At 28.9% G+C, this 60,948-nt stretch overlaps 4 protein-coding genes, 2 long non-coding RNA genes and 1 pseudogene across 13 annotated transcripts in view; 4 read left to right on the top strand and 3 right to left on the bottom strand.

Moving 5' to 3' along the window:
• The first annotated feature begins 7,645 nt into the window (after positions 1–7,645).
• LOC107886164 (LEAF RUST 10 DISEASE-RESISTANCE LOCUS RECEPTOR-LIKE PROTEIN KINASE-like 2.3) lies at positions 7,646–14,239 on the top strand. 3 transcript variants are annotated; one of them, XM_041080037.1, is made up of 8 exons: positions 7,646–8,666; positions 9,295–9,398; positions 9,502–9,531; positions 9,628–10,772; positions 11,122–11,292; positions 11,362–11,438; positions 11,611–11,661; positions 14,036–14,239. In XM_041080037.1, exons 1-5 carry the CDS (start codon positions 7,975–7,977, stop codon positions 11,125–11,127), a joined length of 1,977 nt encoding a protein of 658 aa, XP_040935971.1. In that variant the 5' UTR covers positions 7,646–7,974; the 3' UTR covers positions 11,128–11,292; positions 11,362–11,438; positions 11,611–11,661; positions 14,036–14,239. The 3 variants fall into 3 exon arrangements, with proteins under 3 accessions (XP_040935971.1, XP_040935969.1, XP_040935970.1); XM_041080035.1 differs by having other exon boundaries at positions 7,671–8,666; positions 9,628–11,287; XM_041080036.1 differs by having other exon boundaries at positions 7,671–8,666; positions 9,628–11,292.
• Positions 14,240–16,588: 2,349 nt separating this feature from the next.
• Positions 16,589–20,466, top strand: LOC121209411 (rust resistance kinase Lr10-like; annotated as a pseudogene).
• A 2,305-nt stretch (positions 20,467–22,771) lies between these two features.
• LOC121209408 (ubiquitin carboxyl-terminal hydrolase 15) lies at positions 22,772–30,307 on the bottom strand. 6 transcript variants are annotated; one of them, XM_041080028.1, is made up of 16 exons: positions 30,135–30,307; positions 28,958–29,177; positions 28,194–28,620; positions 27,295–27,444; positions 27,003–27,207; positions 26,462–26,918; positions 26,232–26,383; positions 26,019–26,107; positions 25,447–25,532; positions 25,178–25,340; positions 24,909–25,032; positions 24,679–24,836; positions 24,511–24,595; positions 24,045–24,257; positions 23,777–23,838; positions 22,772–23,468 (listed from the first exon to the last, which is right to left on the bottom strand). In XM_041080028.1, the coding sequence occupies exons 3-16, from the start codon at positions 28,478–28,480 to the stop codon at positions 22,808–22,810; spliced, it is 2,892 nt and encodes a 963-aa protein (XP_040935962.1). In that variant the 5' UTR covers positions 28,481–28,620; positions 28,958–29,177; positions 30,135–30,307; the 3' UTR covers positions 22,772–22,807. The 6 variants fall into 6 exon arrangements, with proteins under 6 accessions (XP_040935962.1, XP_040935964.1, XP_040935967.1 ...); XM_041080030.1 differs by having other exon boundaries at positions 28,194–28,629; positions 30,135–30,306; XM_041080033.1 differs by having other exon boundaries at positions 26,232–26,380; positions 30,135–30,306.
• A 2,149-nt stretch (positions 30,308–32,456) lies between these two features.
• Positions 32,457–36,693, bottom strand: LOC121209410 (polyadenylate-binding protein-interacting protein 9). The gene is made up of 10 exons (XM_041080034.1): positions 36,027–36,693; positions 35,408–35,518; positions 35,272–35,316; positions 34,866–34,938; positions 34,659–34,771; positions 34,461–34,520; positions 34,069–34,116; positions 33,912–33,980; positions 32,879–32,940; positions 32,457–32,789 (listed from the first exon to the last, which is right to left on the bottom strand). The coding sequence occupies exons 1-10, from the start codon at positions 36,273–36,275 to the stop codon at positions 32,747–32,749; spliced, it is 873 nt and encodes a 290-aa protein (XP_040935968.1). The 5' UTR covers positions 36,276–36,693; the 3' UTR covers positions 32,457–32,746.
• Positions 36,694–39,589: 2,896 nt separating this feature from the next.
• LOC121209407 (uncharacterized) lies at positions 39,590–40,754 on the bottom strand. The gene is made up of 2 exons (XR_005904540.1): positions 40,087–40,754; positions 39,590–39,799 (listed from the first exon to the last, which is right to left on the bottom strand). It is a non-coding gene; the product is annotated as an uncharacterized lncRNA (long non-coding RNA).
• Positions 40,755–55,631: 14,877 nt separating this feature from the next.
• LOC107886197 (scopoletin 8-hydroxylase) lies at positions 55,632–58,366 on the top strand. Its single transcript, XM_041082178.1, has 3 exons — positions 55,632–56,168; positions 57,196–57,568; positions 57,991–58,366. The coding sequence occupies exons 1-3, from the start codon at positions 55,669–55,671 to the stop codon at positions 58,243–58,245; spliced, it is 1,128 nt and encodes a 375-aa protein (XP_040938112.1). The 5' UTR covers positions 55,632–55,668; the 3' UTR covers positions 58,246–58,366.
• A 2,328-nt stretch (positions 58,367–60,694) lies between these two features.
• The window catches only part of LOC121209406 (uncharacterized), a 1,130-nt gene continuing 876 nt past the window's right edge, over positions 60,695–60,948 (top strand). Inside the window, exon 1 of the long non-coding RNA XR_005904539.1 lies at positions 60,695–60,948. This exon is cut by the window's right edge and continues 244 nt beyond it. This is a non-coding gene — a long non-coding RNA (uncharacterized lncRNA).

The raw sequence follows: 60,948 nt of genomic DNA, 5'->3' as shown, positions 1-60,948 counted from the left end.
TACAATTGAAGTGGATTGATTTTGGTATGCGATGAATTTATTGAATTTATATTGATTGAAATTATTTTGATTGAATTTATATTGATTGAATTATATAATATATGATTTATGTAGAAATTTGAATATTGAATGAATATTATATTGAAAAATATATTGATTGGAAATATGAGGAAATTGATATGAATATATGAGATTGTGATATTTGAATATTTGATATTGAAAAGTGAATTGAATTGTATTGAATTATGAATTAATGTGAATAATTGAAATATATTGTTGAATTGAATGAAATTGTATGAATTGTGAAAATGGGTGAATATATGTGATTATCAGAATGGTATATTGATGAAAGAATTATTAAATTGAGAAAGTGAATGAAATACTCTATTAACTAGTCGGGCTGAGTCGGATATAATTGGCATGCCATAGGATCTGGAAGTGTACGGGATTTGCCGGCTTTACCGATCAGGCACTTTATGTGTCGTATTTCAGGCACCTCGTGTGTCGTATCAAGCATCTCGTGTGTCGTATCAGGCACCTCGTGTGTCGTTTTAGGCACTTTATGTGTCGTATACTGATCAGGTACTATGTACCGTTTTAGGTACAATGTGCCGTACTGGTGTGTTTGGGTTGGAATCCGTGTATCCGTCAAAGTCCGGGTTTGTTAATAGGGGTAAATAAGTGAAAGATAAATGGAATAAATTTGATTGATCAAGCTATTGAAATGAAACGAGAAATTGAATTGAGAATTGAAAATTTAGATATGAAATTGAAAATATGAACCAAAGGTTCATGAAATGATTGGAGTTCGAATTGATGATATATGATGCCACTTAATGAATTGAAATGTGATTTGAGATATATGAATCGTATGTATATACTGAAAGCTATCAGGGATAGTAAGTTGATATGATATAAATGAAATTGACTGTTATTGAAATGAATTAAAATGGAATATGATTGATAAGTGTATAGTTGAATATAGTTTAATGATATTGAATTGTGAATAAATTGAGAAAAGCTATACCGAATAGTAAGTGAAAGAACGGAGTAAATAGTAATGGATTTATTTAAGAATTGAACAATTATGTTATTGTGTTTATTATATGAACTGTATAAAATTTATATGGTAAGTAGTTGAAATTTATCTATGAATAAATAATTGCATAATTGTAATTGTTATTATGATCTTAAGTATTTGTTGTATTATTAAATGTTCGGATTATAGAAATACCACTGAGTATACCATACTCAGCATACGGTTTGTTTCTGTGCGCAGGTTAAGTAAAGATAGTACGTTGAATCAGTATCCCAGGACGATCCCGAATTCATTAAGGTAAAGTATGTTGAGTATTGATAATGGCATGTACCCAGGATGTTTAATGAGAGTTATTTAGGTTGTAAAAGTATTGATGAAATAAGTAAATTATGGTTGGCAACGGTATATAGTATGAATTTTGAAATTTACTAAAAATTCTTAGTGATTCTAAATTAGTTCCGAATTGAATTTACTGTTTATATTGGATCGCAAGGGCCCATTAAAGGGATTACATCTTAAAACTAGGATGTGTGTGAATATTTATTTTAATTAATGACCGGAATTGGACTGTACTGACTGGTAATGTCTCGTAACCTTGTTCCGGTGCGATATAGGGTTAGGGGACGTTACAACGATCTTTTCTATTAATACTGATTTTAAAATTCTTGAATTAGCTTAAATCGATTTGTTTAAAGATTTCCTTATCTCGAGATGTCGGAGTATCACATCCCGTAAGTTAGGACACAATACCATGAATTCCAGAGCACAAGGTCGTCTTTTAATTTAAATTGGAAATCCGTATATTTCAAAACTTAAAAGGATATTTAGCTATTTAAAACCAACGAGAGAACCGAAACCCCGTAAGTTACGGCACAATTCTTCGATGTTCCAAAATGCGAAACATTGCCTTATTTATTGAAATTAATTAAAACATGAGAAAAAATATTCCTAAAGTGAGAAATTAAAAATAGATAAGCGACGCAAAAAATAATATCATTAATGAAAAATATTAACATGGAATACTAGAATATTAGAATAACAATAACAATGATATTTACAAAAAAAAAGAAAATAAAAACAAATCATGTACTAATAATAAAACAGGAAAAATGATATATTTGGTAATAAAAATATAAAATAATAATATGTACATAAATATATATATGTGCATATAATAAAAGTATGTAATAATAATAATAATAATAATAATATCTACAATAAAAGAAAATATTAGGAAACGTACATAAAAGATATATACATAAAAAAATTTACAACAATAATATAAAATAATGATATGTACAAAATATATATATGTACATAAAATATACACTAATGTAATAATAATTATAATAATACTAGCAATAGTAATAATTAGTAATAATAATATATACACAATATGGTATTTTTAAAATATATATATATGTATATATAATAATATTTAAGAATATATACATAAGATGATATAAAATACATACATGGAATAGTATAAGAAATATATAACTAATTGCATTAAAAAAATATATACATAATATATATAAAATACATATAATATATATACGTATTAGAAATGATAAAAATTATTAACACACTACATAAGTAAATAAAATATAATAATAATACTAAAATAATTAATTTAAATAGTAAAATAACTAAAAAAGGATTAAATTGAACTAAAAACAAAATATTTGGGGCAAAATTGAAATAAAAATAAAAGGAAAGGACTATATTGAACACGCGTGGAAACAGTGGGGGGCCAAAACAGAAAATATTCCTTCCCCATCAAAACTCAGCACATCAGCGAGGACTAAATTGAAAATCGCGACAAATTTCGGGGCCAAATTAAAAAAACGAATAATGACTTAATTGCAAAGCAATAAAGAGCGAAGGGCTAAAAGTGAATTAGCCCTTCCTTTAAAAAAACATGCGGATCCTAGGCAGGTCGGGTCGGGTCGAACCGGTCCAAGTCAAAACGACGTCGTTTTGGGGTTTAATGGCCAACCACTATATGACGTCGTTTTGGGGGCTATAAAAAGCCCTTTTTTCTTCAAAAAAAATTCATTCTTGCACTTGAAAAGGAAAAAAAAAAGAGAGAGAGGGAGAGGGGTGAGGTGATTTCTGGCCACAAGACCGGTCACCATCCGGTCACCGGACCGCCGTCGGCGGCCATCGCCGGCCACCGTGGACGGTGGCGGGAAAAGGTAAAAAAAATTTGTTTTTTTTAATAATATATATGTATATGTATATAAAAAGAAAGAAAGAGAGAAAAACAAAAAGAAAGAAAAAAGATTCGAAAGAAAAGAAAAAAGAAAAAAAGATGCAAACCTTTTTATTGATTTTCTTTTGTATTCAAAATTTGGAGAGATTTTTGTGTTTGTCTTTTTTTTTCAATCTTCTAAAAAAAACCCCTTTACATGACTTTTGAATGGCTTTTTATAGCCATATTTACATGATTTTCTATTATTATTTTTTTCTATTTTGTAGGTGATGGTGGCAGACAATGGATATCAAAAATGGGAAGAAAATGGGACAAGTGGGAAAGTGGCTAGGGTTTCTTGGTTTTTTTGGGGGGTTAGGTTTTTTTTTGGGGTTAGGTTTTTTTTGGGCTTAATGGGCTTTTGAATTGGGTTTAATATTTGGGTTTTGTAATGGGTTTGGGTAGATGAAAATGGGTCATGGGTTAAGGGTTTTAGTGGGTTTAGAGGTTTGGTTGGGTTTTGATGTAATCGGGCCCGGGCAATTTGGGCTCTACAGCTGCCCCTCTTTGCTCATTGTCGTGCAACGGGAATAGAGCAAAGACTTTCAAGGAAGACCAAATTTGCCCGGTCTTGTTAGGTCTTGACTTGCTTTGGAACTCTTCTTGTTTAGTTAGTCCCTTTTCAGTCCACCGCATCTTGTAGCTTTGGTTCACTCCACTGCATCTTATGATATACACATTGTAATTTCAATCTATTCCAATGTAACTTCAAGGATATGAAATTTATGGCTTCGATGTACTTCACTGTAACTTCAGAAAGGTGAGATCTACAACTTCAATCTGCTCTTCTATCGCTTCAGTGAGATAAGATTTGTGGTCTTTTCTTCTGCGACTTCAGAAAAGCAAGATCTGATGTCCTCGATCAACTCCACTGCAACTTTAAGGAGACAAAATCTGACGTCTTCAATCAGCTTCAATCTTTATTCTCTACTCAGCATGTGATCCTCTTGCAATATGAGTTGATTTTTAAAACTTATCTTGAAAAGCAGATTTTGAAAATACCTCGACATCTGACTCGAGGCTCAACTCACCTCTCGCAAAAATTAAAAAGCTCAACTCACCTCTCGCAGAAATTAAAAAACTCAACTCACCTCTCGCAATATGAGTTGATCGAGACAATGTATCCAAAGTATTAATAAGAATAAAAGCCTAAAGAATTTTTATCTAAAAATTTTCTAACTTAAATGACAAATTTCTAAGTAGAGAAAACGTATCCACCTTCACTTGGTGATACCAAATAGGTGTTTGCATCATGAGCGGAACTAGGAATGTTACTAATATTACACTTCGGCAACCAACCTCGACTAGTGCAATCATGAGCTTACATGGGCATTTCGAGATTTTATCATTGTCGGGTTCGTTCTTGCCTCCACCAGCACCACCTGCAGCCAAGGGTCTAACCGTATATTTGGTTGGTGGGCAAGGGCAAATCATGGGTGGCAATGTTATCGAACACTAACTTGTTTAGGCCCTATTGTGATTATGGAAGCTTCATTTAGTGACCTCGCGTATGAACGACTTCCATTGGAAGAAGAAGAATTGCTGCAACTTCCGATACTAGGCGATGCAATTGAATCGTCGATCGCCAGATGTAGTCGAAGCACAACACAACTTGGAGGAGTCAAATGTGCCCCTTTTTCATAGACTATACCATCAAATCTTCTCAATTCTATTCAATTACCAAGTGAGGCATTTTGGGCCACTTGTGGTCGCCCTCCGTTCTAGCTAACAATCTCCATTACCACTATTTGGAGAATTCAGTTCAGCTTCATCTTCAGGCCTCAACTATAGCCAATAAGAGAATGATAACTAAAAAACTTGATTTATAACTAGGAAATCTGGGTTTGTTGAGCAACATTTTCCGAGTTTTGTTTCGTCTTCGCTAAATGGATGAGAAAAGGCTCATCTGCCATCTCAGAAAACAAAAAAGAAAAAAAGCAAGAGAAGAGAAAGAAAATAAAAATAAAAACAATCTGTTTTTAGCTAATTATAAAGAGGTCATATGTCAGTCACTGTGTCATATCTAAGGGTGAGTATTCGGTCGAGTCGAGTTGAATTGAGTAATTTTTTTTAGTTAGTTGAGTTGACAAATTCTATTTTAGCAACTAAACTCAATTTAAATTTTTTTCGAATCGAAGTGAGTCAAAAAATTTCGAGTCAAATCGAGTCGAGTTAACGAACCCTATTATTTATACTTAATGTTGCGTTTAGATGGACCGATTATTTAACTAGTAGATGAAATACAAGATTATTTAACTACATGAACAATATAATGATTTAGTCTTTTAACTTAATGGGTAAACATTTATCAAAATAACGTAGTTTTATCTTTTCTTATTCGGATTTTCAGATAACGCGAATTGTGTAATTCATATTCGAGTTAAACCAAAAAATTTAATTTTTTTATTCGAGTTGATCTAAATAACTTGATTAACTTAAATAACTCGAACTATTTAATTCAAAATTTGAATTTTTTATCGAATTTTTCAAATCGAATCGAATTTTGCTCATCCCTAGTCATATCAGCAATTCGTTAGTGGGTTAACAAAATTTTTAATAGTAGTCACTAATTCGAACAATTATTTTAATTAAAATGACTAAATTGAGAAAAAATAAAATGTCCAAAATAAAATAAACCCTATTTAGAGTAACTATGGGTATAGTTTTTTTTTTAATTTCATATTCATTCCAATTTCGATTATTTCATTGCCATTATGTTTTTAATTTAGTTTTGTTATTGTGTTATTTGTTTTTTTTTTCTTTTAAACTTCCTTAAACTGAAAACAAAGAAAAACAACATTGCCATTTTATTTGTTTTGTCATATTTTAAATTTTTTAACTAAAAAAACATGTATAAATTTTAGTTAATTCAATTATTAACTGAAACTAAGTATTAATAAGTTTCAAAAAATTTCAATTTTATTAATAATTAAGAGATTTAAAATTTCGATTAATTTGATTAACGATAAATTGGTTCAAGTAGTAATTGAACCCACAAGAAATATTGTTGAAATTTGTTGAGGGTTACTGTTTGCTTTAGAGTGTCTCATATCCACAAGAAAATATTGTCTTGTAGGGATTTTGTCTTCCATGCTCTAAAGAGAGCCTAAAAGGTTAATGGAATTTAGAGAGCTCCTCGATTAGTAGAGATATGACTTACAAGTTCATGAAAAATGTGTCAATATTGTGTAAAATATTAATTATGCACATTGCACCTACGGGGGTTTGAACCACCAACCAAGGCATATAGGCCTTACCTTTACATCTATGGTACGATATAATTACACAATTACATAATTTTAAATTAAAAAAAAGTATCAATTATTATAAAAAAAATTATCAATAATCCTTGAAAAAAACATTCTCTAAACAAGTAAATTTAAAATTAAATTATAGTATGTATATGTTCGTCTAAAGAAGTACTCAACAATACGATTATTAATAAAATTAATAAGAAAAATAAACATCCTATGCAATTTTTTAATAATTATTGCATCCCTTTTTGTGTTATTCTCTCTTTAATATTAAACACATACTCTTTATTATAATTAATTGATGATTAGTCAATTATAAATGCATAGAAACTCTCTCTCTCACTGCTAAAAGTTTTAAATTATTCAAATAAGATTAGTAAAAAAATATAATTATATTTTTAAAAAATAAATATATGTTCTAAATTTAATTATTATTGTATAAAAATATTTTAAAACTTAAATAACTAATAATAATAATAATTACCAAAAATTTCACATATTTATAATTATAAATAATTACACCAATTTGCAATTACTAAATGATTCTCTAAACATACAATTTCTGAATTTGAATTTGATATTGTGAACTAGAAATTTGTTCTTAAAACTTAAAAAAAATAGGATAAATTATCAAAATAGTCACTTTTGTTTCCTTTAAGTTATATTTTAGTCATTTATGTTTGAAATGTTATGTATTAGTCACTTATGTTAATATGTTGTAACATTTTAACTACTGATCCATTAATTGCCATTAACGGTGTAACGGTAAACTGACGTGGCACGTTGAATCATCATTTCTAACAAAGAATTTAGGTTAAATTAAACAATCGATCCCCATATCGTTTTAAGCAATTTAATTTTTCCTTTTATATTCTTTTAACTTTTCTTTTTTTTTCTCTTTTTTCTATTCTCTTCTACTTCTCCCTCTATTTTCCTCCATTCTCCGTTTCTTTTAACGTAAAAAAAATTAAATTACTCAAAAGAAAAAAATATAGGGACCAATTTTATAATTTAACTTAAAAAACTTATGAAATATAACGTGATTGTTGCCCATCTAATCCCTTAATAATAAGATCGGGATTTGATCTTTGTCTATTTACTTGTTTGAAGAGCACCTATTACAAAAATGAATTAATCAATTATTATTATCCACACTAGGTATCCAAATTTCCACCATTCACATCATTAAGATTTGATCCCATAATATATGAGTAGAAGATGAACGCTATTTCCCAAAGATGTCAAAACCGAACAATTCGTTTTTATACACTGCATTATTTTAGTATCAACTTGATAAAAAGGTATCCCCCATTTAGTTATGGCATTTGACTTTCTCTGTTTTCAAAGATGGCCATCTGGTTCAATGTACTGTTAAATTCTTTTGTTTCTTTCTGTACCTTCCAATCTCTCCTCATCCAGATTCTGCCATGCCAAAACCCAAACCACAGCTTCCAACCCATGCCCTCGTGGCCGCTATTGTTGTTTTACTTCAATTCCCGGAACTTTGTGTAGCCAAAACCAGAAACAAATATTGCAACTCAACTGTTTGTGGAAATGTCACAATCAGCTACCCTTTTCGATTACCAACCCAACCTCCCAACTGCGGCGAACCTCGATTCGAACTCGACTGCGACAGCAACAACCGCACCGTTTTATCCTTAAACCATGGCAGATTCTACGTCCAAACGATCTGGTACGAATACTCTACGATCCGAGCTATTGACCCAAACCTCGCTGTGGATGATTGCTCCCTTCCTCGCGGCTCCTTATTGTTCTGGGATAAAATGCCGTATTCTTGGGTTTTCCCATTGAGTCTCATGTATGTAGTGAACTGCACAAAGGCGATTAAATCATCTTTGTATATTGATGCCTCGCGCTGCCCCGTTAACTCTTCCGGTTCCGATCCGCCACCAGATTCATACGTTTATTTTCTGGGTGAACGAACTTCGCCTCGAGATTTCGACGAGTCTTGCAGAATCGAAGCTACGGTTCCTGTTATGGTTCAGAATATAAGTGGCTTCTCTACTTCGGACATCTACGAGAAGCTGTTAAAGCCGGGGTTCGAATTGTCTTGGAGCTTCGGTTCCGAGTCGCAGCAGGCCAGTCCTATCCATGCCCTGTAAGTTCAATATAAAAAAATAATAATAATAATATTGATACTTCATTATAATTGTCTGGTTATATTCTTTGTAAATTTAATATACTTTTATTTTTAGTAATTTGGTTTCTCTATTTTCAGGTCTGATTATTAAAATTATTTTGTTAGAGGGTGAAGCATAGATTTTTTTAATAGTTTATATCTTTATAATTTTTAGAAGATTAAATCAAATTTTTATCATTTTTAAGGAGTTAAAGTGTAATTTTACTTTAATTGATTAATTTAAAATTTTAAAAATTTTAAAGGGCGTAAATGAAAATTTTTTTCATCTTTAAGAGGGCCAGGGGCCTGCCCGCTCCCTAGCTACGCCCTTAATTACTACCTCATTTTTAATTATATTATTACCAAGTAAATATTTTTTATTTTAAAATGTTATACTGATAAATTTTATAATATTAACAATTAAACTTAAAATTCTTGAAAAAAATAGTATGAAATTCTTGAAAAAAATATAAAGATTAAATTTTAAATTTGTGAATAGTAACCAGAGAAAGATGTATAGTTTTTATTATTTTTTATAAATATATATTTATCATTTTAATTTAAAATGAGGTATATTTTCTCTTAATTATTTACAAATATTTTTCAGTTTAGGAGACTTGGAATATGCCTTGCAAAGTTACATTGACAGCTTCATCCATTACTTATTCAAAGGCCCCCATATTGCCCATAATTCATATTATGCACCTAAAAGTATGGTTAATTTCTAAAACTTCCTTATTATTTGTAATTTTTTTCTTTTATTTTTCCCTTATATTCAATTAATTATTATTTCTTACTTTTATTGTTTTTTTAGGTACTTATATTTTATGTCTTCAAATAACAGGTAAGCTTTAAATTTTAGCTAAAATGAATATTTAAAGAGTTTATTAGATATTTTAAAAAAATACTAATATGTTGAAATTTAATTTTCTTTTTAAAGGAGGATTTATCTTAGCAAGGACTTTGCCCGGGATAATTTGCTTGATTGGACTTGTTATTTACAAATGGAGAAGAAGACATTTATGTGCGGATGATACGATCGAAGAGTTTCTTGAACGTCAAAAAGATTTGATGCCGATAAGGTATTCTTATCGCGAAATAGAGAAAATGAGTAATGGTTTTAAGGATAAATTAGGCGAAGGTGGTTATGGTTCGGTGTTTAAAGGAAAGCTTCGTAGTGGTTATTTTGTAGCAATAAAGTTATTGGGGAAGGCGAAAGGTAATGGCCAGGATTTCATCAATGAAGTTGCTACGATCGGGAGGATTCATCATGTTAATGTGGCGAAACTTACTGGATTTTGTGTTGAGGGATCAAAACAAGCTCTCGTTTATGATTTTATGCCGAATGGATCTCTAGATCGGATTATATTCGCAAAAGAAAATAAGATTGACTTAAGTTGGAAAAAGATGTTTGATATTGCGCTTGGGGTGGCTCGAGGACTCGACTACTTACATCAAGGATGTGATATGCAGATTTTACATTTTGATATCAAGCCGCACAATATTCTTTTAGATGAGAACTTTACACCAAAAGTTGCAGATTTCGGTCTTGCTAAACGGTTTTTTGTAGATGATAGCATTGTATCTCTAACAGCAGCACGAGGTACGATAGGTTACATTGCTCCTGAATTGGTCTACAAAAACCTCGGAGGCATCTCATATAAAGCCGATGTTTACAGCTTTGGAATGTTATTAATGGAAATTATAGGAAGAAGGAAGAATATGAACACATCTGCTGAACACGAAAGCCAAAAATACTTCCCATCATGGATTTACGATCGATATTATCATGGAGAAGATGTAGATTTGGGAGATGTTACGGATGACGAAAATATTATCGTGAAGAAGGTGGTGATAATAGCTTCTTGGTGTGTACAAGTAAAACCTAACGATCGTGCTTCGATGAGCAAAGTCTTGGAGATGTTTGAAACGGATGTCGAGCTCCTCCAAATGCCTCCGAAACCTTTTCAACTTCCCTTTGAAGTACCAACGGCTACTCAATCCTATGCTTCAACAAAAGATCAACCCCATGATAGTTCAACTGATGAGACATCTTATTTACTCTATTCTTCAAATGAAATTAGTGTAAGTAAAGTGTAACCTACCTTTTCATATATGATTCATTGACCATGGTTGGTTTAATTTGGTTTTTTTTTTATTTTTCTTTTATTTCGAGCTCTAATATTCTTTATGACATGTTTGTATATTATAATTGTATTTATATATTTATAAAAAAAATTGTTGTATTAATAATTACAAAATCTTATTTTAAGTACTGTTTTTTAGAAAAATAAAAATAAAAAATTTTCATTTTAAATAATATAAAAACATATAAATGATGTTATCTTATTAAAAACAATTAGGGCATGTTTGGTTGAAAGTAATGGCTAAGCCATTACATGCCTATTACCAGCCTATTCTGCTTTCATTCCAGGCTTAAGCAGAGATTTTTGGGGATTTCTGTTCTTTTCCCTCTTCACCGTTTAGCTATTCATGAAGAACCCTATTCTACCCTAACCAAAATTTCACCTCAAAAACAATCTCAATCGGCAGCCATTTCACGTACCCTTCGACTTCGACATTCCTCCCCTTCATCCAAGGTCAGGTAAACATTTTTGCTTCTGCTTTCTTCATATCATCTTCCTTACTGATTCATCGAAAGAAACAATGGCAGAGCCTTGAAGAAGTAGAGTATCTTGACGTTCTCGTTCTCACTAAAACCAGTAAAAAAATCGGCGTTTCCAAGCCCAGGCATGTCCCTTCATTCTTGTCCATTTCTGGATTATCTGTTTTTGATCTTTCAACATAAAGGATTACTTTACAACCTTTATTAAAAACCTTTTGGTATTAAAAAAATTCTCAAGCTTTTGGTATTTTAAGATTATTTTGTCTTGCTAATAAACTTAAATGTCAATGCTTTTAGGGTAGGAGAGGCACCCTTCCCTCAAATTCCTGCAAAATTCCTAAGGATAAAGTAAGTTTCTTTAGCTTGAGTCTTAGAATAGCTCATTATATATTCTTCTTTTTGGCTGAAAATTGAAAATTTCTATCTGTTGTGTGAACACGATGATTCTGATCTGTTGGCTTCCTTTTTTTTTTTCTGTACCATAATCTCCTAGTATATGGCTTGGCATACATAAACCGATTTAGAGACCTCTTAAAGGAATTCAATAAATAATACATGTTGGAGTCTATAAGGTCATAGGCATAGACAACTTGGAGTCACAAAGGAAATGTTTAAAGGACAGTGAGAGCAGGATACAGTCTATAAGGGTTGTCGTGATACACGGGGAACCTATTAGATGATGAGCTTAGGTTCCTTTTAGTGGTTTGGTGTGTTATAACTAGCTAAACCCCTTATATTTTGTTATTTCAACTATAGATGCATACTTCTGCCGATTTTTGTTCCTTTTTCCCTCTCTTCTATACTGCATGTCAAGTTTACATTTTGATTCTGCCATGAGTCGATGACCAAGTTTTCACCGAGAATTCGAAACTAAATGATAGTTCCTTTTCGTTTTCGCTTAAGATATGTTCCATAACCAATCTGGTTAAAATATTTTGGTAAGTGTTGCTACAAAAACTTAAAATTTGAACTCATTATTTTATTTTTGAAGTGGTAGAATGATCCATATTCAGTTATTATTAAAAAAAAAATTCTTGTCCATTTTTGGATTGCCTGGTTGGTTCCTCTTTCTCTTAACTGGCTGAGCTTGAGCTGTTGGGTTACTAAATGAAATTAAAATCATGTCAAAAGTGTTGTATGTATCATCCTGTATCTATTCTTTCTTTGAAATTAAAATGAATTTCCCACACTATGCTCTGTCTCGTTTGTTTAAGAATAGAATCTGTATAGGTTTCATTTTGATCATTTGTTTTTCCACAGTAGGGTGAAATATAAAATTAAGATTTTATTGTTAAATGAGCATAGTATTAAATGAATCTTAAACAATATGAGCAGATTATATTGTTAAATGAGCACTTGTGGACGGAGAGTGTTGGGATAAAATTGCATCCCTTGAAGAATCTTAAACAATTTAAGATCAATCTTAATCTTGTTCCGGTTGAAAGTGATATCAGGAATTTTTTATATTTATATAAAAGTAAGCAAATAAACAAATAATTGGAAGATTTGAAAGTGAATTTATATCTCATTTATTTGAATCAAGTTTGAATTTTGGAGTCTATCATTATTTGAAGATTTTTATCTAAATATCACTTTTGATATTGTTCTTAGAATATAAAACTGATGAAGATGTTTGTAATTGAAAAAAAATTATAACCTCAATAGTATAGGGATGTAATTGAAACGTTTTAAACTTTATGGTATTTTGGTGCAATTAACTATTAAATAATTTAAAATGTATAATAGTTTTTCAATCATTAATTATACCCATTAATTTAATGTCTTCTTTTACACTTTGACACGAAGTTTTAAGTGTGGTCCACTAGTCCGAAAGCACCCACAAAAGACAGCCTATTTACATTTAAGAACCCATCAATGATTACTAATATAATTCCAAAAGAGAACAAAGCTTGCAATTATTTATATTTATAAATGAATGAAGAAGATTTAGTTGTAAATAATTATTGAGTTAGCTTCTTTTTTTTTAAATTTTAATGAAAAAAAAAAGAGCAATAGACCCTAAACCAGCAAACTTTATGGAAGTTCCAATATATTACTAAAAATTGAGTTGGTTCTAAAAGTAACTGTGATTAAAAATTAGACAAAGATGTTCATAATTAAAGACATTTCTTTTCTTATATTTTTGGGTCTATGATAGTTATTTAATTGGATTTGGACTGTTATTTTTCTATTCATAGATATATAGCCTTTGACTTTTGACATTGAAATTGAAATTGACATGCATTACATTATATGCTTAATCCACATGGGAAAGAAACACTTCTGTTTTCTGTTTCTATAAAATTGTGTTAGTATGTTAGGTTTTGATTATTTATGAACGATTTATATTCGAGGTTCATAGTTGTCTTTCTCAATAATGCTATTTTCAAAATTTGAACATGAATCTTCTTGTTGGATAAGTCATATATATTCTGATCACTTTCTGTTAATTCTTATTTCGCTTGCTTGATTGCTTCTTCCACCTACAGTTGAGCTTCTTGTATTCACTGAACCACTGTAACTTCTTTAGAAATTAAATTCTTTGATTTTGTTTTACTTTTATTAAAATTAGTATTGAAGAAATGTGACCCTTTTATTATGATTTGAAGATATGTAACACTTTAATATCTTACAGTAATGGCTCGTCTGCCTTTAATAGTACAAAGTGTGAGGCGTAAAAGAATTGGTCTTGCATTGACAATATGGTTGCAATTATGTACAGTTGCGAGTTGGTTCTTAATTACATTAGGTGCCACTGGGAAAGATGCTCAAACTGCTGTTGATATTATTGAAGAAATAGATGCTGAGGATGCAGCTACTACAAATACTCATGAAGAAAGAAACGATTTCCATGGATGCGAAGCTGATGTTTCTTTGGATGACGTGGATCTTTCAGACACACAACAGCAACCAGCTATAAACCAAGGTGATTCCACATTTTCAAAGAAGAAAAAAAGGATTTTTGATGTAAGTGATCATATTTCTTCTATTTCATTTAATGATGCTGCCATTTTATTGGCAGAAAAGATCAAGACTGTTGGCGTTGAAATCAGTCGGAGTATTGCCTCTGAGGTGCTAATTCAACAAAAGTTAAAAATGACCATTCAAGAAAGTGCTCTAAAATTATATTCAACATTATGTGAAGTAGAAGGTTTAACTGATGATGAGCTCTATCACGCATTGATCAAAATTTTAGATTATCCAACGCAAATGCTTATTTTCTTTAGTTTACTGTACAATTGGAATAGGTCAAAAGATTTCTTGCTGACCATTAAATATCATGGTTCTGTTGATGATATTTTGGTAACTTTTTGTGTTTGTAATATTTGGATGGTATAATGACATGATAAAATGTCATTACAATGTTGTAACTTTTTGAGGTTGTAAAATTTTATAACATATGGATTATGACATATAAACTAATGAAATCATGTCATTTCTTGTTAATATATGAATATTATGTTTGGATGTGAAATATAATTCTCAAGTTATTTATTACTTCTTATATTTTATTTTTTATTGTGGAATAATTAAATTATTTGTTTCACTAATGATATTTTATCACATTATGTAGTGCAGTTTAAAAATAATAAAGTAGATTATATATTATTTTTATAGTATTATATATTATGATTTTTTTAATTCATATAATAATAATTATATTAAAAATTTTATTAAATTATATATTATTTTATTAAATTATATTTAGTAATAATTATGTTAAAATATGATTAAATTATTTATTATTTTTATTAAATTATTTTTAACAATAATCTTATTAAAATTTAATAATAATAACAATAATCATCTACTTAAAAAAATTTTATTAAGGGTATTCTGGTCATTTTAGTTTTTTCTTATTCTATTATAACATCATTCCATTCAACAAAACACAAGAATATTATTACAGTTATATTTTATTCCATTCAACTAAACAGTTAAATTACTGATTACAGCTCTATTTCATTACAGCTCTATTCCATTACACCTCTATTCCATTACAGTGAACTAAACGTACCTTTAAACTTATTGGTTGTTCATTGCACCAAACATCCCAAACTATGATAATTTTTTTTATAAATCTTTATAAATTTTTTATAAATCTTTATAAATTTTAGTTTATAAATTTTTTTTATAAATCGATTTATTATATATATTAACTAATTTATATTTAAATATTTTTTTATTTTTAAAAATTTTGTAATGTTTCGCTAATAATATGATTATGAAATTAAAATATAATAATATATAATTTTAATTTTTTTTAAAATGATAATTGAATGTAATTTATTCAATTAACTAATATAGTATATTTACTAAATTATATAAATTTATTTTATATTAATTAATTATTAAATTTTATAAAATCTAGTCAACATAATAATAATTTTTTTAATAAACATAAAAAAACGATATAACATTTTTGGATTTTTAATTATTTATTTAAAAAAATTATATTTTTTAAACATAAATTGTTTTACTTTCGTTGACCCATGATAATCTGTCATTAGTTGATTTAATTTTTTAACATAAAATGTATAGATGGATAATGGATATACAAAATGAAAGTACGGTAACCAAATTAATAAAAATTCTAAACTGATAAAAAAATAATTCAAATATCAAAATAATAATTGAACTATAGGAGTAAAAGCCTATTAATTAATTTTAGGGTAAATTATATCGTTAGTTATTAAACTATAAATAATTTTTTGTTTTGTTCACTTACAATTTAGTCATTGAACTCTTCAAATTTTTATATTTAAGTCACTGGACTATTAAAATTGATGTTATATAATTTTCTCTTTTTGCACTGTCTGCACCAATTAAAAGCTCTCTTTCCATTTTCTTCAACAATTTATTTTTTTTATAAAATAGCTTTGGATATTATGAATCTGTGAATCAAAAATTCAAATAGCTTATTTATCTGATTTCCAACATTAATCGTCAGACTAACCTGGATCTAAGGTATATTTTTTTTTACTTATCAATGGCTATCGACCCACCATATTAATTATTAAATCGTTACTTAAAACTCGTTGACGGGACTTTTTTTATATATAAAAAAAATTAACAACTGAATCACTTAAATAAAAAATTTTAAATAATTAATAATTTAAGGACGAAATTATAACTTTTATAATTATATTACGCGTGGACTTCCACAGATATTAATAATAGTTTGAAACTTTGGCATACTCCAAAGTCCAAACCATATAAAACCAATCAAAAATAGATATATTTTGTTAACAAAATTCTATCACATTTTTTCACAATGCTGAAACTAGAATTACCTCCATTATCAAGCCTCATCCTCATCTTCCTTCTGTTTCTATGTCCCCAATCTTCCATCTCCAGGACCCTGACCAAGCCCTGCGGCGTTACTCAGTGTGGAAACGTTAACATCAGCCACCCTTTTCGCTTAAAAACTCAGCCGTCGGAGTGCGGCGACCGCCGCTTCGAACTCGACTGCGAAGCCGATAACAACCAACCCACGTTCTTCAGGCGATATAATAAATTCCAAGTCCATGAAATCTTTTACGAAAATTCAACACTTACAGTTTCGTATCAAAATCAGGTCACCGATAATTGCTCTCTTCCACCGACCGGTCGATTCAACGAAGATTTTTTCTTTTGTGAGAAGCTTCTCTTCCCGGCATGGCTCATTGACGATGAAAAACTTAGGGACCGATATAGATTTTTGTATATTGTGAATTGCACATCGCCGGTAAATTCATCGATCTATGTCGATGCCGACCGGTGCCGGAATAGGTCGTCAGATTCGTTTCCGACGGGTTCCTTCTTTTATTTCTTAGATCGGGACACCACTTTCCCTCGCGATTTCGATCAGTCCTGCACAGTCGTCGCCGATTGGATTCCGATTAAGGTTAAGAAGAATATCACAGCCCTTTCTACTGCGGAAGTCTACGAAAAGCTATCAATGGGGTTCGAATTGACCTGGTCCAATCCACAGGGCCAAGATCTCTGCTCAGGCAAGCTTTCATTTACTCAAATGTAAGACATTTTAAACTTCTCTTTTTCCTGCTATCACTCAATTATAAAAAATAATTACAAAAATAATAACCCATCTATTAAATTTATTATACGAATTTTAAAAGCCACCACTTAAGTTTTTAAGATTTTTGAAAAAGTACATTTTTTAAAGTTTATATATATAAACTAAAATTTATGTGATATAAATTTAATATACAAAAATAAAATAAATATATATTATAAAAATATGAAACAGTTGCTGGCAGGTCAAGCATGAAAATTGAATATTAAAATTTAGATAAACTATTAAAATAGTGAATTTTGTTTACCTACACTTTTATTTAAATTATTTATATTTAAAATAATACGTTTTAATCACTTACGTTACCGGTTGTAACATTTTAATCATTGAGCTGATAATTGCCTTTAATGGTGTAATGATAAGTTGTTGTGGCACGTTAAATTATCATTTCAAACAAAAAATTTAGGTTAATTTATACAATCGATCTCTATATTATTTTTTATTTTGAACAATTTAATTTTTTTATATTCTTTTATTTTTTTTTTCATTCTCTTTGTCCCTTTATTTTCCTCCCTTACCCATTTCTTTTAACGGTAATATTTTTTTATATTTTTCATTTGTTAAAACTAGTCCGCAAGCTTATCTCATTCGAAAAAAATTAAATTGTTCAAGAAAAATAAAAGTATATTGTCCATACTTTTAAGCTCAAACTGTTTTTGGATTGGTCCGACCTACCCAAAAGTCCATTTTATTATTTAAAAATTAATAAATTATTAAAAATATAATTTTGTAGTTGCTATTTTATATATTTATAATTAAATTTTAATTTAAAAATATTTTTTATTATTTAAATTAAATTTGAGTCGGATCAGCTCGAAGTGTAAAAAACTCTTTATCCAAGCCCGGCCCAACTCGGGCTGGGTATCCTAGTTGACTTATGAATTTGAATTATTATAACTTATTTTATATTATTTTATATATTTTTATAAATAAATTTAAATAAAAATTCAAGACGAATCAACTTAATATTTTTTAAAAATCAATTATATAATCTAAATAGGTTGTATCATTTAAAAACTCATGGTAAAAGGCTTCTATTGCAAAAAAATTATAATGAAACATCAAAATTATTACAAGTATGGATGCATTTTTTATTAACTTTTATTTATCATTATTTAAGACAAAAAATGAATATTATTTTGCTAATTCATTATTTAAATCTCTAATCCATAATTTATCCCTAAATTATCTTCTACTTCTATATTTTCTAGATTGGCGAAGGGTCGAGACGCCCTAATAGACTACCTGAACAGCTTTACATATTACATTATCCATCGCCCTCTTATATCCGCTTTCAATGGTTTTCCACCTGAAACTGATAGTAAGCTTTCTCCATCTCTTTATTTATTACTTTTTTTTTCATCTTTATAATTCATTGTTATTAAATTATTGTTCGAGCATCATGTTAATGTATTATCGTCTTTAAATGTTATTGTACCGAAGAACGAGATTGATGCACTCTCTAAGTTTTGTCACTGACTCTTAAAGATAATTTAGAATTGCCTCTCGATAACTCAACATACGAGACCATGACCATTGAAGAGTTTTGCGTGATAGCATGGTTTCGCTTGTTTAGATAATAATAAATATTCGTAAGTTCTTTTCTTTTCAGAGTCAAGGGACAAAATTTGAGGGTACATTATTCTTCAATAATTATTTTTTAATACAATGATATACAATACTTTTGTTTATGTACTATAATTATACGATTTTTTTTTTGTAGGAACATATATTATGTGTATCGGAATAACAGGTATGTTTTTAAATATAGATATAAATTGAAAAAAATTAAATATTTTCTAAGATATAGACTAATGTATTTTTATTTTCTGGAAAAAAGGGGGAGTGATTCTATTAAGAATGTTGGTGGGGATTTTCATCATGATTGTGGTTGTTACGATCAAATTCCGAAGGAGACATTTATCCGCTGATGATATAATTGAGGAGTTTCTTCAAAGTCAAAATAATTTAATACCTATAAGATACTCTTATTATGAAGTGAAGAAAATGACGAGAGATTTCAAAGATAAGCTAGGTGAGGGGGGTTATGGCTCGGTGTTTAAAGGAAAGCTTCGTAGCAATCATCTCGTGGCGATAAAATTGTTGGGTAATGTAAAAGGTAATGGACAAGATTTCATTAGTGAAGTTGCTACACTCGGAAGGATTCATCATGTTAATGTGGCAAAACTTATTGGATTTTGTGTGGAGGGAACAAAACAAGCGCTTGTTTATGATTTTATGCCGAATGGATCTCTAGATAGAATCGTATTTGGCAGAGATGATAGAATCACTTTTAAGTTGGCAAAAAATGTTCGACATTGCACATGGGATTGCTCGAGGGATAGAATACTTGCATCGAGGATGTGACATTCAGATTTTACATTTTGATATCAAGCCACATAATATTCTTTTAGATGAGAACTTTACACCTAAAGTTTCAGATTTCGGTCTTGCAAAACTATATTCTGTAAATGATAGCATTGTATCACTAACTGCAGCACGAGGTACAATTGGATACATTGCTCCTGAATTGATCTACAAAAACCTCGGAGGCATCTCGTATAAAGCCGATGTTTATAGTTTTGGAATGTTATTAATGGAAATTGTTGGAAGGAGGAAGAATATGAATGCATTTGTCGAACAAACAAGTCAAACATACTTCCCATCATGGATTTACGACCGATATCATCGAGGAGAGGATATAGATTTGGAAGATGTAATAGATGATGAAAAGATTATTGTGAAAAAGATGGTGATCACAGCTTCATGGTGCATACAAATCAAGCCAAGCGAACGTCCTTCAATGAGCAAAGTCTTGGAGATGTTTGAAACTGATGTCACACTTCTCGAAATGCCTCCAAGACCTTTTCAACTTCCTTTTGAAGTATCGTCTAAAGATCAATTCTATAATAATTCAACCAATTCAACCGAAGATCAATCACATGGTACTTCAACTACAGGGACATCTAGGTTGCCTTCTTCAAATGAATCTAGCTTAAATATTATGTAACCAATCAAATTTTAATTATTGTAATATATTAGATCCGATTATATTTATACAAGTATCTTATCTCGTATATCGAGTCTTAATTTAATTAGTATCATTATTGTTACAATGATTAAGAGAGTGTAGATTTAAACGCACTTAAGCGTGTTTTTTCCAATTAAAGATAAAAAAAAATATGAGTAGATTGATCAAGGGTTAATAGGATCAAATGAGCTTGAACTATGGTCTATATTTTAGATTGATCCCCTAATGTTAAAACATTTTAATTGAGTTATTAAAATATTAATATCGTATCAATCAGTTAATTTTATAAACTAATCATTCGATCTAAAATATATTTAAAATACATAGACTAGATTATAATTGTAAATACATGCACCTATTGCATAAATAACTTGAATTTGATGGATTTTTTTAAAAAATAACCTTCCTATATTTTATTGACAATATATGTTTTTTAACTTATCATATCCAAATTGTTTATGGCGTAGGTACATATGTTTACAATTTGATTTACACATTTTAAATATGATCAAACCATTCGTTCATATTTATAAATGGATAACCAAACTTGTTCAGGCACACCCATATTATATATATTTTTTAATATAATTATTATCATGCTATTTCTTTCTTTTATTAATTTTCTAAACATAAAAAATTTAACATTATATAAATTACATAATATTTAAAAAGATATTATAAACTTCAAAATGAATTAAACTCAAGTTTTGAATATTAGACCTTTAACTTAACTCATATTTTAAACCGGACTAATTTTTTTATCCAAGCTCCTTTTTACTCTAATATTCCTCTCAAGTTATGAGCAAGTTTTTGGATTTATTCGAATAACCTGACCTAATAAATCTAATTTGAATTGACATTTAATATTTAAATTGATTACCAAATTGATGAAAAGACATAATTAATATAATATTAATATTTTTATCTCAACTCTCTCGTACACTTATTTAGTATTGATTCAAAGCATGTTACCTCTGATATCGTATAAAAAAGACTTTTAAAAAAGAATATTTAAAAAATTAAGGATTATTTGTAATTAATAAAATGGAGGACTTTTCTCATATAAAACTATTTCAACTTGATAATGTTTTCAACTTAGACATGTGTGTAACTATATTTAAAAAAAAAAAAAGGAAAAAAGTCACATTGGCTTCTTTTTCCAAAGGAGAAGACTTTAGGAGAAGAAAATAATTAAAAGGGAAGAAGACACTCAATTGCGACTACTGTGCTCACATTCACATTGCCTTCCATTTTCAAAGCGCTACGTTTCATTATGAAAATACCTAAAAATAAGACACCGTCAAATTTAATTTTACTTAAAATATGTTTACATTGTAAATGCATCAATATTATTGTTAATATAAAAGTCGTAGATTTGAATATATTAAAGTGCATTATCTTTTTATTTATAAATTGAAAAAAATTATATCTAGTTTTAGTATTGTATTTAAAAGAGCAAATATGATCAAAACTTATAATAAAATTGTTCAAAAAAATAATTTTTAAAAAAAATAAATTAAATCTTATTAAGTTACATAATTTATTATAGTTTTTGTACTATTTTTATATTTACAGAAATATACAAAATATTAAAGTAAACTATTTAATTAGTCATCCAATTTTTAAGACGTTTTTATTTTTATTTTCATCACCTAAGATGAAATTTTTACGATTTAGTTATCTGATCTTAGGGTATTTTCATTTTAATTACTCAAACATTAGACATCCAACAACATCCAACAATAGCTGACTATACACGCCATATTATATTTACTTTTTCATCTTGATCACCCAACTTTTAAATATTTTCATTTTAATTATAAAAAAATATTTTTTTTAAATATTGATCAAGGTAAAAAATTACACTAGATTAAAGTAAAAAAGCAATAAAAAAATAATAATATATTAAAAAATTTGTCAATATATACTTATTTACTCCGACTGAAAGTTTTACTTTTTTTTATATTAAAATTTTAAATTTTAAAACATCAAAATTAATTAAATAAATTATTAAAAAAATTATCCCTAAATAATATAACTAAATTGATATTATGATATTGAAATTAATTAATTAATTTAATCTCTTAAAATTTAGAATTTTATTTTATGTTTTCAAATTAAAATTAACTCAAATGTGATTTTTTTCTATAAAAAAAAAATTAAATATTTCCATAGACAATGCATAGCCGTACCCAATATTCGAGAGTCGGAGTAACATGGCAAGAAATAACACAAAAAAGAGCCCAAGAGAAGTGCTTGCCCTATTCAATCTTTCAAAAGAAAACAAACATTTTCAATATTCCTTTACTTTGCATCTTTTGATGTGATCAACAAAGCATTGAAACCAAAAATGGAGTAAAACAATTATCAGTAGGAATTTCCATGAACTAGTAGGGTTCATAATTAGCAGTTCTATCAAGACTATTTTTCGGGTTGTTCCCATATTTTACAAACAAGCCATAGTCACTAGCTAAAGAAAATTCCGACAACGAATCACTAACCTGTTCCAGGTTCTCATGAAACCTAAACTCGGGTTGCATAGATGAGTACGAATCGTAAACATAACCTGTCTCCTCTAACGCAAATCGAGTATAGGGTCTACTAGTAGAAAACATTCTACAAGAAACCGTGTTGTACGAGGAGGATTCCGGTGTTGATAAGTTATTGAAGATTGAGAACGTATCTCCATTGCTTGCATCGGCATAATCTACGGTACTGAATGAGTCTCTAGCACTCTCCGTTGTGAAAGATGCCTCGTCTGAGCTTGTGAAAAGGGACCAATCACTTGATGTAGCATCCGAGAACTCCATGTTAATAGGTTCAGCAATGTTACCATTTGTGCTCTGCCTAAGAATGTCATTACCATTGCGGTTGTAACAACTGGCAGCAGTTCTGGGACTGAAATCTGACTTGGGGCCAACAGAGCAGCTGCCAGATTTACTTTGTGCTGCTCGTGAAGGCTCCTCCGTTTTTGATACAAGGTGCCTAGTAGGAACTTGCTTCCGTATGCTCTTTTCAGTGAATTCTCTTTGAATACGAGGACATGACCTTTGGAAGAATTATATAATTTCAAGAGATAGAAAAGAGCATCAATACAGAAACCAAAAATAAGATTCAACACGACAAAGATATTATAGCAACAAAACTGACTCGAGTTTCAACATTTAAAGCCACAACATTACATATATGTTATCCACATAGAAGATTGGTGATAATTAAGATGCAAGAAATTGCTAAGAAATAACATTGTAAGGCAATATCGACAAAATCTAGCCGGCTACATGGCTAGAAAATCGAGAAAGGGAAAAGAGAATAAAAATAAAGGAGAAAACACGGAAAGGAAGATAGGTGTCTACCTCATGTAAAATAAGATGTATGCGCCCTCAGACATCACCTGGCTCATTGAGACTGGACGTACCTGTAAATGAAAAAGGGAATCAAAACCGTATTTCAATATGGTTGCAATGAAAAAGAATCCAGACAAAACAGTTAGAACTTGCATATTTAAAAAATATGCAAACAATTGTGTTAACTCATGAAATATACAACATGCTGACAAATGTTCAGGGAATAACAGAACGAAAGCTATAGTTCGAATAAACAATCACTGGTTATCTTTTATACCTCTGTATCATCTATCCTGAACCAGTTGCCTCGCAAATCTTTTACATATGACACATAATGTCCGGAAAAAGATGCATTCAGGGTATCCAAATGCACCACGACAGCATAAAGCATGTAAAGTGGGGGGATGTCACCTGTTCCTGTCATAAAAGGAACCATGTCGAGCATGTCGGGGAAAGTGATACACTTGTTTATTTTCCCATATTTTCCCTCCTGATTAAGCAACAGCCATATCAAAAAATAATCATTAAATAACGAACAAACCAAAAAGCAGTTCTAGCAAATACTTCAAGACAACAGTTACGGAGACAGTAATGCGGGACTTGGAAGGTCATATTCCCATAACCATACGGATATTTCAAGAAAAATGAAAAGTCGGAGCAACATAGCGAGTACTGGGATATGCTATAGCACTTATAACATGACATTAATAGAGGAGTTGGTATGGTGTAGAGCGGAATAATACCTGAAACCGCTTTAAGACAATTGTCAGTATATTAGGAGCCTCATCTATGCACAACTGCTTACGAGCCCGAACATAACCGGCACACCTGCAGAGCCGATAAACCAGAAAAATTCAGATCTAGTCTAACAAAGGAATTTTCAATAACATAATAAAATAAGGTTTTCACACCTTCCACACCGGTACATGTTTTCGCCATCCAAATCTTCGGGTGTCGTAAACTGAGTTAGTGCATCTTCCAATGATTCAACCCAACCATATATCTCTAAAGTAAGATCCATAATGTTTTCATGTCTTTCCGACTCATGAAAACATCGTAGACATTTTACCTGATTACATGGAGATTGATCATACATATTGTGTGATATAAAAGGTTAACAAAGTAAAGTAACTATAAACACCTTTGATCGAAGACGCCCACCAAAAGTATGTTGTATATATGTCGTCTCTTGCAACCTCGGGTCAACCTTGTGTTCCCCACCTAATCTCTCCAAGCATATGGATTGCATTGAAGCAACCAGGAGTCTGAAACGGACAAGAAATGAACTTTCAGAGAGCCAAAGAAATGAAATTTTCTCATGATAAACAAGTAAAAACATGAAGCAAAACTCAAAAATCTCGACACATAATGAGGGGTTTGAGGGGATATTGGCTATTGAATCATGTAAACCTCAAGAACTCATGTGCATCTTCCTGGCTTCCATCACCCATCTGACAATTAATACTTCGGATGTGCGAAAGGATCCTACTAGAAGACAAGGGACCCCCACTCTCTCTTAACAACATCACATGTTGTTCAAGCTCACACATAAGACACCAATCTTTCCCATAACCTACAATGAATTAAAAAGTTATGCTATGCATGTGGTCAAACAGTGACATCATTCTCATGTACAAATAACAAACAAGTGAACATAAAAATTTTTAAAAAAAAAGTACAGGCTCTTGAATGTGATTGACGCAGCAAATAGATGCTGAGAGGCTTTGTGAAGGTTAAACACTGCAGAACAGCATTGGCATAACAACTGCAAAATAAAAACAACAATCAATCCATAAAACATTAGCTCCTATTATTTTATGTACTTACAAACAAGTCATCCATTTAAGGAAACTCCAAAACACGCATCCTCGGATTACAAGTAGAACTACTGAATCGCGAAGTTTAGATAATGAACTAGATATACTTTTTAATTAACATTCAAGAACAAGTATAGCATGCTTAAACTATAAGTCAATCATCATTATTTCTTTCTTTTTGTTAATAGGAACATATATATCCTACACGTAATGTTACTCGGACTCAGGTGAGTGTGTTATATGAGGGATGTGTCCAACATGAGTATCTTTTTTTACATGTAATTGATGGTCCTACAAAACATGTATTTGAAGTCTCCAAAATCATGTCCATATATGTGCCAAGCATGGATGCTTTCAAGAAAAATGAAGACCATACTCCAAGTAATATCGCAAATATGGTAGAAAATAGGACCATAAAGCAATAACATTGATACCTGTTCCCTATATTTAGAAGTCCCCTCGGTGATAAGTCAAAGGCTTCACACTGGAAAAATTTTACAAATTCTTCATAAGGAAACAGCATCTGAGACAGCACAATAACGGATCATAGTCAGAGTTTTCCTTTCACAATTCAAGAGCCAAATGAAACTAAAAGGGATGCAATAGATATTGATCATATATAAACATAAACAAAGCATGAAACTGACCTTTATTTTCTTCCGTCTCTCGCCACAAAGCGCAGAAAAACTGCTCCTGGCAGGCTTTGTTGACTTCTTTAAACCCATCATCTCCATAATTCCGCTGCTAGCTGCCCCATTGGTTCCTTGTGCTGGAATGGCACCCGTCATTCCCGAAACTTCTGCATGAAAATCGTAAAACTATGAAAAATTACATTAAAAAAGGCTTAAATATCAAGAAAGAAGTGCCAAAATATTACTTAATTCATTTGGAATTTGTCCCTTCCTCCCCATTTCCGGACATAATTGTTCTCCGGGCACTTTCGCTGCTAATTTAGGTGATTTAGAGATTTTGGGTCCTAAGGAATGCACCGAACTTCTAGCTTTTGTGCATTCCTTCACGGCTGTCATCCCAGAACAGTCTAATTCTACTGATTCACCACTATAACCATTTTCCCGATTGACTAAATTCTCTGAACTCTGGAATAAGGCATTTTCAGCTTCACATGCACTCAGACCATCTTTTGCAGAATATGGTGGGCAGAAAAATTTATAGTTGCTTTTTGGTTCAGACTTATTTCCGCATTGGCTTCGATGTTTATGATTCTCATGCATGACCGTACTTGCATTTTGTCTCCGAGGATGCATAGTTGAGCCATTGGCATTTTGTGGCCTTAACATACCCTCTTGTGATTCAACAAATCCACTAGTTCTCAACTGCAGCAGTAGTTCAATGTTACTAAACTACATATTATTAAATAAAAGATAAAATGTTCTAGGTAAAAAGAATAATGAAAGAACCTTATGCCTTATAAAAGCCTCTTTCGAAGAAATATTATTAGATGCCGAACTACTAGCTCTAGTCCTTGAGGTTTCCTCACAAGAATCAAATATAGTTGCATCCTCTCTTTGCAACATGTCTTTGTTGGATTTACGAGGAATTCTCTTCTCTGTACTTCTCATATCAGCCAGATGGACTTGAGAGGAATCAACCATAGAACAATCCCTGTTAGCAAATACAACAGTGGTTAATGGACAAATATTTGTATGATCTAAAGGTGATGTTTTGATGATAGCCTGCTTATTAATGTACCCAAAGAACTGTGAATTCACGTTGTCACCGAGTAGTGCAGATTCTCCAAACGAGGCAACACTGGGAGATGAACTTGAGCTTGTACTCTCTAACTGCAGGCACTCTTGCTTATGTACTTGCCTCCAATGAATAATCTGGCACCTCCCAGAACTGCATAAAATCGTCCCTTTAAAATTGAGAAATATCGTGATGAAAGGGATGTAATAAAGGTCAAGGTTCTATACATGGAAAAAGTGAGAGATCAACTTGATGAGAACTTGCGGAAAATCCAGCAATCTATTATGACATACAGTTGGGCAGCAAAGAGCAAAAGATTTCAACAGATGGTTGTTCCTAACATATATTATTACATGTTTATTTTATTAAGACTTCAATGTCATCTTCTGGAACTCTTCCCTCCCTTCTTTTCCCCTTATCTACACTCGCCTCGTTTATGGAGCACTAATAATAGGCCCGGTTATTAATCCAAAATGACAAAAGAATGTTTAGGAAGAGCAGGAAACCAAGCAAGTCTCCGAAGAAAGCCAGAATAAAATGCCCATGGAAAGTAGAATGAATTGGGGAAGAAATTAAATCAACAAGAAATTTTCGCAAAGTTTCAACAATCAAGTGGTTTGTCAGTAGAGTGCTAGACTTTAGTTCCGATGATCAAGGTTCAACCCCTAACAACCTATTGCATCCAAAAAACTTTCAACAATCAAATCAATAATAAATAAATCAACCCATAATGCTTTGTTCAAAATAATCAACCCGTAACAAGAAGAACATTTTATCATCGATGAAATCTAGCCTAGTCGTGGATTTTCATTCCGAAATGCTGCTATTAGCATTAATTCCATATTTTAAAAACATTCAACATCAACAATAATACATTGCAGCAGCTAAGGGATAGGATATACCAATATTTGACAGCCTTGCATCTCGAGCAGCGAGTTGTCGCAGGACCAAAGCACCAGGCACAAGCATGTAATCCATTCTTTGAAGAAGGAACAAGCGGAATAACACTGGCAGCAGCCATTGTTTCAGCTCTAAGAGCTTCTTCAGCGGCAAGCTGAGCAAGTAAACTTATCTGTTCTTGTTTCTTTGAAGCCTCACTCCATTTCCCGAGTAAGAAGTAAGCAACAAGAGGAAGCACCACCAAGACCAGAAACAACGCAGGTATATCAGCTTCCCTTGGCTCGAGCATGTCTCCACAAGCATTCTCATATCCAATACAGGCTTCACTATCCGGAAGATATCCTTAAAATGCTACATAAGTCCAGTGGAACAAACATCCGCACCAGCAACTTAAATTACAACACAAGAATCATGCTATGCCACTTCACCCTATCAAAACTTCAAGTCATTAGGTAATGCCATAAGATTGATGTACTAAATATTTCACCATCAATAAGGAGTTATAATCAATATTTTCACTAACGCATAAAGAGAGTAGCTTGACATTCTGGTTTGTCTATTCTGCAACAGTTTTGGCAAAAAAACGAAAGCAGATTGCTTCTTTCAAGACTTTAGGTAGAATATAAGAAAAAGTTCAGGTGTGAGTATCGAATATGTCTCCAGAACAAGTATGTTTTACTTTCTTTCTAAGTTTTTCTGTGTATTTAGAGGATCATACCCCCCCCCCAAAAAAATTCATGTCCAAATATGAGTATCACGTGGGTACCTGAGCTTAATATCAGCAAAGCAAATTCAGTACTAAGCTAGATATCCAGCAGCAACTAGTTCTCAAGATGAAAAAGTGGCATTTGACTTCCAATCTGCATCGAACATCTCCTGTCTGGTGTCTGCAGCACAATCAAAACTACGTATATGGTGGTGAAAGAGATTGGTCCTCAGAGGATGCTTCAAGTTGGGGTAAACCTGTGCTTACTTAGTATTTAAACCTACCAGAGCATAGAAAATAAAACTCAAGACAACCAAAAATCTAAATTGGGTTCAACTGTGAATACCGTGCATGACTCTACAACCATATGAAGATAAGTCACCCTCATTTCCATCCTTTTTATATTTTATTTCTCTGTCAATTTATAAATTTATATTATCTGTGCCCCGTGGCAATGCATTAAATCCGTTAAAAAAACTAAACACCTTAAATATGTCTACCTCTGAAATTTCCCAGAAAAGCCACAATCATTTTACCAGTACCTGATTAATTTTCCAGAACATTCATTGTAATAGAAGCAGTTCTAATTGATCAATGATATAAGTTGCAATGCATGCCTTTAGAAAGAGCAACAAACATAAACGAAACGGGGCAATACTGAGCAAAGAGAACCATCTTTACAATATCTTGTGATTCACAAGGGCCTTGGAATAATTGAAAGTTTCTTTTGAATACAACAAATGACCAATTAATAAGCTTTGCCATCGTTATTCAACCATCATTCCACTAATAAACACGTCTAACCAAAAGATCCCACTTCCCAAATACAGCAAACGTTTCAACTATAGTTACTCTAATCAGGCACACCAAGTTAAGCCATTGAAATATATAAATACATATACTCCTCCAAAGCACCAGCATTTTAGCTAGAGTTACATGAATCTAGCACACAAGATAAAATACAGTTTGCCCCATTTTGAAATACTTATTAATATATCTAAGCATGCCCAAAAAAAAACACCCACTAAATCAAGCATTTAAAAAATAAATAAATCTCCAGCCAAAAAGGAAAAAAAAAACCAACTTTTCATCAACAAAATGGCAAACTCAAATGAAATCAAGCATTTTTACAATCTCAGATTCAAAAACCCAGGAAAAAAAAGAAGCTAATGAACAAAACAAAGTACAACTTAAAATGAATCATAGCAAAGTTGAGCAAAGCTTGAATCTTTCATACCTGTTGTGTCTCGTGCAAGTTGAAGAAAGAAAAAACCCAGCAAACAATGATTTTCTTTCTTGTTCTGAGCTTCTTTTTTCCTAATTTACTTCAAAAAAATAAAAGAAAATAAAATTCTTTGAGTCTTCAAATGGTAAAGACAACAGCTTTTGTCTCTTTCTCTCTTATCCTCTTACCGCTTTTTTAGATTTTGTCAAAAAAAAATTTATAGTCTGCTCTACTCAGACCCAAAGAAAATTACTTTTAACTCTGCAAGAAACGTGGCAGATGTCCATTTGTTAAACAGGTGGGGACCACCTTTGTTATCGTGTGTGGGGATTAGGGATCTGGTGATGAAATCACAATGATTCATTTTCAGCCGTTGGATTTGCGGAATAAGGAATTTTAGAGATGGGGTTTTCTTTTTTAAAATAAATGGAATGGAATAATTGTGTTTTTGTTCAAACATTTTGACTACAGGTCAACCACGTGGGGATTTTGTGAGTAGTGGAGTCGTTGGGCCGGCCCATCAATCTCTATTTCAATTTTATTTAAATTTTTTAATTTTCAAACCAAATCCCTAAAAAGAAAAATTCTTAAACTCATATTAGATCTGTTCCATTTTTATATTATCTTAATATTTACAATATTAAATAAAAACACGTATTATAAAATTTTATAAAATTAAATATACCTAACTATAATAATTAAAATTTCATAAATTTTAATTAAAATGTACAAAATTAATTATAAATTTTTAAAAAATATTTTAATAAATTTTATAATCTGACCAATACCCAAATCCCGAACACAAATTTCAAAAAAATTAGAACAATGTAAGATCATAACGAATCGAAATCTATTGAATTCAAATTACATTACCATCTTTAATCCATATGTATTATTCAAAAATAATAAAAAGTAGAAAGTATCAATATTCATTTCTTGTATAATTAAAATTTAGGCATAATAAATCATTATGTTTTGTCTATTTTATAGAGCCGATAAAAATAATAATTTACGAACCCCCCTTATCACATTATCCATAGTCCCTATCAATTAAAAATAAACATATCATCTGTGATCTATCCTTACCATTTGTAACATAAAATATGAAAAAAAGATGATGTATTTATTTTTATTTGATAAGGATCATGGATAATATAACAAAAAGAGCTCATAAAATAATTTTTCCAGGGAACAGTAACATAAGTGTCCATATCTAAATATTACTACATAACATGAAAGGAATAATATATGTGTGTGTATATATATATATCAGTGTGTGAGATATATAACATGTTATTCTAGAATTTCTGGTTGAAAGAATTAGAATATGTGAATATTAATTATTATTTATGATTTAAACTCAGAAATTCAAATGCAATTTTCTCTTTTTATCTCCATTTAGAGCCTCTTTGTACCTATATATATATATCATTATCTTCATTTAGAGCTTCTTTGTACCTATATATATATAGGTAAAGTGCCGAACATAAATATAATCAATTATTTTGAAGTTTTTCTATCATTGGAGGTCAAAAATCTCGATGCCCGAGTTCTTGACTTCTTAAAAATGAATAGGGTATCCCCACCTAGAAAAGAAAACAATCATGTGGTGCTAAATCTTTTCTTTTTATATATAAAATAATTATTAATTTCAATAAAAGTGTTGCATGTGTTGAGATTTGAACTTTAAATTTACTAAAAACGGAAGCTTAATTACGAGTAGAGGTGATCATGGGCCGATCCGGGCCGAATTTGGGCTAAGCCCAGACAAAATTTTAGGCCCATCTACTAGGCTCAAAAAATTTGTCCAAGCCCAGCCCGAAATAAAATTGCTAAGCCTTAGCCTCACCTAGCCTGGCCCATATTTAATTTTTTTGGCTTATTTCATTAAATAAAAAAATTTAAAATTATAATAAATCAAATATATTTAAAAACATAAAAATAAATATTAAAACAAATAAAAATGATACTAAAACAATTCTTAAAACAATACAGAAATTAAAAATATAATAAAAAATGATTATATTAAAAATTTAAAATGATTAAAAATAAAATAAAAAATATACAAATATATAATTCGGGCCGGGCCCAGGCCAAAAAACTCTTACCTGAGGCCCGGCCTATTTTCTAAATAGGCCTCATTTTTTTGCCCAAGCCCATTTTTTGGCCCTATATTTTTACCCAAATCCTCCCATTTTTCAGACGGGCCTTTAGGCCGGGCCAGGCCGCCCGGCCCATGATCAGCTCTAAGTTACGAGCTCGGTTACACTAAATATTTGGTTCATTGATTAGTAGAGATCATGCTTATTACCATCAATATATATGGAAATTAGCTAGCAGCAAAACTCAAAGATGTCATTGTCGAAACAAAGGATAGAATAAGGTAAAAATTTCTCAGAGGTCAAGCTTCAATCCGAAGCACTGTTACGGTATCTTCGATCAAAGGCAAAAAGAAAAAGGAAAAAAACTAAACGCAACGGTTGCGACACAAAAGATGGAAACAACAAAACGAAGGAAAGTTCTTTACCATCCCTTCAACAAAGTTTCTCTCTCTCCATTGGGAAGTCACCCAATTCCATCCATGGATCTTAGAAGGCTCAACCAATCAGTTAACACGATGTTGGTCAGGTAACTCGTGGCCTCACTGGTGTCTTTGAAGGACTTACCCTGAAAATTAAGAACGAAACATGGTGTTAGCTTAATAGATGACAAATTTTACAAGCATGGAATTTAGAGCGAAAGTTCGGGGAACACACCTGATTGGCTGGATTCCTAGTACCATCCCACTACAATTCAGTGCAACAATGGCGCTTTCCGCCTGTTGAGGAAATGGAAATTATCAGTCTGAGTTAAGGCAAAAAAACACCGCATAGGGAAGCTATGAATTCGGAAACTAGTAAAGCATTAGCGAAAGAAATCCAAGGTAAACAAACAATTTGATCATGCAACCTGATCCAGAAACATCTATGAAACTAATCTGCGATACTTTAATGAACCAAGAAAACATCATTCAACTTACATGTTTTATATATATAGGATGCATGGCATCATGTCAACAATTTCTAGGATTTAGAAAATGACAAAGGAACATAAAATTAAAAGAGGTTAAAGGAAAGCATTAATTGAAAAAAACCCATTGTCGAATGTCTCACAATTACATACATATGAAGTGGGATGGAGATTAAACATGGAAAGCTAAAGACTACACGCTCAAATTGGGGTCTAAACAATTAAACCTTTGAGGTACAGAGTGAAAAGGACCAAATCTTTCAGAGTGGTCGATTGAGGACTTTGTGCCGAGCTCTAAGTTATTAAATTCAGCAATTTGCATCCGCTAGAAAACTTCATATCCTAACCGTATCCATTTCCCATCCTCTAAAATTGAGTCGTACATGTCTTTTAAGAAAAGGTTGCATCAAGATTCAAAAAGGATATAAAAAAGCTAATATTCCCTATACGTGTAAATGGTTTCTATAGTACTATTTATGAGATATAGCACTCTCTAATGGTAATGTGGATACAATTTCATAGGCAAAGCACAGTAATCTCACGCACAACGCTAACTAAGTTTCACAGGCATGCATGGGTATTCTTTAGGGGATAAATTTGCAATAATAGTCTGCAAAGAGACTCAGATGATATAAATAATTTTTAGCAGCAAGAAAAATATATACACACACTAATTAGAAGCCGAGCCATAAACATATTTTTCAGAGAATCATAAACATAATCTGAAAATATATTTTGAGCCAAAATTTTCCAACATCAATCTAGTAAACACGAACTTACCATGGCAAATTCAACAAAAGCAATGCGGGTCGAATGCACATTATCCCCTAAAAGCCTCAAGCGAGTGACCTAAGAATTAAAAGAAAATCGTGTCAACCTTCTTTCTAGAAACAGCTAGAGAGAGTGAGAGAATGCATGATACTGATACTGTACTAACCTCACCACAAGCAGATTCAAAGAAATTCTTCACTTCAGCTTGAGAAACCTTCCGTCAAAGAGAAAATTCTCGTGAGGACTAAATCAACTAAGTTACATTAAATAATTTACATGCTGCTGGAAGAGGCTAAAACCAGTTACTGCTGTGACAAAAGATAAGAACTTGGACTCCGATGTGATCATCGGACACAGTACATGTCCCATACAGGTATGTTCATTTATTCCAAGTTCTTTTTCCATTTATTTGAAGGGCCCCTAGAGGGCCATATCCATACCCATGTCTGGATATGGGTTAAACACAGGTGTCAAACATGGGTGCCTCGAAAAAGTAAAGAGTCGGAGCAACATGGGATAAAAGTCAAGAACTCGACTATGAGCAATTAAGGGGGTTACCTTCTTGTCAATATTTGTACAATAAACCGTTCTGGTACACATTTCCCTTTCATCTTCGGACTGCAATTGTAGTTATCATGATTCTCGAGCGTGAGACTAGAAAGAAAAATATAAAGAGAAACTCCAAGAGGTATTCAGTAATGTGGAAATGGAATAGGGGAAAACCGAAACAGCAGCCAGAAAGTTATTCATACATACCCGAGGGAGAAATGTAGGGTTCACAGGAAGGATAGCAGTTTTAGAAGGCAAGACCCTAACTGGATAAAACCCAAGCATTGTCCCACCAAGGTTCAAAGCAGTTCTTGCACCTTCTGTGAAAAGGCAGTTCATATAAAATGTAATATGTTAATAAATGTATGTATTTATAAAAGAAAATTTTATATTCAATCCGTATCAGCTGCTTACCTTCATCTGCAAATTCCACAAATGCAAAGCGAAGAACTGAATGTGGATCACCACAAACTCGGCAATCAACAACCTTTAATAAAAATTCCCAAAACACTTCAGAAATGTCATAAATACGGTAATCTTTCACATAAACTATCAAGTAAGAAGCAATCCTATCACGTAGTATCAACCAAAGCCCCAGCATCCATTTTTGGGGCATCTGAATGAAGAACGAAACTAAAAAAAGAAAACTTTGCGTCGTTTTGTAGGTATTAGGCATACACAGAGCTCTAAGATGGAAATGATAAAGCTTAAACATTATTCTAATCTATAAGAGAAGGCATTAAGTTGTACAAAATGCAGCATTAGACAGGAACGAGCGAAATTACAACAAAAGCTTTAAAGCCAGAGATTTTTAACTTACTTGTCCACAGTTACTAAATAAGCCAGCAAGTTGTTCTTCAGTGATCTAGAACAAGACAATGAATTTCGCAAGTGACTTCTCGAAATCATAATGATACGATAAAAAATCACTAAATGAGGCCATTGTTAAAACTTACAGTCTGATCAATATCCGAAACATATACAGTTCGCTTAATGCTATCATCTCTTTGAGCTCGAAAAGCTTTCCCATTAAGCTTTCTTCTACCCTGGTTGTAGTTATTTCTTCTCTGAAAAAAACAAACCATTTATCAAATATAACCGACGAAAAGAAAAATGAACAAATATGAGACCGTTACGTGTCGATATTCGGCATAACCTTATTCCATATATGACAAGTAGATCAAGAAAATCTAACTCCAATTGAATCCAGGTTCCAACAAGTCGATCAAATTAATAATTAGACAATAATTAGGCAAACTGAAAACCTTAAAATCACAATGCCAGTAAAACACGACAATTTTGTCAAATCCAAAGGAGAAACAATCAAACTAGTTTAAACTGCAGAAGTGAGTTATCAAAGATACAAGAATCATATGATATCCTAAAACAAATCCTATGATATCCACTAATAACCCCAAAACACTAAAAAAAAGAACATTTTCCCACAAGACAAAAATAACCTCAAAAAATTTATATGTAAGAACATGTGTATATATAACTAAAAACTATCAAACACTCATCAGTCAAAACCCAAGAAAAAATGAAAAAGGTAAATGATGAGTGAAAAGAAAATACCCTTCTATTGAGGAAATTCTCATTGCCTTGCTTATTAACAGGAGCCTGATTAAAATCACCAGTTTTGGTGGGATTATGATGATAAGATGATGGGAAAAATTCTTTGGCTAAAGGATTCAACTTTGTGAACATATCAACAAGCTTTTGCACATTGAATTCCTTTGATTCTGATTTGGATGTTTCAACAACCAAATTGTTGTTTCCATTAGCTACTGCTGCCTCGCCTGAATTATCAGCCACTGCAGCCATAGAATCAAAACCCCTAACCCCCCAGAGAATAATAAAAGCAAAAAATGCCCAAATGATCAAATGAAAATGGGAATTTGCTTTTGTGAATTTATTCTCTTGTATTTAGAAAGAGCAAGAAAGTTAATAGCTTTACAGATAAAATTAAAAAACAAAAACTTTTTTTATGCCTAATAATAGATACCCATTTGAACTAACAGATAAAAAAATTTGTCTAGAATGGAAATATAGTGAAAATGCAGATTGGGTTTCCTTATTTGAAATTAAATAAATAAATAATTATCACAAGATCATTTAACAAAGGATAAGAATTAGGGTTTTGGAGGAACTGAAAGTCTGAAATGAATGATCAAAGAAAGAGAAATACTAGAGAGCAAAATGGAGGCAGGAACGACAATTTTTCTTTTGTTTTGTATTATTTAATAAATAATAATTTGGTAGAGACAATTTAAAGGAGTAAGACTAAAGTGATGTCCAATTGTCAATTTCATCCTTTTATTTTACAAAATATAATAAATTACTCCTTTTACCTTAATTTATCAATATTTATTCTTAGTATTTTATAAAAACTAAAATCAATAATATAAGTATAAATTTAGTAAAAATTAGCAATGCAACAAACCAGTAGTTCAAATTTATGTTTTTTAAATGAATATATTAACTTCTTTTTCCATAAAGCACAAACATCAAATTTTAAATAAATTAAATATAAAAGGACTAATAAATTAATTTTGTTAAAATAGAGGGATTAAATTTATAATTATAAGCTAAAGTGAAAAGTGATAAAAATAGGAAAGCTATGGAAAGCTAAAGACGTAAACGTGACTTTAGGCTTTTTGTTTTTATTTTATTTTATTTTTATTATTTAAAATGTATTATTTGGATATATATTATCATAATTTATAACTGCCTATTTTTAGAATTTGTTAGGATTACATTTATTTTCTCTTTCTAATTTTTAAATTTTCTTTTTTTGTTAAAATTGAAATAAAAAAATTTAAATGTTTTCCATAATCAATGAAATAAAATAAATTTATATTTCAACAATTCAAAGTACAATTAAATAAAAAATTATAATTAATAATAATAAATTATAATTAATAATAATACTTTTATTAATATTTAATTATAAAAATATATTAAATTCTTACAATCCAATCATCAACAGATTAGAGGAATAAGATAATGAAAAATACTTGGTGACATTGAGAAGTGAGAATCATTTGTCTTGTTCCTTAAGGTTTGCTTTTCATTCACCATTATTTTTTATATTAATTAATATCGATAATTTATTTTTGGTAAATTACGTCATTCAATTATTAGTAAATTTTTAGTAGGATTATTTGACTTTAATTTTTTTCAAAATATTAGTTGGAATCATAAATTTTGTTTATAATTATTGATAGCCTCTCTATTACTCATAAATAAAAGGATAATATGTTTCGACGTATTTAAACTTACGTATTTATTGTTTGCAACAATATACATGCCAGTTAAATTTTATTAAAACTTTTTTAGATAATTTTCGTTAAATCAATAATAAATTGGTGACATGATTGTTAAATATTACTTGGAATTTTAAAAATAAAATAAAACTACACATAATTTCCATGTAATTTAGAAAAAAAATAAATTCCAAAATCATTAAAATACAAAATTCACCGATTTTGTCCTTCAAAAACCTTAAAAAACAAAGCTCAAACTTCATCTTCTTTGCCATGAACACATCAGTTTCACCTTCTTCGCCATTGATGGCGACCTTAGAAGAAAATGGAAACGTCCCTTTATTTCAGACAAAAATGAAAACCCAAAAAAATTCCAATAACTTCCATGTCAGTGAAGAAATCCAAAAATCAGGTAAAGGGCCCTTTATTTTTTAGGCTTCTTTGCCATGAACACATCAGTTTCACCTTCTTCGCCATTGATGGCGACCTTAGAAGAAAATGGAAACGTCCCTTTATTTCAGACAAAAATGAAAACCCAAAAAAATTCCAATAACTTCCATGTCAGTGAAGACAAAAACGGGGAGTTTTGTAAATTAATGATAGGGCCCTTTATTTTTTAGGCTCTTAAAAGACAAAAACGGGGAGTTTTGTAAATTAATGATTTTGGAATTTATTTTTTGTCTAAATTACATCGGAATTATGTGTTATTCTATTTTAGTTTTAAAATTCCATGTCATGTATTTAACAGTCATGTCACCGTTCTGTTACTGATTTAATGGAAATGGACTAAAAAATATTTTGATGATTCGAATGATTATTGTAATTTTTAGTAGCTCAATTAAAATTTATTAATATAATTATCTTTATTTCTATTATATTTTTATGAATATTATTGTTTATTTGGATGTAAATTCATCAAATACATCAAAAATAATATCCCTGCAAATATATATATATATTAACTCAAAATATTTCCAGCCCCTTTTCTGGACATATGGCAACTTTTTTTTAGTTACTTTTTAATTTATTTTAAGTTTTTAGTTTTATTGTATATGGTATTTTATTTTATTTTTTAATAAGATAAGGTAAATTTAAATTTTAAAGATAATATTATTAAAATAGATAATTATGAATTTTGAACATAAACTATAAAAGAAACATAGGAGATAAAAAAAATGTAATAGACTTGTAGTAAAAAATTTAAAACATTTTGTATTCATATAATTATTAATAAATGCGATGCCTTTTTTAAATGTTTAACTATTGTATTTAAAGAGATTAATTTATTGAAATATCGCGAGCAAAACTAAAATCTATATCTAATATAATAAAGAAACAAAGTTGAAAAAATATTTTTAATTTTTAAAATAAATATTTAAAATTATTAATTCCCACGTTGCATACTAATTAAAATTAATTTTAATTCTTTTTAAATGTATATTTAAAATAGATGGGTTGCATTTTAATTTGAAGGTTTCATAATTTACTCTGAAAATAGTTATGATTTTTATAGAATGTATTTTATGAAAAATCAATTCCCGTATTGACAACTTAAATTTCACAATCTATATGTCTTCAAAAAAAATTACAATCGAACAATTATCTTTAATTTAATTTTTATAATTATACTAACATTAATACTGAAATAATTATTAACAAATAATTACCTTAAATCACAATTTTCTAGTATAATATGATTCTTTTGAGATGGTGAATATATAATATAATTAGATCATACATTATATTATAAAAACAATTAAAATAGAATAAAAAGTATGTGATTGAAGATATTATATAATTTAAAATATACAAATTTTATTTAATTATACAATATTTTAAATATTAATTATAAAAAATTTAACAAAACATAAATATATGTATCACCAACTTTTATATTATATGTGTACAAGCCCAATTTGCCCGGCCCATTTTATAACCCCTAAAGCCCAATCTAAAACCTAACCCTAGCCCAAACCAACAAACAAAAAAGAAAAGAAAAAAGAAAAACCCTAGCCACACTTGTCCTATCGCCCATACCGTTTGCCTCCACCAACTCCTCTGTCACCGCCGTTGACTCCTAGTCTGCAAACAAATCAAAGGAAAAGGAAAAGAATGGAGACAACAACACGCAAAAGCTGATAACAGAAGCAAAAAATATAATGTATTCGGCTATATATAGCCAGGCAAAAAATGTAACTTTTTTAGGCAGACAAAAGAAATAAAAAGGAGAAATCGAAGAATTTCAAAGAAAAAAGGTTGTTTCTTCATTCTTTTAATCGATTATTTTCATCTCACGAGTGGATTCAACACACACACACACACACGCACAATACATACACATATATTAAAAAAAGAAAGGATATCGTTACCTTCTCAAAGTTCGGAGAAGTTAGGAGCCGAATGGTTCCCGTGGCTCGATCCGATGACCAAAGGGTTTTTTTGCTTGTGTAGAACTCGAATCCAGAGTGAGAGGGACAATGGGAACCGATTTGGTGTCACTTTTGCACCTCTGGCCGCCGTGCACGACGAACGCCGGTGACGGACAGGCATCAATCCGGCAACCGGAAATCGCCCAGGCCAGAGGGACTTATCTCTCTCCCCTTTTTTTTTTTGCACTGATGGAATGAGAATCTTACAAAAAAAAGATTTGCTTTTATAGCTCCCTGGTACAGCGTCGTTTGGGGGCAAACATTCAATACCCAAAACAGCGTCGTTTCACGCCAAACTCGAAGACTCGACCTGCGAGCATCAGGATCCGCGTGTTTTTGCTAATTGGGATAATTGCTCACGCGGTCCTTCCGCATTTCTGTTATGTTTTAATCCAGTCTTTTTCTATTTCTTAATTCTATCTTGTAATTTTAACTTTTTTTTTCAATTTGGTCCTCTGACCATTTGAGGGATAGATGTTGGAACGGCATCGTTTTGGGTATAGGGCATAATTGCGAAATCGATCCCTCCATTTATTTCGTGTGTTTTATTTGGTCTTCTCCTTTTATTTTTATTTTAAATTGGCCCCGAACTTTCGTTCCACATTCAATTTACCCCCTTTTAGTTATTTTCTCTATTTTATGATTAAAATTACTTGATTATTATCATTATTATCATTACTATTATACTTTTATTATTTTCATCACCATTATTTATACTTTATTATTACTTATTATTTTATTATCATTATATCACTATTATCGTTATTACTATTTTTTTTATACTATTGCTGCTATTATTATTATTCCTGATTTTATTATTATTAATGTATTCTTTATTTTATTATTACTATTATTTCTATTATTATTATGGCTATTATTTTTATGATTATATTTTCTTTTTGAGTTTATCTACTTATTATTTTATTATTAATTAACTTAGCGTTATTTATTATTATTGTTATTTTTATCATTATTACTATTATCTTTTTAAATTACCGTTACTATTATTCTTTTGCTATTTAATATATTATTATCACCCTTTTATTATTACTATTACGTTAGTACTATTATTATATTTACGCCTATATTATTATTCATCTAGTTTTCATTTATCAATCTATATTTCTTGCTTACTTATATTTTTGTTACTATTATATTTTAAGATATGATATCTATATTTATACTTACATATTAATATTGTAACACCCCTTACCCGAGACCGTTTCCGGAGTCGAGCACGAGGTATTACTTAGCTTATCTTACCAATTCGGAGCATAAAAACTAGGTTTGAAAATTTATTTCATTATTCGCAGCAAATCTGTCTAATCGCGCAGCAGTTACTAAATTAATTATAACTTGAGCTACAGAACTCGAAATTTAATCCCGTAAATTTTCCCTGAAACTAGACTCATATATCTACTCACCATAAAATTTTTAGAATTTTTGGTTCAGCAAACTAGTACAGTTTATTAGTTAAAGTCTCCCCTGTGTCACCACCAGACTGCCCTGACCTCTAGTCACTAAAAATAAGTTTTCTCACTACAGGATTTTCATATGAAGTTCTTACTTGTTTCTATAGAAAATAGACTCATTAAGAAATCTAAGCATGTAAATTTTAACTCATAACCATTTTTGTACAATTTGTAATTATTTTCTAAACTCAGAACAGGGGACTCCAAAAACAGTTCTGACCCTATCTTACTAAAATTCACATATCTTAAAATATAAAATTTTTTTTCTACACCGTTATTTTTCCATGAAAATAGACTCAACAAGCTTTAATTCCATTTATCATTCACCCTCTAATTCATTTTATACTATCTTGGGTGATTTTTCAAATTCACGTCACTGTGCTGCCTGAATTCTGTTTCTTTGCAAAATTTTATCCTTTCATGATTTCCATGCATAATTTATCACCTAATCTTTCATAACAACAAACACCTTCATCCTTAATCATTTTAATAACCATACATCATTAAATACTTACACATCACTCATTAGCAAAATCATCACTACAAACATACAAAATAACTAAATCCCTATTGTAAAAGTCCATTTTTGCCCGGGCCCATACCAACAAAATAACCCAAATAATAAAACCCAAAACCTAAAATCAACCTAGCCCAACATCCAAGCCCAATCCCAAAACCCTAGACTCCCACTTGCCTCTTCCCATTCTCCCATGTTGTCTGCCACCAGCACCACTCCCACTCTCCCATGCTGTCTGCCACCACCATGCCTTTTGCCGCACCTGCAAACAAGCAAAGGAAAAGGACAAAAAATGGAGCAATAAACATTAACAGAATATTGTATTTTTTGCTATAAAAGCCACAAGCAAAATCGGACCAGGGGGGAAAAAAAAGAGAAACAAAAAAAGGAGGGGGGGACTTTTGTAACAAAAAAGAGAAGATTCGGCTTTTGAAAAAATTGAAAGAAATAAAAAAGGGGGCTTTAGAAGGTGATTCACCTTGTTTTTTTTTCGTTTTCTTTATTTTCGTTCTATTTCGGTTTTTCTATAGTATTTCTTTCTCTTTTTTATTATCATTCAATCAACACACATATATATAAGATAAAAAAATAAAAGTAAAAAGGAGTTTACCTGTTTCCGGCGGCGGTGGAAAGAGGAAGAACCGAAAGGTCTCTTTCGATTTTGGCCATTTTCGCCGGGATTTCGGCTTTTCTAACCCCAGATCTGGACTCTATTCGCAAAAAGGAGAAAAAGGGAGCTTTTTTTTGTTTTCCGGCCACCGCGAACGGCGGCGTCGTCGCCGGCGTCCGGCGACCGGTGCGGTGGTCGATGGCCGGCAAAGGGGGCTCTTCCTCTCTTTTTACGGACACAAGAACAATAAAAACATAAACTTTGAATCGGAGAAGTAATTTTCGTTTCTTTATTTTTGTGTGTTTTTACATCTAGTTTGATTTCTTTTTATTTCTTTCTACTTACGAAAATAAAAACAAAAGAAATAAGGAGAGGAGAAACTCCGTTGTTGTATTTATATTTGTCTATACATTTTTTATCTTACTATTACAAACTTATGTTGTATTAACCTTTACCCGACGGAAATGACTTTCTCATAAAAAGCGATACTCCGTATTTGGGATTTCGAGAAAATCGTGCTCTAACTTACTGGGTTTCGGTTTTTCTCATTTAACCTAAATTACGGAATATTCTTTTAAAATCGCAATACGAGTTTTGAATAAAATGCTTACTCTCTAAGATTCGAGGTGTTGCGCCCTAACTTACCGGGTATGACATCTTGTTATCTCGAGATAAGGTTTTTGAAAACAAAGGCTATATTCGGTGTTTGGAAGTTCGAGATATCGTGCCCTAACTTACTGGGTTTCAATTTTTCTCGTTCAATCTAAATAATCGAATACCCTTTTAAAAGAGGCCAAAATACACGAATTTTAAGTAAAAGACAGGCTCACTCTCAAAAGTTCGAGATGTCGTGTCCTAACTTACTGGATGTGACATTTCATCATTTTGAGACGAGAAGGTCTTTTAACATTTGAACATTTTTACAAAAGAGGGATTGTATTTCAAAGTCTTTCAAGTTTTTAATTTTCGACACTAAGACACTAATTAATCAACTAGGTACAAATTTTTTGGCGTGTCGAGGGTGCTAATCCTTCATCATGCGTAACCGACTCCCGAACTCATTTTCTGATTTTCATAGACTAAAAATTATCGTTTTAGTAAATCTTAACTTTTATTAAAATGATTAATTTGAGGTGACCCGATCCTCATAAAAAAGGATCGGTGGTGACTTCCTTTTTTCGTTTTCGTTTTCAAAACCAAAGTCGACCCTTTTTATTTAAATTCTAAAATGGTTACGACAATATATATTTATAATTGTATTGGTATTATTTTCTCATGTTATAGACATATTTTATGTATCATATTTTTATAATTGTATTGGTAAATACTACGCAAGTGGCAAGATTCTTCCCTTTAATATGTTTTCATATTTTTTAGTCTTAATGCTCATCTAGCCATCGAATTTGCCTAATTTTCCAAATTGGCACTTAAACTATCATTTCATTACCTAATTCAACCTTTTTCTTTTGTACAGCATTAAAGAAATTCAATCACCATGTGGCACCAATCAAAATGTGCCACATGACAAAGTGTCATGTGGCAATTAAGTTTATTTGAAATAAAAATATTAAATTTAAATTGAAAAATACATTTGGCATTGACACATCGTTGACTATATTGACCATTATTGACTAGCATTGACCGTTTAATTTGGTTGGTTTTAGTTGTACAAAATAGACAAAGTTTAATCGAATCGAGTAGAGCTCAAATTTGATATAAGTTAAGATGGAGTTTAATTGAATCTTATTTTTTTAAATTTAATTTAATTCAATATCAAGTTAGAGTTGCTTGAACTCGTGACCCATTTTATTCAATTTAAAATTAAAAAGGTATAATGCTAAATTTATCTCTCAATGTTTATATCTTTTATCAATTTGATATTTATTTTAACTAATTTTGGACCTCAACATTAAAAAAAAAAGTCATATTTGACCATCAAACTTTCAAAACGAGTTGAATTGTTTTTTAATAAAAATATTGACTAAAACGTAAAAATTTTAGACATGGCAGCTCGAATAGCAATCCGCATGTGCTTCATGCTAATTTTTTTAAATTTTTTTATTTTTTATTTGAATATCTTTATAAAATTTAATTTATTTATTGACACGACATATAAGATAAATAGTGATATATCAGCGTAAAGTACACATGGACTACCATATAGGTTTTCATGTTAACATCGTTAAAAAAATAATATTTTAGTCAATATGAAAATTAAAGAAAGCTATTTAACTTTTTAAAAAAAAATAAAATTAATTTAAAAATATAAATATCAAATTAAAAAAATATGTAAAAATTTTAATTTAAAATTATGTTAATTAAAAAAATTATAATTATCTCATTTTTACACCTTAATCCAAAATATTGCACATCTCAAAGTTTCCAACAACACTTTCATTGAACTTGTCAAAATTCAAAAATTAGTATTAATTACTTTTTCTTCTCAATTTGATATCTAAATTTATATTTGTAGACATTAAATATTAATGCTATTAAATTTTTAATAATGTGACACCCCAACCTATAAGAAAATAACACATGTCAATAGAGTTATAAAAATGATTTGATAATGTAAAATCATTTAATAAATTAAATACACTAATAAAATTCATTTAATGTTTTTTTTACCCTAAACCCAAAAAAACTATTGGATTTCACAATTTTCTTCAATTCTTTCAAAAGGAACCGAATTAAGAATTAGGAATTTATTTTTAACTTGTAATAGCCATTTAGATTTTGATTGTTTTAAAGGGTTTTTGTTGAATTTGAACATGTAGTCAATTTAGATCGAAAGTGAAAATTTTTAAAATTTTCGATCAATTTTTTTTTTAGAATTAGGATTAAATTGACAAATTTTATAAAATTTAAAAGTTAAAATTGTTAATTTTTTAAAGTTAGGACCAAATTAGTAAAATTTATAAATATTACAGAGCTAAATTTATTATTATATCAATAAAAAATATTATTCTAAACGATTGTTATTGACTCAATGATAGAAAATTAAAGAAATCAAATTATGGAAACGTTGGTAACTAAATCAATTTTTTAGTTAAATGAACAAAATAAAAATGCTCTCAAAGTTAGATGACTATTCAGGTACTTTACTCTAATTAAAATTTAGGGTTTTATAGATTTTAAATTAGAATAATTTTACATTAAATTATTGTGAATTTAAATATTTTTAAGTTTAAAGTGCGTTGTTTAAAATTAATTCAATACAATGCACAATAAACAAAAAAATCAAAATACATTTCAACATAATTCATATATTACATTTACACATTATGAAACATTTAAAGCCTTCGACTTTCGTTTATTTTTATTTTCATTGTTCACTTCTTCTAAATACAAAATATTGTAAATTAATCAAATACTTTTTTATTTTATAAAAATAAAATTTTATATTTAAAATTAAAATTTCTATTCAGAATTCAATTTCATTTTATTAAAAATACAATGTAACTTACTAGTTAAACCTAATTATTACTAATAATATATAAAACATGTGCATTTGATAGGAATTGATTTAATGGTAACACAAGGTTTTGGAACTTTTGATGTTTTAAGCCCAAATTCACATAATTTACATTAAATAATAATATATGAAATATTGTGATTGATATTTATTTTAAGGGAAAGGTCAATGACAGTTGGCAGGGTTCGGATAAAAAAAATTATATTTTGCTCTTTTAAAATTATAAAAAATTAATTTAATTTTTAAAAATTATAAATATATATACTATTAAAAATTAAAATTTTATTTGACCCTTAAAACAATTTTCTGGTTTCGCCCGATTTCTACTTTTGACATTATTTGTAATTTTTTGAAAAATTGAAGATTGAAAGGACAAGTACCCCATGAAAGAACAAAATGCAAGTGTTTGGAAGGAACAAAATATGCCCCCATTTTTTTCCTCTGATTTATGGGCATGATATTAGTCAATTATTTTGTTTGAATAAAAAATCCCAATACTTTAAATATATATTAATATTTAGGTGTTGTATTGGGCAAATAGAGACTCTGGTTCCTAAAATGAAAAGATTTTAATTTTTATTATTTAAAATTTATAAATTTTTATTATTTTAATATAAAATTATTATTTTATTATTTTTATATGAAATGCTTGAATAAAATAATTAAAAATGTATTGATTAAAGATTGAACTCATACCCCCAAACAAGCACTTTGTCATTTTATTTAAATATTTATCAAAGTTTTTTATAAGCGTATTTACACTTTTTCGTGAGTCGAGTCACTCGATTTGGTTCAAAGGTTCACCAGAAAAATAAAAGGGTTTAGGTAAAAATATAGGCTTGAAAAATGAGTTTGGATAAAAAAAATAAGGCCTATTTAGAAAACAGGCCGGACCTCAGATAGGCCTTTTTGCCCGAGCCCGTCCCGAATATGCAAAAAAAGTTTGATTTTTTTTACTATTTAGTTATTATTTTCTTCTCTCTTTTTTTACTATTTTACTACCATTTTACTGTTATGTTGTTACTATTTTGTTGTTATTGTATAACAATTATTTTATTGTTAATTTTATTATTATTTTAGAACAAGTTGCACTTATCTTAGTATTATTTGAGTATGCATATTTTTTAATTTATTTTTAATTTGTTGGGAAACATTTATTTTAATGTTTTTAGCATTTTTGATGTATTATATATTTTTTAAAAAATTATATAAAAAAATTAATACAGATCAGGTTTAGGTTTTAACATTTTTATTTGGGCCAAGCCTAGTAAACAAGCCTAAAATTTTGATTGGACCCAGTCTAAGCTGGTCCATGAACACCTCTACATATAATGAATATATAATATTATAATGTAAATATTTAAAAAATGTTAAATTATTTACATTTATAGATTTAATATAATAACACATTAAATGGATAAATATAAAATAATAAATAAAAAATTAAAAGATATGAGTGGAACTAAATAAAATTTGCATAGTCGTTTATTTATTGATCAACGAGGTTTGACAAAGTTTGAAACCCATGTTTTAAACTAAATTAAATTTGGGTAATTATATATAATCCTGATATTATATATGAGTTTGACCTAATTTATGAATATCTTTATATTCGTTCTCGTGTTAAATTTTGATGATAAAGTTATCATTTTTATTATTCTAAAAAAAAAGTTATTACTTTAGTAAAATCAATGTATCAATTATCATTGTTCATTTTTATTGTTCGTAGAAATTAATCCTTTTAAAATTCGTGATTATCTATAACAATAATTTCATTTTTAATATTTCAACTCAAATTCTCACTTTTAAAACACAATATATCTTAATAATCCCATTATTATTGTTAGGGAGACTGAAATCTAAGGCTAGATTTTAACCACGTGTCAATATTAAAATTGAATTAGGTAATTGCATCTACAATATATGCGGCCCAATTTATTTTAATATTCTAATCCAAGCCCTTTTGAAAAGAGCTCCAAGCCCAAATAAAATTTTAAAATAGAAATTAAAGTATTTTAAAACAATACTTTTAATTAATTTAAATAAAAATATTTATTATTCAAGAATAATTAGGGCCAAACAAAATTTGAATTACATTTTATTTTGGACTTAAAATTTGGTACCTAAAGCTAAATCCAAAACTATCATGAAGTGTATGGACTAATAGCACAATTTAGCCTATTTTTACTATATCAATAAAATTTATTTATTTTTATATTATCACTATTTTTTAAAAATTATCTTACTTTTTTCACTTCACCAGACTCACCTAATCCTATATAAAAGGAAAATCTAATTGATTGGTAGACAACAAATTTATAAGCTTTTGACTTTTTACTAAAAGTTTTTTTTATTACCTTGTAAAAAAAAAGGAAATAAGAGAAACCAAAGGTCAAAAAGAGAGAGCACAATAACAAAATAAATTTTGTTGTTGCACTTTTGAACGAAAGACATTCGAGCTCGAAATATAAATCGTAAAATAAATATGAATTATATAAAAAAAATTAATTTGTACCAATTATATCTACCAGTTGTACTTATAACTTCTCCTCAATATTTAAATTGAAAAAAAAAACATATTTAAGTGTGCTTGAATCGATGTGTATGTGGCTATTACAATAGTAACAATACTAGTTGAGTTAAACTCAATTGATAATCTATTTTTTGTTACTTATCTTTGTTTACAGTGAATATAATTTTTTTCCCTTGTTTTGAATATTTTTTTTGTATGTCTAACTATTTTAACACTTATATATTTAAATAAACATTTTTATTTGTATTGTTGCACCAACAACGAAACGTATTATATGTTTTAGGTTTACGTCATGGATTAGTTGTCATTATTTCACAAGCGCTTTTGTCTCAGTTCATCATGGTTATCTTAAAAAAAATTAATCGATCAAATCAGTAATTAATCGGACCCCGTTTAAAATAAACTTCATTACGTTAAATTGCCTAAATATTTAGATTCATTCCTTCAACCCCAAAATATATTTATACTTTAATTTTATTCATATTCCAAATCATAAATATATATACATGTATAATTTAATTATTTAATAATTATACATAAAGATTAATAGTAAAAAAAAAAAGTAGTCGACAATGTTAATAAAAATTTATCCTATTAAATCGTATTTCTAAATCTGCTATTGCCGACGATCTAATAGATTCAACCACCATAATTACTTTTAAAACATCACATTACATTTTGATTTTAATATTTATAACTTTTCTTTAAATTCAAATTGCGGTATCTTTTATTTTAAAAAAAAGTATTTATTTTCGTGTTTTTTTACCTAATTTGTTGACGGTAGAACTGGTAGGAAAAAAGGAACAAAATAATATTATAGTGAATAATATATGAATCAGTTGCCTTTTGGGGGGCTGTAAACTATAATTTTTATTCCAATTTCTTAAAGAAGAAGACCAGATCAATATGATTAAAAAAAAAGTTTTTCTTTTTTCAAACAAGGACAAAAAAAGCACAACAATTTGAATTTGATTATGTTTTTACACATCACAATTTCAGGAAAAAAATATTTAAATAAAACATGACATGTTTAACCAGTTTTGTTATTAAAAAATTAACACTTTCATGATTTTTAATTAATTTTCTTTGCCATTTTGATGAAAGAATTGTGTAGCATAAATTAGGGATGAGCATTTGATTAAAAAAAAATTCGAGTTGATAGTCTTATTTTATCATCCTAACTCGATTTGAATTTTTTCGAATCGAGTGAAATTAAAATATTTTTATAATATAACTAATTTCATGTTAAAGCATACAAATTTGAAACTATATATATTTAAAAAAAATTCAAAGTAAAATAATAAAAAACAATAATTTAGTATGATAAACTTGAATAATTAATTAACTTATTTAGGTCTCAAAATTATTATTCTATAATTTTTTTATTTTTTAACTTTCTTTATATATTTTTAAATATTATTTTTAATTTTTATAAAAAAATTTAATTTTAAAAATTATTTTAACTTTTTTTGTAATTTTTGTCGAGAGAGACCAATTTGTTTATTTTCAAACTTGATAGGGACCAAAAGGGCATTTACACCAATCTATTATCCAAATTGCAAAATTCAACTCGATTCTAACTTGAAACTCAAATTACTTATTTGAGTTGACTCGAATAATTCGAATAACTCGATTTGATTAACTCGTAATTTAAAATTTTTAATCGAATCAAATTCTGCTCACTTTTAGCACAAATACAATACGAAAAAATAATTAAAACATAAAATGATACGTAAAATAATTAATTATATATTATAGAGACTTAAATATATTATTTGTTTAAAAATAAATATTTAAATTAAATTCAAAGTCAAAGATTAAATTCAAACTATGAAATCGTCAAGACTTCCATTTTAGTCTTTAGTTTAAGAGAAAATGGAAAAGGAAATGGAAATAAAAAAATCACAATTAATATATAATTTTTTAATTTAATTAAAAATCAAAATAATTATTAATAATAAAAACTATTTATTGTTGTAAATTTATTGTAAATTATTTATAAAAATATATATATTTTCAAAGTTTCACTGGTATAAGTACAATAATGCACATTAGATGAAAAACTAGACACATAGCATACATGCAAGGGCGTAGTTAAAAGGGTATAATATCTCTTTCAATCCCTTTTAGTTATGAAATATTCAATTTAATAATTTTAATAGAATTTTTAATCTTAATCTCCCAAACTTCTAAAATTTTATTTTGCATCCAATGTTAAATTTTTGGCTTTACCCTTGCATACATGATAGGCGTGAGATTCATGTATCACAAGACTCTGAAATTGAAATTTTAATAAAATTGAAGATCATGCTAAGGACTAATCAGCTAAAAATATATATTTATTATTATTTCAAGTCTTTGAATGTGCTTCGATATTTGTGAACTTTAGACGTAACATTGAAAGTGGAGGGTTGAAACTTGAAAGTCGTACAATACAATCAACTATATCTTTGAATATATTTTACCTTTTATTTTTTATTTGACAATTTTGTCACCACTTGAATTTTAAAATATATAAATTTTTATTACTTTGGTTGAATGTTTCCTAATAAATTATATAATATTTTACAATAATTTTCATCTTTTATCTTTACTAAGAACAAGAAAAAGGTTGTTAGATCTTGTATTGCGGCGAAGATAAGAGGTTTGTGTGCGACATATTCCAATGAATCAAAATAGGGTTACGGACCACATGGTTACATGTGCTGTTACAGGAGACTCCTTACTATGTTTATTTGCAGTTGCACTAGTTTCAGTTAGAGATTTCTTGGTTAAAGATCGTAATGAGTCTAGATCCTTTAATTTATGAATTGATTGTTGTAATCACCTAGTACTGTCTCTTTTCTACCAAAAAGAAAGAAAAATGTTGTTTGATTATGTTATTATGTTATCCTGTTTTCTTTTTTATATATTCATACTCTAATATACATTCAAGATAATTATTGATTTAGAGTTTATGATTTTTTTAATAAAAATTTATTGATAATAGCTTCAAGGTTTTCTTGGGTTTGTATTTTTTTTATATAAATACAATTATAAATATGTATATGAATAACTATAGAATATAATCAAATCAATACAAAGTAAGAACGAATGAAGAACTATAATATAACTTACTAAACCCACGCATGCAATAGGGGCAAATCCATAAATTCTTTTATGGGCTTAAATTGAATTAGAAAATTTTGAAATATCAAAATATAAACTTGTCATGTTAATTTATAATTTCGTCTTTTCGAATAGATTAAATATAAAATTTCTATTTTTGAGGAGCTAAAGTTTAATATTATCATATATTAATTTACAATTTCATCATTTATGAAGTGATCGAATTGTAATTTTTTCATTTTGGAACCAAGTCCCTTACCTGCCCTTTTGGATTCACACCTCTGCAAGGGAAATGTACATGATAAGATTAAATATTTATATATGATAATTGCTCATAGTAATACTTGAACTTGAATATTTAAAGACTTAACCTCAACTTTTGCTAATAATTGCCATGTGGATATAAATTAGATCGATTAACCATTCGAGGATTAAATCAATACAAGTTGAAAATTAAAGGGTTAGCATGATTTGTTATTGCAATGCCAAAATCTTAAGTAAATTATTAGCTTGCAACTTGCAAGTGGTTGTTAGGCTTTGAGAGCCTAACATTTGCTTTTTGCTACGGAATTATCAAGTGAAAATAATGATTCAGGCTTTTTTGGATTTCATTTAACCACATTTTAGTGGGATTTATAATTTTTTTGGTGTAATTGCATCACAGGATAGTGTTTGACTTTCAATTTCACCTTTTTTATTATTATCTAGTTGACAATATAATAATTTTATATGTAATTTTTTAATAATATTATTATAGATTTCAAGTCAACTAATTGAGAATAAATAATTACTTCAATAATAAAAATAAAAACAAAAATATTATACATATGATTGTTTATTAAGAAAATTATAACTTAAAATTATTTTATATAATAAATATTTTTAAATAAAATATATAAAATGATGTACTTATATTTTATTAATTATAATAATTTTTAAAATTTTCAAATATGTTATAAGTATGTTTATATACAAATATTATTGTACTGTCTTTAATGGTCAATTTCTCTTTTCATTATAATTCACCTCGCAGTGGCCAACTAGTGAATCCAAACACATTTTCCGTCGTTGATTTTAATTTAACCGCTCAACCAAACAAAAATTTAATATTGGTCGAGTTTTCATGTAAAGTTGATTTGAGTGGATCGAGTTACTCAAAAAGTTAAAAATTAAAAAAATTAAAAATTAAGTCGTTTTACTTTTCTCATTTAAAATTCCAGACTAATTATTAAAATTATAAGTATTTATTATTAACATTTGAAAATTTAGAAATTTAGAATTTTTATTAGGATGATATCATATGATCCGACATATGATTATTAACAAAAAATAAAAATAAACATATTAATTTGAGAAATTTTGACAGATGGTATCAACGAAGATAATAATTGGTAAAGTAAGAGAATTGAATTTTTTAAGTTTTAAAATACAAGGACTAAATCTCAATTCTATACAAGTATAGAGGTTAATAACATATTTTTACCTTTTATTTGTTATACTAAATTAATAGTAATTCAACTCAAGAGTCACCCATAAACAATTTGAGATAGAGTTTGATTTTAGGAGTGAATCAAACATATTAATTTAGTGAATAAAAAATAAAGAAAATAAAATTTCAAATCTTAAAATTAAAAAAAAAGTATGATTATAAAAATATCGATGTCTTTTACCATTTCAAAATTAAAAATATTTAAAAAAAATACTATCATATTATTATTTTTAACTATTCATATATTATTTTTGTTTTAATTCTCAAGTAAGTCTGCCATTTCTAAAATCTATAATGGAGAATAAGGGGAGGGGGAAAGAGAGAAAGATATAATGTCAATTTGTGGGTTTGGTCCTTTAATTATAATCAAGTTTGAGATTTAGTCCTTACGATTTAATTTGATATAATTTGTTAATGTACTTTTATACATTAGCAAATTCAATTAAAATGATGAAGTAGATTTTTCCTTAAATTTGTAATTCTAGCAAAAAATAAGAAGAAGAAATTTTGTGTTGTATGATTAATTATAAGGTAATTAAGCCATGACATAGTTAGAAGGGGGTATTTTAAGAAAAGATACACATCATCATTTTAACCAGATTAGTTAAATGTGTCAGCTATTTGAAGTAATTAATAACATTATAAAATAGAGAGACCAAATTATGTCAAAAAAAAAGTATAAGGGTTTAATCCTAAATTTGAGCATAATAGAGAGACCAACATTATAATTTGACCAATAAAAGAGAAAAAGGATAGAAAAATAAAGAAAGAGAAGAAATTTTGTGTTTTTATTTTTATTTTTTGGATAAATCTCAAAACCATATATAAACTTTCATCAAATATACAATGTTATACATGAAATATGATTTTGTACAATACATGAAATTTTGATTTGATTCAATTTTCGTAAATCACTAAAATAATTATCGGCAGAGCATCAATTTATGTTACATATTGCATACACAAATAATTATATTTATCTAATATGAAAAGAAATTTGACGTATTTATTTCTTTAAATGTATATAGTTGAATCACAATCAAAATTTTATGTATATAGTTGAACCATGATCAAAGTTTCATGTATATAATTACGCCAAATTAAAATTCATAATATCAAAGTATACATTAAATCAAAGGTTCATGTGCTATTTTACGATTTATCCTTTATTTTGAAGTTTAAAGTGTGTAATTATTTTTTATATAAATTATGGACTGATATAAATTTTTAATATTTTATAGTTTTACATTAAACAGGTTTTCTGCAAGTTAATTTATAAATCTATTTAATAATTATAATTAATTTGTTAGAGACTAAAATATTTTAAAAGTTAAATTATGTTTTTGAACTTATTTATATGAACAATAACTCACAAATCAATTTAATATACATAATTCTTTTTCTAAATTATTATCGTAAAATAAATTTCATGATTGAAATGCTATAATATAATTTTAACTTCATAAATTAAATAAATATTTATCTACTTAAATTTAATTTCAAAATAACTTTCATTATAAAATTAAATTAATTATAAAAAGAAATTGCAAATCCCCGCTAATTTATATTATGGTCCCAATTTTATATTGTCTTGATTTTTATTTGGTTAAAATATGCTTAAATTTTATTTCGAAAAATTAAATTCTTTTTATTTTTAAATTTTTAAAATTTAAATCGAAGTATTAATACCACTAATTTTTTTGGTTAAAATTGGCTGTGTAACATTTTTTTAAATAAATAATTTGTTTAATAATTATGTAATTGAAAAAATTAAAATTTTAAATTTAAAAAATAAATGTACTAAATTTCTTAAAAAAAAAACTATTATTTAAAAACTTAAAAATTTTGCAAAATTTTGCTTCTTTCAAATAATCAACTTTACCCTCACTATTACATAATTAATTATTAGTTAAAATATGTTAGTAGTCCTATACTTCAATAAAATTTTAAGATTTAATCCTCTTATTTAAAAACTTAAAAATTAAGTCTTCATACTTTTTTATTTATTATAATCATTACAATTGTAAATATTTTATGTTAATATTTGTCAACTTTAAATTTTGATTAAAGCATCCTATGTGATATGATTGACGTGAAATGTTTTGATAATTGAAGAGCTTTTAAAGTATAATAGTTAAATCTCAAATTATATACAAGTACAGGGACTAATAACATATTAAACCAATTATTAATTATTACCAATCCATTAGAGTAGAAAATTTCAGCCATTTCTCCTCTATTTATAGGGTGACATTACTGCTCATTTATTCATTCAAATCTTAGTTTTTAGATCATTTAAAGTATATAAACCTTCAACAATGGGTCCAAGCTTCGACGACGGCACCTCACTCTACAACTTCGTCGTCCGCGACGGAAATGGCGTCAAAGGAATGGTGGATTCCGGCTTAACGACGGTGCCGGCGGCTTACACGCAACCGCCGAGAGAGCGGATCGATAAGGAAAGCGCGCGAAAACACGAGCAACCGCCGATCGATCTGTCGAGACTAGATGGACCTGAACACGATGAAGTCGCCGTCGAGATCGTTAGAGCTGCCGAGACTCTCGGCTTCTTCCAAGTAATCAACCATGGTGTCCCGGTTGATCTGCTGGAATCGCTGAAAGACACTGCGCATAAGTTCTTCGGCCTGCCGCCGGAACAGAAGGCCGTTTATCGGTCGGAAGTTAGTCCGACACCGCTGGTGAAGTATGGAACGAGCTTCGTGCCTGAGAAAGAGAAAGCTTTGGAGTGGAAAGATTACATCAGTTTGCAGTACGTTAATGATGCAGAAGCTCTTCAACATTGGCCCATTGAGATAAGGTGCGACGAAAAAAGATTTTTTAACACTTAATTTTAAAAAGTTATAAATTATAAATTAAATTATTTAAAAGTTTTCATTTAACTCGTTGAGTAATTAAAATAGTTATTGTATGATTTTTTTGTTCACACCATTTGCACCAATCAAAAGTTGTCATTTCTCTTCTCTTCAACATTCAATTTCTTTTATGAAATAACTTTGAACGTCATGAAATTATAAACCAAAATATAAACAACTCTTTTCTTTGATTTCCGACACTGACTGTAAGATTGACTTAAACAAATTTTTTTGAATAGTTTAGTAACCATTTTGTTACATTTTAAAGTTGAGCGACCAAAACTTAAACTTACTAATAGTTTAGTGACATTGGGTGTAGTTTACCCATTAAACACTCAAGGTCATTAAACTATTAGTAAGTTTATGTTTTGATCACTAAATTTAAAAAAGTTACAAAATAGTTATTTAACAGTTTTCATTTAAGTCATTGAATTATTCAAAAAATTTTATTTAAGACATTGGCCTGATAAGTTTTTCTTTTAAAAAAAAGTTTAGTTGGCGAGTTTTAAGCGACTATTCAGAGAAGAAAGTTGTTTAAATTTTAGTTTGTAAATTTGTGGTGTTCAAAATTATTTCATGAAAAAAAACTAAATTGTATAAGAGAAGATGAATGGGAGTCTTCGATTGGTGTAGGTTGTACGAATAAGGAAGGCCATGCAACAATGATTTAAATAAAAACATTTGAATAGTTTAATGACTATTTTGTAACTTTTTAAAGTTGAATGACTAAAATATAAACTTACTAATAATTTAGTGACCTTAGGTGAAATTAACCCAAATTTAAATTTTAAAAATTCAATGAAACGAATAGATTTGAACATGTAAAAATCGGATGAGGTTGATTGAATTATTATTAATGTTCGATTCAATTTTAAAAAAATAAATTATTACAAATTAGTTATAATTTTTTTTAAATAATTCTGAACCGTTTTCACTCTTAAATTAAATACTATCAAAACATTCTTTTAATAGAATTGAGAAATACTTACATGGTTTTTGTTTTCTAGGGATGTTGCACTTGAGGACATCAATCATGATGGTGAGAAAATTGCTTGAAGTTTTGATGTTAAATCTTGGGATGAAATTGGTAGATCCAAAAATTGATGCACTCATTGATAAGAAGATGGTTAATATGAATTTTTATCCAACATGTCTTAATCCGGAACTTACGGTAGGAGTAGGGCGTCATTCTGATATGGGTACTCTTACAGTTTTATTACAAGACAGAATTGGTGGTTTATATGTGAAAATCGAAGAAGATATGAAATATGGAAAGAAGGGAGAATGGGTAGAGATACCTCCTACTTCCGGTGCCTTGGTCATCAATGTTGGAGATATGTTACAAGTACATATCAATCATTCAATTATGTGTTTTTGACTTCTTCTTCTTTTCTTTTTTTTTTTAAACAAGCCTCGATTTTGATAGGTTGCTTAAACTAATTGAGATAAGGTTAAGGATAATTTTTGACCCTCAATTTTGATAGGTTGCTTGAACTAATTGAGATAAGGTTAAGGATAATTTTTGACCCTTTTAGTATAAAAGAATCAAATGACTTCGTTTTTAATTCAATTGATTAGTCTGATCGTTTTGGTTTTTACAATTATGATTGTGATTCAAATTTCTAAATATTATCTTTTAAAGATGATCATGAGGTAATTGAACTAAGATCCAAATCTGTTGAATATTATCTCTTATCCGAATTCAATTTAAAACACTTCCAAACTCTAAACCTAATTATAATTTAACTAATTTGTTTTTATCTGCAGGTATTAAGTAATAAAAGGTATAAAAGTGCAGAACATAGAGTTCGTACTACAAACATAGCATCAAGGGTGTCAATACCAATCTTTACGATTCCAAAATTAACGGAAAAGATTGCACCATTACCTCACCTTGTAGAAAAAGACAGAATTGCTCATTATAGAGAATTTACGTTTGTTGATTACATGAAAAACTTTTTCGGAAATGCTCATGAAGGCAAAAAATCTCTTGATTTTGCAAAAAATGTCGATTCTTCTTGATCGATAGTCAAAAAATTCGATATTCATAAATTACCGATAAATTAAAAGGTGAGTTATTCACCCTGAAATCTTGTTTTGTTTCATTTTGTTATTATTATTATTTAAAATTACTCTGATGCGAAGTTCTATGTACCTCATTATTCTCCAATTTCTATATTTTAAATTCAAAATGTTGTAACATTGAAATTTTACTTGTCGTAACCATTTTTTTGAAAAACGGGAATTGACTTTGATTTTGAAAAATGAAAACGAATAGAGAAGTCGCCACCAATCCTTTTTGATGAGGTGTGATCGGGTCACCTCGTAAAAGTGATTGTTTTTAATAAATGGTTTGATTTATTTAAACAACGATTTTGGTCCACGTAAATCAAGAAAACAGGTTCGGGAGTCGGTTACGCACGAGGAAGGATTAGCACTCTCGATACGCCCAAAATTAGTACCTAGTTGATTAATTAGTGCCTTGTGTCGAAGATTTAAAAACTTGAAAGAATTTAAAATACAATCCCTCTTTGAATTAATGCTTATTTAAAAATGATCGAATAAGTTAAAACGGATGTTAAGGACTCCCTCATCTCGAAATAATAAAACGTCACGCCCAGTAAGTTAGGACACGACATTTCGAACTTTGAGGATGAGCTTGCCTTTATTTGAAATTCACGTATTTTAACCCCCCTTTTTAAAAGGGTATTCGACTATTTAGTGTAAACAAGAAAAAACCCAGTAAGTTAGGGCACGATATCTCGAATTCCCAAATGCCGAATATTGTCTTTGTTAGCAAAAATCTTATCCTGAGGTAACAAAATGTCACATCCGGTAAGTTAGGGCACAACACCTCGTATCTCCAAGAATAAGCATTTTTCAAAACTCGAATTGCGATTTAAAAGAGTATTCCGTTATTTAGGTTAAATGAGAAAAGTCGAAACCCAGTAAGTTAGGGCACGATTGTCTCGGATTACCAAATACGAAATATTTACTTTTATGAAAGAATTACTTTAATGTATTGAGTAAAAAAAATTAATGCGATTTATTATAAAATACAAAAGCAAATTATGGTATTAACACGTATAATAACATAATGATAGGTGCGATAGTGTCAAATACAATAGTATGAGCAAAAAATAAAAAATAAAAACAAGGCTAGTAAAATATAAATCAAACGCGTAGGGAAAATGAAATAAGCAAATACATAAATAAATAAAAAAATGGCAATGATAATGAAAACAATAATATTAATAATATTGATAATAAAAATAGTGATAATAATAATAATATAATACCTATGATACTAATAATAGTAATAATAAGAAAATTAATATTAGTATTAATAATAATGGAAAATAATAATAACAATGATAATATAGTAATAATAATAAAAGTGAAATTGATAATAATAATGTATGTTAATAACAATAATAATATATAAAGGATAGGAAATAATAATATGGTAAAAATGACAATAATATGATAATAAAAAATACTAGTTGTGGTAATAATGATAATAGTAAGAATATAGTATTAGAGGTAAATACATAATACATATTAAAAATAAGCATAATATTAAAAAATAACTATTAATAACTACATAAATAGACATATAGTAGTAGTATATACATGATATAGTTTAAAATATATAAACGTAAGATAATATGAGAAATAAAAATATATAAATGATATAGTATTAAGGTATATGCATAACAATAAAAATACAATATTAAAAGATATATATATAAAATGTATACATAGTATAATGTTAAAATATTTACATAGTATATACATAATAATAATAATAAACTATTAATAATATTATATAAACATATACATATATTCATTAAGGATGTATACATATAATAAAACACATGCTAATATTAATAACAAATATAATAAGGATAAAAATAGATATAAATATAATAATATGTATATAACGTGGTATTAAAAATATGTGCATAATATAGTATTTAAATATGTATACATAAAATATATATTAGGAGTAATAATAATATTAAAAAACAACTATAAATATATACAAAAATAGATATATAGTAATAGTATATACATGTAAAAATATACATTAATATTAACAATAATAATAACAGTAATACTAATAATAATAAAATACAAAAACAAATATGATATAATAATATTAAATATAAAGTAGTAAATAATAATAGCGGATAAAAAATACACATATATATATGATTTTAGAAGAACATCAAAAGATTATTAAATATAATATAATAATTAATAATAATATTAAAAGAATAACGATATGTTAAAGATAGTAATAAAAGGAAAGTAATAATAATAATATAATTGATACTAAAAAGAAAATATATAAAATATATATAGGATAGAGAATAATAATAAATATGATAATAATAGATAATAGCAAAAATATAATATTACAAACAATATTTAAAAATAAAAATGGCAAAAAGGACGAAATCAAAATTAAAACAGAGTTCTTGGGGTGCAATTAGAAATAAAAATGGGAAACAGGGCCCTATTGCAATGCGCGGAAATAGAGGACCAAAAAGGAAATTTCCCCGTCCCTTCAAAACACAGCACCTGGTACGGGACTAAAACGAAATACGCGACAACTTCACGGCAAATTTTAAAATAAAAAAAAAACTTGATTACAAAAGCTTAAAAAAGCAGAAGGACCGCACGCGTAAATTCTCCCTTTAAACAAAAACACGCGGATCC

This window comes from Gossypium hirsutum, chromosome A11, assembly GCF_007990345.1.
Source record: "Gossypium hirsutum isolate 1008001.06 chromosome A11, Gossypium_hirsutum_v2.1, whole genome shotgun sequence".
Classification (NCBI taxonomy): domain Eukaryota; kingdom Viridiplantae; phylum Streptophyta; class Magnoliopsida; order Malvales; family Malvaceae; genus Gossypium; species Gossypium hirsutum.
This window is presented reverse-complemented; position numbering and strand designations above follow the sequence as displayed.

Bases quoted from the DNA above. Each gene is read 5' to 3' on its own strand.
- LOC121209408 (XM_041080028.1), bottom strand. From the start codon at position 28,480: ATGCTCGAGCCAAGGGAAGCTGATATACCTGCGTTGTTTCTGGTCTTG. The intron at 27,445-28,193 runs GTATATCCTATC...GATTTTATGCAG, and splicing joins TGCAAGGCTGTCAAATATTG to TTCTGGGAGGTGCCAGATTA. The intron at 25,341-25,446 runs GTACTTTTTTTT...AATTCATTGTAG, and splicing joins TCAATCACATTCAAGAGCCT to GTTATGGGAAAGATTGGTGT.
- LOC121209410 (XM_041080034.1), bottom strand. From the start codon at position 36,275: ATGGCTGCAGTGGCTGATAATTCAGGCGAGGCAGCAGTAGCTAATGGA. The intron at 34,117-34,460 runs GTAACCCCCTTA...CTTTGACGGAAG, and splicing joins GTACAAATATTGACAAGAAG to GTTTCTCAAGCTGAAGTGAA. The intron at 32,941-33,911 runs GTAAGTTCGTGT...TTTCCTCAACAG, and splicing joins CTTTTGTTGAATTTGCCATG to GCGGAAAGCGCCATTGTTGC.
- LOC107886197 (XM_041082178.1), top strand. From the start codon at position 55,669: ATGGGTCCAAGCTTCGACGACGGCACCTCACTCTACAACTTCGTCGTC. The intron at 56,169-57,195 runs GTGCGACGAAAA...TTCTTTTAATAG, and splicing joins CATTGGCCCATTGAGATAAG to AATTGAGAAATACTTACATG. The intron at 57,569-57,990 runs GTACATATCAAT...TTTTATCTGCAG, and splicing joins ATGTTGGAGATATGTTACAA to GTATTAAGTAATAAAAGGTA.
- LOC107886164 (XM_041080035.1), top strand. From the start codon at position 7,975: ATGCCAAAACCCAAACCACAGCTTCCAACCCATGCCCTCGTGGCCGCT. The intron at 8,667-9,294 runs GTAAGTTCAATA...AATATTTTTCAG, and splicing joins GCCAGTCCTATCCATGCCCT to TTTAGGAGACTTGGAATATG. The intron at 9,399-9,501 runs GTATGGTTAATT...TTGTTTTTTTAG, and splicing joins TTCATATTATGCACCTAAAA to GTACTTATATTTTATGTCTT.